Raw genomic sequence first — 72,089 nt, 5'->3', positions numbered from 1 at the left:
ATATTACGATAATAATTTCCTATAAACCAACTGCGAGATTTGGATAAATTCTCATTGCTCCATTTGGGATTTGACTGAGGGATTTGACTGAGCAAGACCTAAATTATAGAAGAGCCTACCACCACGTGTAGTTTGAGGTCTAGAAAAGACCATCAGATCTTCAGACAAATAAAGAGTGTCTGAAAATATCCACATCTGCATGTTATTAATGTCTGTGTACTGCTACAACAGAAATTGTTTGACTACTTTGAATTCTTCTTAGTTTTTTAATTGTTTTGGTAGTTCACGTTATATAGGATCATTGAAATAACATATTATTAGTTTCTCTTTCCACAATATGTCATGGAGTGTCCTCAGCTTACTCTAGTATGACAAAAATGTTTAATGTTTGTGAATAAATAATATTATATATGTGTGATTTTTTCCTACATTTTTCTTATTTAGAAATAAAATGTAGTCATAATAAGAATAGAATATTACAATTCTTCAACTAACATTACCTAAACAAAAGTTGGAGTTCTTTGAATACCTGATTTATATAGCCTAGCTTTGAGACATATGGTTTTCTGAGTTACAGATGTGCTAAGAAAAAATACAACCTTTGTATTTGACTTAAAACTAGAAATAGCAAGGAGATAAATTCTATCATTTTAGTATAGTCTGACACAATGGAAGTACTATTAACTGGTCTTATTAGTGAATTTCCTTGTTTCTCATTAGTACTCCATTCCTCTACTAATTTTTTCCATTCTGTTTATTGTTCAAGATCAAACAGAATTATCAAGATTTCAGACTTAAATGTTCTGATTTCGCATGTTCTTTCTATTCTACCATTGTAAAATTTTATTAAAGCAGCTTTTGAGTAAGTATTCAAACTCTGATTATTTCCCTCCTTTCTGCAGAAGTGATAGAAGGAAAAGATATTTAGGGAGACAGTCTGCCCTTGCTTTTCTTAGACAGGAAACGCACAGACAATGTCTATAATGGTCTTTTTTTCAGCTCTTTGTCAAGCACTAGAAAAATTGAAATGAGTTTTCTTTTTGAAACTGTTTCACATAGCAGATCATGTTCTAATAATCTCATACCTTTTAAATATGTCCCCACTTATAAGTTTTTCAATGTCTTATTCTTTGTGACTGGCTTCTGCAATAAAAGAGAGAACACCTTATTTAATTAAAATCAAAGTTTTATGATGGAATATTAAGTGAATTTTGGCTAAAGAAAAATAATTCTTAAAAAAATAATTAAAATTCTGTCTTGAAATGTTTGTCCCCTTTTTTGGAACAGAGCGTTTCAAATTTTCATCACTTTTTTTTGGTGTTATAAAGCCAAACAGTTTTAGTAAATTTTAGCTGCAAGGAAACTAAAGGCTTTTTGTTTTATTTTTATTCCCATAAACATAAATTTTAAAATTGTGCAATTTGTGCAATTGCATAATTGCAAACAAAATGTGCCCCTTCACAGCTTGTAACTTATTCACTAAATTCCAAACTGAAATCTTGCAGGGAAATAGTATAAATCACACTTCACAGTAGAGTAAAAGTTATGGATTCAGAACTGAGAGTAGCCAAATGTAGTTAAAAATAATCCTGAAAAGTTATTTACCTCTGGGGCTGTGCTTCTGGCTGTTCTGAGTTTACCAGCACATGTGCTGTTTCCTTTTATGGGCTTCAAAGACCTCCGCCTTTGAAGATGCAGAGGTTAGGCTGGGAAGTCATTCCACTTAAGGCTGTCTACCTCCACTATCCATGTACATGAAAGCTACTGGGAAAAATTTCAAACCCACTTCCATTTGGGCCTGCATAACTTTGCAACTAACTTTTAAAGCTAATACTGTAATTTTAAGGCTGAAAACTGCATATATAAAATTACATGTGTGACAACGAAGACCACATTCGGCAAATTTAGCAGATTTCAGCACAAAGTTCCACATGCTCAGGAACTAAAGCTTGACAAATTAGCTCCAGATATGGCCATATTAGTGGGAGCTGGAGACAGCCCTACAGGCCTGGCTTTTCTTTGACTTGAGAAATGCCCTTGAAAAGATTTAATTGAGCTAATGAAGGCATTATATAAACAGTTAAAAGCTGTTGTTTGAGGCTGGTAGAAACTCACGTATCAGCAGTTAGTAATTAAGAAGATCTTCTATCTGCTTTCAGAATAAATATCTTGTCCCAGTTGTGGCAGGCCTGCTGAATGCAGACTTTCTGGTCAGTAAATCTCCAGACATTATTTTGTGTACAAAAGCATCTGCAATGTGTTACCTCTGTAGCTTCCTCTCAAAGCCAGAAAAAGGCCAAAGTTTTCAATGAATAAGCTGATCAATACCCATAAAATCATTTACTCAGACCAATAATTAATAAAGAAAGTTTACACCAGCTGAAGGAGTCATCAGAGAGTAGGTGATATATGACTGACCCACCTGGTAAGATGAATAAACTTAGCAACAGCACTACTTTCCGTCTTAAGTGTAAAAAAAATTTTAAATTTCACATGTTGATTACTATTATGAGTCACACTGACTTAAATAAAATAAATACTAAGTTATTTCACCTAAATATGAAACCAGTGGCCAAAGGTGGGGGTTTGCATGTGTTTATTAGTAGAATTTGTTATGTGAATAGCTAATATTTATTACTAATAAATACACTAATTAAAGCCATACTAGTAATTTCCATTAGCCTACCCTCAAACTTCCACGGAGCTGTCCGTCTGGTTTTAATCAAAACCAAATGGTAATCCAAGTTCTCAGGCTGGAACAGCTAAGAGGAAGTCGTTCAGAGAAGGCAGAAGAAAGCAGAAAAGATAAACAGACGATATTCACTAAATTTGTACAGAGCAAAGGATGTAGATGCTGTGGGTTACTCCGAAGACATGATTCAGGCACCCTGTCAAACTGGAGCGAAGTAGTTACAAGTGTTTTATGTCAGCAAAATACTAATATGATCAAGATGGAGTCTGTCCTTTTGCTTTTGCAGAGCTGGATTTGTGTGACTCTGGAGGATTCTCAAAAGAGGTAAAGCAACATATTCTACTGCCTGCAATGTGACTGTGTTTAAACCGTAGCATTTGTTTTCTAAGATCCAGCTTATTCTCTTGAGTAGGAATGCAATTTTAGCATTTTTCTTTAAATGGAATCTGCCTAAATGTGGATATTTGTTCGACAGAACAGTCCTAGACCTTTTGTCACTGTGATGTGTTAAGTTTAGACCACGTTTCTCACTACCTGACGTCAAAGACCAGGTGTTTCAGAAATGTTCTCATGTTGTTCTGGATAACTGTTACCTTTGCATGAGCATTAAAGAATCATAAAATATTTTTTTAAAAGAAAAATCCAGGAGGGAGAGGTTTAAATACATTTTTACTTTATGTAGCTGTAGTACAGATTTTTTCTTTGGCAGAAATAGCCCAGCAGTGTATAAAGCTGACTGCCTTGAAACACTCGGTCTTGACATTTTCTTTTCCCTCCATTTCTGCACTCTCTCCCTGGCGCAGGCAGGCAGGCTCGCTGTCTCTCTCCCTCTCTCTCTCAAAGGCAGGAAATACTTTTCAGGCAATCTGGGCCTGGTTGTTGAGGCCCCCTTTCACAAAACATCAGTCTGAATTTAGTAGACAGAAGTCACTGGGAAAAGCTTGACAGGCTCGTGCTTAGCTAAGGCTCCCTCCAGCTGCAGAGGGTGTTTTTGTTAGAATCACACATTGAGCAAAACTGCTCAGAATAGAGCAATGATCTCAGTAGCGAAATCTGAACTTTTTTGCTAGCAGGAGCTAGCTGGGACTGGGCTCTTTTGTTTGTTTGTTTGCTTCTTCGTTTTGTTGTTTGGGCTTTTTTCTTCTTCTAATGGCCAAAGATTTTAGGGAGGTCATGTCTGAATTCCTGATTCTCTTCATCTAGGTAAGGCTGTCTTGGAATCTCTCTGTACTTTCAACTATCAAAAAATTTATTTAAAAAAAAAAGAAAAAGGAAAGGAAAAAAAAATAAAAGAAGGTAAGAAAAACCTCAGGAAAGAAACAAGCAGTATCCAGTACTGGAGTGTTCTGCATTCAGGATCTCAGCACTAGAAACAGAGGTAAAAAAATTTATAATCTTTAAAATTATACATTTATTTGTAAACTGTGGCAACTCTGTTTATCAAAATATGCTAGACCTATAAAAAAAGTTCTGTGCGTTTCTCTTTGTCTTTTAAAAATATGCTTGAAATGCTGAACTTTAATTGCATTCTTATATAAATAGAGCTGTATGGTATTGCTTGCATATTTTTTAATGTACATTAAACAGGAAAGTTAGGTGTGGGTGATTTGGGTTTTTTCACCTCATTTAACAACAGGGAGGGCATTTAGGGCTATGTTTTTTTTCTCTCTTCCCACCTTCCCTCCTCTCCACTCCAGCGGTAATGATGATGAGGAGTGTTTTAGGTAGATATATCAGTTATACCTCGCTGGGCTAGGTCTCTATCCTTTTCTCAGTCCTAGATGAAATTTGTAATAGAAGTGGCAATACAGTCTTAAAGGTGTATACTCTAAATCTGAAATTCCAAGGTTTATTTGTTGGCTTTAGCTAAATTAGGTTATTTTTAGTAATGCATTATTAGATACAGAGATTGCTGTGTGCTGTGCTAGCATTTAGAAGAGGTAAAGTAAGATTCAGTAAATGTCAGCTGACTGTATTTTTGGGAGGATGCATGGATTTACTCTTTTTTTTATGTTAATCTAGTAAACATGTAACTAATAAAAATAACAAGAATCTGCTGTTAAGGAGTTTAGGGAGAAAATCAGGATAGTATCTTTCACTGATATGTGAATGCATTTATATTTTATGTAAAGTTGTGATTTAATTATTAATTTGTTCTGGATATGAGAAGCATTTTTTAATGTAAATCTATATAGTATTCTTTGTCTTCCTGGAAGCTGCTGCTTATAAGTAATCTGAATTTTTTCTTTCTTTCTTTCTTTCTTTCTTTCTTTCTTTCTTTCTTTCTTTCTTTCTTTCTTTCTTTCTTTCTTTCTTTCTTTCTTTCTCTCTTTCTCTCTTTCTCTCTTTCTCTCTTTCTCTCTTTCTCTCTTTCTCTCTTTCTCTTTCATGCATCATTAAGACTCCATGTAATTATTGGCCAGATTGGTAACTAAAGAGAAGTCATCTGTTCGTGTATTTCAAGAATCTTTTAACTTTTCTTTTACTATTCTTCAAAATGATTGTTGTGAAAGGAAATGACTTTGTGGTGTGAAAGGACATGAAGGATATTCCAGAATGGGGTCAAATATCTCCTCTGCAATAGACTGAGAACTGTACATTTTACTGCCATTTGGAGGAAGAAAATTGTTCAGGGAGGTCAGAATTGGCTCTGAGTTGTGAAGGGAATGCATCTGAACTGGGCAAGGAGCAACCAATAGGCAGTAAATTGTTCCTGAGTATATTACAGGGTGAATTTTAATATCACAATCACATATTTGCTTATGGACCAGTCTTTTCCAGTGAGATGTTCTGGTTTGGGAGAGCTGTGATATGTAAGTGGTGGAACTGGGAGGCTGAGAGGAATTTGACTGAGTCTTTTGTCATCCTTGTGAAATTTCTGCTGGAACATGGATGTCTCAAAGGATTTGGCTTTAGTGGCTTTTACTGTGCTGTGTTCCCATGCTTGCTGCTGCAAGTATAAGTGCACGTATTTAGTATTAGTGAGTGCTCCAGTTAAACAGGAGAAAATTTTCCCTGTTAAGCAGCTATCTTCTGCAGCACCACTTCTGGGGTTTAAAGCACATAATGACCTCATCTGACCTCACTTGCAGATGAAAATACTTGACACCTGAGGCACTGGACTACAGGGTGGACAACAGAAGAGAATCCAGAGAGTATTCTCTCATTAAACTCTGAAGTTTCTTGTAGACCATAAGAAAATATAACACTGATAAATGCCTGCATTTTCAATTTAGAAGGTTTAAATGAAAGTCCTGGAGACAAATCACTATTCAACTTCTGGTTCTACTTAGTCTAATTTCTCTGTTATGCTTACCTAGTTTTGGATTTTAAAGATACGTTTGTTCAAGAAAAAGGATTCACAGAAAAGTTACAGTCTAAAAACCCTCTGAAAATTATTTTATAGATATATAACAATAATGAGCATGGAAAATGAGCATCTAGAGTTTTTTGACCTTGTGTCTTTCTTCAGAAACGTTCAAGTTCTTTATGTGAAACAAGAAAATAGCCCAAGCAGTTGGATCAAATGACTCCCTTGGAGGAAGTAATGAATTTATGTCGGCAGCCTTAAGAAAAATTAACACAAATGGTTACATCCATGTAATAGGAATTATTCAAATAGCTTTCCTTCACATAAATTTATGTGCCTGAAAACTAATTTTCTTTTTAAGTTGTACCTGTTGACCTTCATGTCAAATTTCATACTCAGAACACTGGGAAAAAAAGTTTGTATATTTAGGCCTATTTCACAAATACCTCTGTAACACAAAGCAATCCCTCCTAAAATAAAATTAAAAGTAAAGACAACAGCTTGGCTATGCAGTTTTTAAATAGGCAAGGCTTACAGTAATTCTTTTAAAGTGATGGGCTTAAAATCAATACAAAAATTGTTCCTTAGGTGATGGAGCAATCTAAGGATTCGTTTTTTGGCTTTTTCGTTAAGTCTCAAAAGTTACTTAATTTTATTTTTCTTGATTGTCAGAAGTATTAAGCCACATTTTATATAATAGTTTTCTGTTGTTCTTAACATGAATTTTGTTGCTGGAATGTATCTTTGTTATAAAGCTTCCTTGAGGACAGCAGTAGCAGAAGGAGGAAGAGAATTTACAAATGTTTTCCTCTTTTCTCAAAAAGAAGCTATATTTTAGAGTATTCTCCTTTTTTCTTTTATCCATCTGGTTCCATTTTCTATTATTTTTTTGTGTGGAGAAAAAAAATCACGTATGGGGGGGTTGCTGGTCTTCTGTTCTTTTTACAAAATTAAAAGCAAAAAGACAAAAAACAGGGTAACATAAGGGCCAGAGCAATTGAAATAGCATATCCAGAAGTGTCAGATCTTGATTTCCTTCCTATTTGGAGAGAGCCTCTGGAGGTCTCTGATCCAACATGTTATTCAAAGTGGGCTCAACCAGAGCCGGTTGCTCATGTCCTTGTCCACTGGGGCTTTAAATATGTCATCCAAAGATGATTACTGAATTCTTAGTAAGGACTTTAAGACTGGCTGGATACACATGTGCATTTTTAATATATATGTGTATGCATATGTATATATACATGTATATTATATACGCATAAATATACCTCAACCCAAAATTTTCTAGAATTTTTACCTGTAAATCCTATGTATGTCATATATGAACATTATTTCATTGTAATAACTACTGATATTGAACTTCAATATGTTTTATATTATATTTCAACATTGGTATTTGTTGATGCGTTCAGGTATTAGTTATTTAAAGCAGTCTGTTGGTAGATAATTGCAGATTCACTATTACCATAGTTGCTTGTTTGCCTTCAATGAGAAAAATCAATTATGTTGATATTAGTAATGCCCAGAGTTTTATCTCTGGTGTATTTTACATCAGTCATATCCCAAATACAAAGTTTGCTTAGGCTGTGTGTATCATTAAAACCAAGTTCACTCATACTGTGAACTCTTTACTTCTTCACATTCATCTAGGCTCTTCTTTTTCTTACAGTAATTTGTGATAATTCCTGATGGGTGTTCCATTTTACTCTGTGTCAAAATCTATTAGCTTTAGATGAAATGCCCTTGAACTTTAAGAAATTTTACAATCAATTTTCTTACCTCTGAATTTCTATTGGTTCTCCCACACTCTTGCTCCCTCTTTATCAGTTGTAGAGTTTCTGGATAGATAGGTCTTGTTGGTGAGAGTTTCACAAAAGGACTAAAACATTGCCAATAGTCTTTAATGCTAGAACAAATAAATGTTCCAAGTTGAACATCGTGGTACTTGTGGAAATTTCACCTTGTGATAAAAAATTTTGGGATAAGAAGGAGTCGGTGGTGAGTTTGAAATAAACATCATTAGACTAAGAAGTGAGGAAAATCTGGAGTAGAATGGAGGATCGTTGCAACATGTTGTTCTGCTAAAGGAGCTAAGAGAAGACAGAAGGGGCAAGAGGAACCAGTGACAAATATGCCAGGCCAAAGCAATTGGGTTTACATTATTAAAGCTGTTTCACTACACCTTATTAACAAGCTTTCATAACCTTAATATTGTATTACTAGCATCTTTGCTAAGATTATCACAAAATATGAACCTTTTTTCACCTGCTCATGAATTTTCTCGTAAATTACACAGACATGTAAAGGCAAGGAGAACTTACTTTGGATTTACTTTTTCAGTCTGGAGCACTTGACAATCCAATTCTTAGCAGTCCTGAGAGGGTCAACACACTAGAAGTTGTACTGTGTAATTCACTACACATTTTTTTGTCTGCAGCTAAATTGAGATATTCCTTTTTCATTTTGCTTGAATTGTTTATCTTCAGTTAATGTTGTTTTATCAGAGAAAGTTGATAGCTTTCAATAATGACTAAAATGAGAAGCTTTCTCTGAAAGGACAGTTTCTAAGAGTTGTATCCTTTACAGCAAAACCTGGACTTTGAAGATTCCATATACAGAAGCAATTTTACACTCCAGTACCACCAAATACTTATGTGCAGATGTCACTGACAGCTTCCAAACATTGAGTCACTGTCAGCTTAATTTGGTATACCATACTGGATATAAAGATTTTTAAAAAGCTTTTGCATGTTGTGAGAGAATTGGTAGCCAGTAAGGGAAATAGATCTGAATTAGTTTAAAAACCCAGGGAAAATCTCCATGTGAGCTCACAAGTCATCTGTTTTATTTTTCCTGTAGTTATGTACTCAGCAACAGCAATTTCCAGGGCTGAGCATGTCTTTCCAGGCAGTCTACAGATGCTGAGTAGAAGAATATCATAATAAAATCAGGACGCCAGCTGATGAGTTTGGAATTGAGGCACTCTGGAAAATACTGTGGAGAATGTCTATTGACTGTAGCAGACATATTCACATTATGCCTGTGAGGGTCAGAGAGAAAGGGGATAGAGGTGAGATACACATACTCTGTAAAAGTCCTTTGACAGACAGGTTTCCTGAATTCCAAAATAGGAATAATATAATGAGAAATAATCTATTTCAGGGTTAGGTTTGAATGCAGACTTTCTTACTCCCAGTTTCACCAACCTGGAAGATTAATTAAATTTTTACTTTCCCTTCCTTGGAGCAAGTGGATTTAATTGGGCCCTCCAGTGCATTTACAAAGCACTCAGTGTACGTTATATGTTATTTCTCTCTCTAGTTTCAAAGAAATAGTGGGACAGCTGCCATTTTGAATAATTTTTGCTTTTCACATCTTCAGCTACATTCCAGAAATACTTCCTCAGTACTTTTTCACAGGTGCAAAAAATGGGATTCTGCATGATTCTGCTAATGGCTCATTCCCACCAAAAAGCATGGTCACCTCAGTAGTCATTCTCTGTAGACTATCTGTGATAAAATATTTGTCTTTCTCAATGGGAAAAATAATTTTCAGCTCTTCATGTACAAAGTATAGGCAAAATAATGTCAAAAATATATTTTAGTCATGTCTACACCAGGAATGAAAACAGGCCCCCTACTATTCAGTAAGGAGGCTGGTTGCCAAAAGTCATTGTCCGTAGTGCCTCATGCTACAGAGGTTTCATAGCTCATGGCTATAATGAACACCAGCAACTTTTTTTTAAATAGAAATACCATATTAGAACTTCAAATCTGAAAGGCAACAACAACTAAAAGGAATACAATCTGGTTAATTTATATTGTTTTCAAAAAGACCTCCTGTAGCTAAAAGATTCTTTTTTCACTTGAGTGGACTAAAAGATGAACTTTTTTCTATTTGGGGGAAGGGGGGACATATCTGTGGAAACCCATTTCCTTAATTCAGGACCAAAAATAATAGTCACAGTTTTCTGGGTTGCCATGTCCCATGGGATGACCTTTTCTCATTTAATATCTTTTCAAGATGCTTCCAGTTCGACCAGGGAGTGAAAGGAGGTGTAAGAAATCTATAAATTATGTTATCTTTTCTATTTTCTGGGAATAGAGAGCCAAAATTATTTGGGGGGAGGATTGGCAGAGTGATGAATTTTCCACATAAACCTCCTATGGAAAAGGAAGACTTTAAATCTTTACACCTTAGATTACTTTTATTATGAACAAGAAATTTAAATTATGGAATCAGGACAGTATCTATAATAATCTTCACACTACTAAATTTTGAAGACCAGCAGACTCACAGATCCAAATCTAGGTGGGTCTAATTTTCTTCTTAAAAAGTCTATGCTAGAAACTATTTTTGGCTTAAAACCTTTTTACTTTTTTGTGGGCAGTTATAAATTTGATGGCTGTTTTCACTTTGGAATGATACTGTGGTAAAGGGGATGGATGTTCATAACTGCTAAAAAGACTTTAATGCTGATTATTACTAAACTGCCATTAACAAAATTACAGTAAAGTGGTACCATTGTGCTATAAGTACTTGAGAAAATAATATTTTTCTCTTGACTATTCAAAATAGGACAGAAACATAAAGTTGGATATTTTAAATGCTGCATTTAATTGGTTTGGATTTGATAATTAAATTGGGTGTAAACTATATAGATCTTTAGTAAGCCTGGATAACTGTGGATCATTTTGGATCCAGTCATTTCCCCTTTCTCATCCTTGAGGAAGAGCTTTGGCTAATCTGAGGCTCGGCACTGGAAATGAACCAAATACAAATACAACCAAGCTAAAACCCACTGTAATCACATGTTGGCTACAAGTAAAAGCTCTTCATTGCATGATGATGAGCACTGGTAATGCAGCTGCTTTTTGAGGAGGAGAAAATAAAAGAACTCCATGATGGTTCATGTTTTAAAGCCATACATTAAGGCATATTTACAAAGTTTGGGCTCGTATCTTAGGAGCCAATAATATTTTCACAAAACAAGCAAAACTTTTGAAGTGTCTGAATTAATAACTTGCCAACTTGACTTTACATTTTGTGGTGTCTAATGTATTGAGGTCTTATAACGCTGCTGGACAGAATCAGTTTTTGTAACATGTTAAATATCTTCCAAAGGAAGGATGTTTACAAACTGAAGTGTGTTAGACATTTCCAGTGACAGTAAACTGTAATAAGCATCTATGACATACATCAGAATCTGCGAAGAAGAAAAGAAAATAGTTTGCTAAAGGTATAATGAAATTGATACCTGAAGGAAAGAGGAAACCGTTATCAAGTCAGAAAAATTATTTCAGGTACATGGCTTGAATAATTTCTTGTGTTGTATTTCTCATATCAGAAATAACAAACAAAAAAGAAAATAACAAATGTTTTGCCGTATGATTTATATTTATTATATATTATAGCTTCTATTTACTTACATGGACAAGCAAAAAAAATATTCTTTGGTCTATTCAATATTTCTGCTTTTTATTTTTACTTTGCACTTCTGCAAATTCCTCCTGTATGAGGCACAATGAATAAATGTTCTTCTTCTTCATGATACTGCTGATTTTTATATGGCTCTAAATTCTCTCTTTCCCAGATAGGAAACACTCTTGTATTTCATGGCTCTTCAGACAGAAGCTACACCATTCTTTGAATAATTTCTGTTGTTTTGTGCTGTATGTGTTCCTACTCTGTTTCTGGTTTTGAGATGGAATTACCATCATTGCACACAGTTTTTAGTTCATAACAAGAATTTAGAAAATATTTTTTATTATGCCACTGTATGCTCAGCCTCTCCTTTTGCCTATTGTGCTAGGTATCTTTTTTTAACTGAGCTTGAAATTCAGTTGCAGATTAACAGCCATAGTGACGTAGTTTTGGGTTTGTTTTCTGGATTAGTAGATGATATAACAGACTTTTAACAGTCATTTATAATTAGAAGTATTTTTTAATCATTGGATGCCATTTTATTTAGTACAGAGAGCTTCATATGCAGTTAAACCTCCTAGTTCTCCATTTCAATTTGGTGAAATTAGCAAATTTTATCATTTTACTTCTTTTCTTGTTCTGAATAATATTAAAAAAACAGTTTTTAATACCTGCCTTCACAAAACTATTAAAAATCTCCCTCTTTATATCAAAATAAATAAATCAGTCACATATTCTCACTTCTGGTTTTATATTTAATTTCTCATTTTTGCTAATTTACATTTTCATTATTACTTAGATTTTTCAGCCAATTAACTGCATATGGAAATCAGATTTGCAAGTATGCAGTTCATATTGTGAACTACATTTTAAAAAGTCTTCTTTTTTTAATTTGATTTTAAACCAGCTTTTGTTTCATCCAGTCATTGCTCATAGCAACCCAAGGCTCAGTGTGCAGAGAGCTTCCCCCTTTCTGCCACGTTCTCACTCTGTGGAGACACCACTCATGAGGCCTGGTAGGGAGGTGGGGGTTTGAGGGCCAGAAATCCCTCTGCTTTGTCTTCCTTTTAATGATCAGAGAGAGGAAGATTGGAAAAAGTCTCTTATCCTAGAAACACTGTACTTCCTCTGTACCTCTGCTCCAGTCCCTGCTCAGCATCCCTTCTGGCTCTGCAGCTCTCTCTCGAATAGAGCTCATCTCTGACCCCAAAGGCATTTGCCATTAGCTTGGAAGAATGTCCCTTTTGCAGTTCCCCAGATTTTCCCTCTCTACATGTGAATCCCCTTTTGTTCCTTAGTGCAAAGAGGGTTGCTTGGACACCTTTCACAGTTACAAGTTATATTTCTTTTGAGTATTGTTATGCAGTTCTAATATTTGGTTCCCGATCACTTTATGTTCTTGGAATCTCTCCTAACAGATGCTTCAACAGGAGTTGGTTCCTCAAACTTCTCAAGGAGGTGTTAGCAGTCATCTATAGCTCATCTGTTTGCTCTATAGCTGGGCAGCAATTTTAAAATCCTGCATGGTAGGGTATGCTGGAAGGAATGTTTGTACGTTGGACTTGGTACTGTTTGTCTCTACTTCTGTCCACTGATTCGTTGCTAGAAACCAACAGTAGGATCTCATCAAAGAAAAGGACAAGTATCCTGTGAAAGGACAATATTAGGATGCGTTTGTGTTTATCTGTACAAAAATCAGCAACACCTATATTTAATAATCTGTGTTCACATTTATACACATGCCAACCTGACCATTAAAAGTTATAGGAAACATTTAAATTGTTTTATTATTTCATTCTGAAGGCATACTTGGCTTATGAGTACTACGCTAATTCTGATTTTTGTAAATATTTTTAAATAATTATAAGTTCAAACTGGCTTTAGCATTTGATTTTAGGTATTGAAGAAATCAGAAAAAATTGCATCTGGTATTGACTAGATTTATACCCCACAAAAAACCAATCCTTATATTTCTAGTCTGACATCAGGGCTTAGCATGGTCTAAAACCCTGCACTGCAAATGTTGCTTATATAGAAACTTCAGGACAAGGTAAGCCTCCATTTCAGTGAAATCCAAAAGGTGGTCTATGTCCAGAAAATAAGAAAATTAAGGATTTCATTTTAAAAGCAGGAGATCTTTTAAAATAAATAGCTGAGTGAAGACCTAGGGGCTTATGCTTTATCTCAAATTATTTGTAAACAACATTCTGTGTCAGAGATTGGTATGGAGTTACTGAAAGAGCTGTATGCAAGCCAGACCAGGAGATGTGAGATGAGTTTATAGGAAACAGACCCTGTTCACTTAGACTTCCTTAAACAAAGTTTGCTGACTGGGTCACAGACCAATGAAGATAAAATAATGATAACAAATAAATATTTCTGCTTGATCTCCTTTGCTCACATACTCCTGCTATGTAAAAAATGTAATGAAACAGTCTTTCATCTTTGTTTATATTCATAAGCTAATGCTTTGCCTTTTTTTTTTTTTTAATTTTTTTAAGAAAAGATTTGCATCCTGTGTAAAACATTAGCAAAAATTAACTTCCACTGGCATGATGGTAGGGCTGTACTGCCTGGGCTGCCCTCTCAGAAACTTTCCTGCCACAGACTTTGTGAGCTGTCCTGTGTTCTCTGCAACTTCCTTCCTTCCAAAGCTTTTCTATTTATGGCAAGGTGGCAGTCGAATTTGGTGCAATGAATTATCAGAATGGAGGAATTGGTGGAGGCACAGAGGTGTCACACCTGGGTCAGTGGCAGTGCTTGCTTTGGCCATACAGAGATGCCACCAAGTGTCCTGCACAGCAGTGTCTCACTTAGGTGTGCTTTTGCCATAGTCCTCTGCTCCTGATGGCTTGGGGTTCACTGCCTGGGCTGGAGTGGGGGCTGCTATTGCTGCACGGCCCCGTGTTTCTCTCCTATCTCTTTCTTCCATTCTGGGAAAAACATGGATCCCCCACCATGTCCTGGAAGTCTGAGGGGCAAGATGTAGGACCAGAGAGCCCTGGCTGTGTGCTCCTGCCCTTGCATTCTTCTGACTGAGATGTTTATGTGTCCTGTCCTAATGCCCAGAAGAGAAGCTGCTCTGACAAATCTGCACAGCCACAGCTCCTGATGCTCAAGGGTCCTCTCTTCCCTTTCCATTCTCCCCCTAGCTCCAAAACTCAGTTCTTCCTGATGCAGCTTTCACAGGTGTCAGTCCTACTACTGGGTTTGTGTAAGGATAGTTCTTGTAAAGTGTCATTTTTACTTGAGGAGGGAAGCAAGAGAAGGTAAAACATATATTGAAAAATGTGTAGCATAGCCAAATCTGAATGGAATTTCATGAGAAAAAAGAAATTCTCTGTCTGTATTTTGAACTCCTGCTGCAAGCAGTTTAATATGAGTTTTTCTGAAAAAAAATTACAGGAATCCTAGTTGAAGGAAAATGTTAGACAGGCTAATTATAAGAGAGCCTAGGAATTCATCATCATTTTCTGCTTTATCATTTGTAAAGTCACTCAGTTCTGTGAGACTAGACACAAAGTTTCCAAAAATAAACTAACCTAAAATTTTGCCCTACTTTTCATTAGTATTATATTTTACAGTGAGATAGGCAGTAAATTATCAGAAAATCCGTCTAAATTAACATCTAGTTTTGTAAACAATGTGAAGCATCATAGAGGGTTCTTGAATGGGCTTCTGCTGCAGTATGATGACCCACTGCTCAGTTTCACTTTCTATAGGTAGACAATTACCTTCATTGGGTCAACATTGCCAAAATTCCCTAATTCAAACCCAGGATCAATATTTCCCAGAAGTTTTATCCTTTGTACTTTTGTTTCAAATTTTTGTTCTTCACAAAGTTCATAGTACTGAGCAATACCAAACAGCGCTGTTGAAAAGTAAAGCAAAATATATGTCTGAATTATAGCAACAGCTGAGTGGAGTATCATATTGATAGATGTTTTGATCAGAAGAAAAGATGCTTTCACTCTGCAAAACATTTCAACAGACTGATAATGGTTCATCTGACAGTCTTAAAATTCTGCAGAAATCAGATGTACATGTTTCTATTTGCTGCATGGCAGGAATAGAAAGTGAGAAAGGGGGATACTTCTTCCCTAGGGCAAAAGTACAAATGGACTTGAAGGGGCATTTCTCAGACAGAAAAAGATGCTGCCTGTCAATAAAAAAAAAAAAAAAATAAAGAGTAGCAATAGCAGAAAAGCAGTGATCAAGGCAGGAACCCTTCCTTCTGCAAAGTGCACTTGGTTCTCTGGCAGAGAATCTCTTCCAGAGGTCTGGAGGAGTGAACCCTCCAAGGCACAGCTTATGTGCTTACATGTGAGTGAAAGGAAACAAGTTGTCCTGAACAAATAGGAAGAAAAGAAAGAAATTTTCTTGTCAGCCCTTAAGTGTCAAGCAACTAGAGCAGGAAAATTATTTCTAAACTGAATTGTTTAACATGGTCTTTGAGGAGTGGAGAGGGAGCAGAAGAAAAGTAAGCTGTCACCAAGCTCTGAGCTCCTTCATGCACCATGGGAATGAGGGGATTTCAGGAACTGCTGGTGAAGCTGCCTGGAGAGGTGACATATGTACTGTAGATTTTCATATTAAGTGCTAACACACATTCATTTATTAGAGAACAATAAAAGTACCCATGTAGTATATTTATTCATCTTGAATTTCTAGCAAAGTATTTTATATTTCTGTTTAATAATTTTTATGCAGTCTATGAGGCAGTCAAAACTAGTGATAATGCAAGTAAAACAGAAAGGTTCTTAAATTAAAATTTGGTTCTTATCCCCCATGAAATATAACTCACCACATCCAAAAAATGAAAAAAACAGTAACAGATCAGTTCTCCCCTTCTGTAAGTCCATGTAGCAGCAGCAAGATTAACACATTCCCATTAACTCACTGACAGCCTGCCTTCTGTGCATTAAACAGGTCGGTGGATGCATGTATGTCTTTAGGAAGGTGCATTTTTTAGCTTTGTACACTTAACTTCTACTATCTTTCTCTATTGTTGTCAGAAATATCTCTATATGGCTGTAGCAACCATGTTTAATTTTCTCTAAAGTAGATGAAGATAGTGTTCTAGAAGGGAAAGAAAGGGAATCTGCAAATGAGTTGCACCTAGATGCAACTCCAAAATATTGCTCATGGAGGACAGTAGAAATTATTGAACCCTTTCTAGTAAACATGCCTCTTTTCAAAGATCAAAACAAAACACTGTAGTGGCTATAAAATTATTTTAATTGAAGAGCTTTAGTGTCCATCAGGAAAAGGTGCAGCAGAAGTTTAAAGTATTTTCACTCTTTATTTTTGACTCTGGTAATTTTGGACCACGCGCGCTTAGAAATTAAGATTAAATCAGAATAAGAATGTGCCATAATTTATACAATAATCTGACTTTAGATTTCAATATTTAGGGTTCATCTCATATTTGATCAGGAAAGAAGAGAGAATTATAAAATTGCATTAACTTTTTACTACTAAAATTTGTCTCTGAAAGCAGATAATTTTTTTGGCCTGGCCCTGTGTGTTATTTTCCATTTTGCACAGCCTCCCACACACTAATGACTTGTGCATGGAATTTCATATACACTATGAATATATGCTCTTTTTAAGCAGAGTCTCCACAGAGGTGGAAAATGTGAATGTGAAATGAAGCTTGCCATTCCTAAAAGAAGGTTAAAGATCTAGGACTGTGTACAAGCCTATCCTGAAAGTCAGTTCGTCAAGGCATAATTTATGGAGGTTCAGTTGCCCAGGCATAATTTTGCATTTCTTTCAAGATAAATACTTCTATACTTTCAGGCATGTGATTTGTCAAGGCAGCTTTGTGGCCTGGTGGGCAATCAGAATTTGCCTTAGTGGACTGAAATGACCCAGAACAAACTCACTACTTAATCTTCTTTATTGCTGAAATCAATAACCAGATCCATGCTAAGTGCTGACAGTTCTTGTGTAGGGAGTGAAAAGTAGAAGTGTCTGCTCCTTGAACTTCTAACATTTTATGAGCCAGAAGTTTTGTTTTCTTCTTTGACAATGAACTTGTTAATTGTACTTTATAATTCATGAATTAATATGAGATATTTTCTTTTTGCTAACATACACACACAATGACACAAGATTAATGTATTATCTCAAATGCCATCACACAGAATGCCTAATGCAGCAATCAGTGAAAATTCCCCACATAGAAACCCAAGCAGGGACAGGGGCCTCTGGCAGAGCCAGGCAGTCCAGGTGAGCAGCAAAGCTACAGCCAACCACAGTGGCTCAAAGTCTTCCCTTCTGGAGAGCCCTGCTCCAAATAACAGTTTTCTCCATGCCTTACACTGGAAGATCATGAATATATTCAGCAAGGGGGGTGTGTGGCAGGGTTCAGGTTATATAATGCATGTGAATGAGGAAATACACCAAAAACTTAAAGTGGTTTTCCAAATGTTGTATTTTACAGAGTAGGACTACATGACCTTTAAAGGCCCCTTCAAACCCAAGCTTATCTATGATTCTATGATTTTTTCTTTTTATTACTACACAACAATTGAGATTTACTCTGCAGTTTCATGTAACACTTGTAATTACAACTTGGCCTGCAGAGAATGAATAATACCAATAAAAATAAGAGCCACTGAATGGGCCAAAGAGACTCAGAAGATAAGTAGTTTATACATTTGGTAAATTTGGAAAAACCCTCAATTGTTCTCTACCTCTTTGGTAAACAGCCAGAATTCTGCACTCCACAGGTATCTGTGGATGAGGGAGAAATACAGTTACAAAGCAACTATGAGTTATAATGTCATATATACCCATTGAAATTATTATCTTATGAGAGACACAGATAAGAGGAACTTGTTGCAAAATTTTGGCTCTGGAGCTACTTGCTTGTCCATGTGCCTGTTTATAGCATTTTTGTTTACTAGATATTGGAAAGTAATCAGAAAAAAACGTTGTCCTGAATTATGAGTGCCATCAAGTTTTGTATGAAAAGTATTAAAACTTTAAACAAAACAGTCTTTTAAATTCCTGTCCTTCTGGTCCCACAGTCTTATCTTGTTTTACACTTTTGTTTAAACTGTTCCTTCCCTTTCTTTCTTTTTTTTTTTTTTTTAATTTGGAGTTGATTCAATAACACAGTCTTTTTTTATTTCTTGCAGATGTTAAAATGATGAAACCTTCTGTCCCTGAGGAGCAGTGCACAGCAGCCATGACATCTCCTCTGGTCCTCTGTGGAAGGTACATTGCAGTCTGCTGCTGAACTGTTATGACATGTCTCTAGCAATCAGAAAGAAAAGCTGGGAAGAGCATGTGACCCAGTGGATGGGCTTGGCTTTGGAGCCTGTGGAGTATAATACAGCATGTCGTCACGGACTTGTAGCTGATAACTTGCAGACAAGTATGGAAAAAGATGAGGTTTTGAGCATGGACCGGAAAGAAAAATGTGCTTCATTTCCAGAGTGCTGCTATAGCGGAGAGGTGACTGGCTTCCCTGAAAAGCAGCTGGGAAATGTGTCAAAGGAGGTGGATGAAAATGATAACCACGAGAACGAGGAACATTTTCTGGAGGCGAGCACAGAAACTCTAGTCCATGTGTCTGATGACAATGATGACAATTCTGCACTCAGCCTGGATAGTGTTAATTACCACATCACTGCTGTAGGAAGTGAACCCAAAGATGAAGGGCACAGCTTAAATGGAGCAGGCTCCTTAACACAGATGGTACCAATAACAGAGGGTAACAAGGCAGCTGAATCATCTGGAATCAGTGGAGATATAACTGAGGAACCTGGCTGTGACACAGTTCCTAAAGAGGAGAGGAAAGAAGAAGATGTTTGTGGCAGTATTGGCCAAAGCCTGGAGCTTTGTAATTATGAAGCCTTAAATGAAGTAGTAGATGTAGAGAAGGAAAATTGTATCAATTCTCCAAATGTGAAAGAAGTTATTATGTCTGGGAAGCAGCTGCTTCATACTGCTGTAATTGCACAACAGCGCCGGAAATCTGATGCTTTCAAAGACGGGCTTGGAAAGTCTGAGTGCAATGTGGTAGAGAGTGGGGTTTCTTCTGAATCACACACCAGCAGTGATGGACAGCTCTGCTCAGCAGTGCAGCCCGGCAACGGCCTTATGCAATCTCCTCCTTGCTCTTGCATCCCGGCAGTGGAAAATGGTCTGGATAAAAGTGGTTTCACAGAACCTCAAGTGGCCCCTGAAAACAAATGCCTTTCAAATGTCAGTTCAGCAGAAGACATTCCGTGTTTACATGTAAGGGATCATTTGGCCACACACGAATATTCAGACAATCAAGTGAAACTGCGCAAAAGAAAGGTAGGGTGCTTCTAGACCGCAGAGTGCTTCTCAAATATTTTCCCCCAGGTTCTGATGATGGTGGTACTGTGCCTAATTAACTGGAGAGAAAAAGTGATTCATTAATTTATCGGGTTCAAACAGTTTCAGGACAAATATGTCTATACAAGACCTAAATTTTAGGAGCTTTTTTTAAGGTCTGAAAATGGCTGCACTATGAATTTGGATGGTACCTTATATTCACTTTATATATATAATTTTATATATTTAATATATGCTGCTCAAGGATAAATATGCCTTCTTTTTTTTTATTTTCTGCTTCTATCATTATTTGATTCATCTTAGAAAAACTTATTGTGTCCAGGGGTTTAGAAGCCTTATTGAAAAAGACAGTACAAGGGAAAAGTGCAAGATTTTAGAAGAGAAAAAAAGGAGTGGAAATATTTTGCAGTAGTTCTTTGGTCTTTAGCTCAGCCCCACGAGCATATGTTCTTGCAAAAACAAGTACTGCTGACTCTGAAAGAATATTTTGTAATTTTAAAGCAACCAGAGGGTTTCACTGTCTTCACCGAGTAAGGAAGGGTATCATTACAAAATTTTAATGGAGAGATTCCTTGGCAATAAAACTCCCATTGGCTTCAATGGAAGGAGATGTGCTGATTGTAGCACTATGGAATTTATCTTAAAGTCTGGCTTTCCCAGTTATGCTGCTTATTCTAGCTAATAACCAATTTGTAATTGTTTACTTCTCTCTGCCTTTTTTTATTTGACATCATCCAGCTTCTTTTGTCTGGTTTTTTGGGGTTTTTTTTACATCTGGTTTCTTTTAATTGTGTGGGTTTCATCTGTCAGCTGCAGTGCCTCAGTAGCTGTTTCACTGAAGCACATATTCACAGATCTGAAGTACTCTGTGCCCACACAGCATCCTGAGCTGCTTCCTTGTCTAGATCCTTCCTTGTTGCTTCCTTGTCTAGATCCTTTGGTAGCAGTAACATTAGGTTAACATGGTGAGAAGATGTAAGCAAGTTTTGCCAAAGGTTTCAGAAGCCCTCCAAGCCAGTCTTCTTTTGGTAGTTTATGCAATCACAGTTAATGCAGTAGCTGTTCAAATATCTCACAGTAAGATAATATCTCAGAGTTACAAACAAGAAACAAAAATATGACTACCAGTACCAGAAATACTCATGAAAATGGTTCAAGTTTAAAAAAATGAAAATTAACTAAATTGACATTGTAGTTGAGAACTAACTGACTATTATAATTTTTCAGCTGCTTTACTTTGGCATCAAATTTTCTTTTTAAGTATAGCTGTTGATATTCATGTGTACATTTCATATCTTTAAGATGAAACATGCTATAATTTTTAATAGCTCTGATTTGATGCTAATTTCCATGTATCCCCTTGGATCTTGTTTTGAGGTCACAAACTCATCTTTTAAATGTACACTAGTGAGAATAATATAAAAGAATGTATGTATGATTTGGGTTTGTGCCATTAAATATTTTAAAGGACAAATTGTAAATGTTCCACAGAGACAATAGTGAGAAAAACTAAGGAAAGAGATAAGCATAAAAAGAAGCAAAACAAAGAGTTTCTTCAAAGAAGTTTGAGCTGCAACAACTGCAAAATTGTGTGTAATGTAAAAGGGGATGGAGTCTGTAAATCTCAAGGAGTTCTCATTCTATTTTGGTTAAAAAAATCTTTGCCAACTACTGTAACATGAATGGCAAAAGGGAAAATATATGATCTGCTATTGTTTGTGGTATTATTTATCTCTAAGTTCACAGGACACTTCTACAAGCAACATTCCTTCATAAGGGATTTTCTCACTTATATCTAACCATGCACTATTTTACAAAAGCCTGTCTGTGTTGGTAATGGTGTGCAACGAAAAATGTGCCTATGTTTACAAACTTCCCCTGAAAGCCACTTTTGTAATTTTAAGAAAACATTAGAAAAACTGCAGACTTGAAACTGAATCCATCCATAAAAGCCAAGTATTTGCTTTGCAGTGACAGGAAGACTTAAGGGATTGGGAATGGTATATAAAACCTTTTCTCTCAAGGTCAGCAGTTCAAGCAGTGCAGTTAAGGTCTAAAACACACCACTGTCTGATTAATGCTCAGTGTCAATTATAGTTGCACACAATCATGTGCCCATGAAGGTCAGAATATGGGAAAAGGCACATGGAAATGAATTGCTAAAGGTATTTGGGCACCCAAATCTTCAATGTAGCACCTTGGGTGATCATAGAAAAGTGCTGATCTTCAGGCATCTTCATGACAGTTAAAACTTAGGACCTTTGAGTAGACTCCTGCTCTTGCTGGTACTAAATTCTTTTTCAAATCTGTTCCTCGTTAACATATTTTAAACTGTTTTTAATTGTGGCAATAGAGCATGACCTTCCCTCTTATCTTTTGATCAGCTGTCTTCAAACCAGAGCTGAGGTGAGAGACAGTGTGGAGCTGATATGCTTGCTCTGCAGACAGATACAGGTCCAAGGGCTTAAGGGCTTAAAGTACAGCATCTTTGACCAGCACTAACTCCATGGCAGTAAATTGCTTTAGTCATGATGGATGTACTGACACTGAAGATGCTTTTTGCAAACACGTCCAGCTGTTGCAGCATTCTTTGCTCCCTCAAGTCAACAGGGTTCAAATGTTCAAAGCGCAGCACCCTCTTTGCCTTCGCTTTCTCAGAAAGACTTCCTAAGGCTCGGAAATAGGAAGGACCTGAATTTAATTGTGAGAAGTTAATGATATTAGGTCTAATTGAAAGAAACAAAATAATCAAGCTTTCCTGCTGTTTCTGGTTTGATAATCAATTCAGTTCATCCACAATATGAAATTTATCGTTACTAATGGTTCCAAGTAGCAGAAACATAAACGGATTAACTGTATGTGGATAAACCAGCTAGACACTCCTGTATGCTTTCCTGGGTTAAATAAATTTAGATTTTAAAACAGTTACTTTAAAGAATTGTACATCAAATAATATTTGGAACTAAAGAGCAAACTGTAGTGCTTGGGGTATCAAAACAGCTCACACGCATTTTCATATGTAAAAAGCAACAGAGCTTTTAGCAAACAGTTTTATACAAAACTAGAAGAGCACTGACTATTAAGAGAATACCCACAAAAGGAGACTATTTAAATATTATACACTGATTTGTAAATGTAAGAAAATGGCCATTATCTCATACAGAATCTGTCAAATTTTTTGCAAGTGCTCCATTTTATGTTTTCTCCAAGCTGCTCATCTCATCAAGCTTAGGCAAAGACAGGAAAATTCCTGCTGGGACATATTGAGAAGGTTCACAAATGCAGCAGACCTCTAAAAAATTAATTTCAGCTCTTTTTCAACACAAAAAAGAACTACTTCATTCAGCATCAGTATAAAAAGGTGTGTTGAGGCATGTAGTTTCCCAGTAAGTTCTCCCCACTCACTTCCCAAGCACAATTACAGCTGTGCTGTTGCAGCCAGTGATAATCAGCAATTTTGTAAATGCAATTTTTAAAATAAGGCTCAGACAGCTCTTTTAAATGATGGACAAGTAAAAGAGTAGAAAATCAATATCGTAAAGTCTGGCTCTAAATAGTTTGAATAAAAATCCATGAAGTTTCAAAAAATGTTAACAAACTCCACTTATGAAACAAGTCTTGGCTTGTTCTGTATATTTCATTGTTCTTCCACAATCCCCTCCTCTAAAATTTTATTTCTGAAGATCATTCAACATACATAGGAAGAAAACAGCTACAGAAACAACTGTGACTGTTCATTTCTCTCCTGTAGGACAATGTAGTTCCTCACAGCGATCTGCTTAGAAGCTTTCCAGTTTCAAGTAGATAACGTAATCTCAAAGTCATTCTTGCAAGGCCAGAGAATAGAAGAGTCAGGGCTATTCCTAATGCTCATTATAATTGCTGCTACTTTAATCCAGTTTTCTAGATCAAATACTGTGTGATTTGCAAGGGATGCTTAAGGACACAACCAATGTCAGCATAACGATGGCTGCCAGTGTCAATAGGAGGAAAATTAATTAAAGAGTAGGATTAACAGGGGACTGGCAGAAATGTCAGAAGAGACCTGGGTAGAAGGTTACCTGGAATGATGCATGTCTTTGGAACAGTGCCTTTTACCCACAGGAAAGCTGTGAGTTTTTAAAACATGGTTTTACATTTCCTGTTCTGTTGCAATAAATTTTATTTCTTTATTTCAACAATTATACTAATGTGAGAAAGCAAAAAATTACTTACTTGAATTCAGATTTTTCGATCCATATTTGTCTCTTGATTATTAAGCAAGTCCATGAGATGTGAAGGCTGACTCTTCCATTACAATCAGAATTACATTTTGTTTCACAATGCTAAGACTGTGATTTTGGAAGTTAGGCTCTCCCAGGAGCTTCTATTTGTATCATCATAAACTCAATTCACAGGAAACTTAGGGAGCTTTGCTCGCTGGCTCATACTAAGGTACATGAGAGAGGCAGTAGGAAAGCTTCACAAAAAAACCTGTTTTACTGAAATTGTTTCTTTGCAACTCTTTCTGTGCCATCTATTCTCCTTGCATGATCCTTTTTATCTGAGCACTTAAAAGTAATATGATCTTCTTGTGAGCAGTAATATCAAACATTGTAGGTATTTTTCTTATTTTATTGCTGTTTGTATGCCAGAGTTTCCAGCCCAATCACCAGTATGTCTCTCCAAAGTCCTAATCTCCCTTTACCTCAATTCTGACTTTTTTGAATGGTGATAATTTAATCATTCGAGTTTTGCATATTTTTTTTAGTTTTAAAGATTCTTACACTCGTTTTTTTATTTCTGTTTTATAGAAGGTGGTTTCATAGGGACCCAGCCTGTACTATTGCTACATAAGCAGTAGGATGTAGGCTTGTTAGGGCTGTACAGCAACAATAACTCAGATCAACATAGAAAAAAAAAGCATAGAAGATAAAAGCAAGAAAAAAAACCCAATTGAAATGTGCAGAAAATATTAATTAAAAATGGAAATATGCATTTTGTTGTATTCTGATTTTGCAACTGGGAATTAAATTTACCTATTTCTGAGATGCAGTCTGCAAACGTGCGTCAGTCAGAGTAAGATGACAGTTTTAAAAGTTGGTGGTTTTCAGAGTCAATTATCTTTAATTATTCCTTTGCAAAATATGATAAACAGATGCAGTCACTTCTCACAGTTTGTTTTCCCATTGAGTATTTTTAAAGATAGTCATCTTGCAAATATTCTAGTGGAGGAATCCAACAACCAGGGAAGAAAACTATCCTCTAAAATCGTAATGATCATTAGAAATTCTGAAAGTGTGGACAGTCATGAATGTTATCTGGATGGTTGTCAGAAGACCAAGGTTTCTGCGCTTCATTATGGTCATGGAAGAACAACTCCCAGCTGCTTAGATCTAGACACTGAAAAAGAATTAATGGATGTCAGTGGAACTAATGTGTTCTTAGAGCGGGCTTAAGCACCTTGCTGACCTTGGGTGTCATAATACTTTGTAACTTTAGAGACAACAGAAGCTAGTTACTATAGAGGTAATATAATAGTAAAATTCCCTTCAAATCATATGGTTCTCCAACTATATTTCCTGTACAATTCAGACCTGCACTTATGCCAGAGTAGCTTCATTTTCATATACAGAGATAGATAATATAATCTTGGCATCGAGGACATTATTTTTCTTAGTTTTGTAAAGGACAATGGCAAGTACAAATATTGGAAATGTAATTATCTCTATTAAAAGATGTTCTTTCAAACGCCAGAAATCTATTTTATCAGGTGCAGAATTTGGACTTTTTTTTTTTTTCCATTTCTTCATCTCCTAAAATTTTCAAACTTTATATAGGTTCTTTTAAAGATTCTCAAACTTTCTCAGGGTTTTAGAGAAGAGCATGGATCTGTTTATCCAAATTCATGATGTGAATGTGAGCACCATTCAAAAATTGGTGAGAGTTCTTAAGCCACAACAGTTTTTTGAAAGGTTAACTCCTACCCACAGCTCAGAGCTGCAGTCTGTAGTATTAGTACAGTGGGCAATTATTACTGAAATCCACAGTTGCTTCACCACAAGGAATTTGCTGCATTTGCACATTGCTATTAAACGGTCATGGTTTTGAAGGCATTGGGAAGAATCTGGCAAGAGATGCAAGTGAAGCAAAACAAATAGTAGGATTTCTTTAAAAAAAAAAAAGGAAACCTTCTTGGCTGTCATGAATATTTGTTTCTCTTTTCTGCAGTGAAAATTTGCTTTCTAAATTTACCATTCAATAATGAAAATGTGGTTCAAAAATTTAAATGGACTGAGACAGTTGGATTTACATTTTTTTAAATTATATGTATTTTCTATGGTAATTAGTAGAAAGTGGTCATAAAGCACTCCTATTATTGTGGTAACATGACCAAGAATTTTCTCTATTACTTTCACAAAAGTATGTATCATAAATATTATCTCCATCTGGGAAGCTAAAGAATGCTTTCCAACAGACTTCCTTTATGTTTGGACTGAAGTAAGATGTATTTCAAACAATGTGAAAAGTATTTAAAACAAGTTCAGAACAGGATGGGATGATTGCCAGGCCAATACAGTATAACCTTTATGCAAATTTTACTTTGGCACATTTTTGTGACAGTGTTCAGCAATAAATTTTCAAGGCAATGTTGTCTAGACTGCAAACCAAGAGACTGTTGCACATCAAATTATGCTTGGAGCTGAGCTACCTAAAATGGTAATGAAAGTATTTGTATTTATAAGCAGTTTGTAGTCACACACTACTGCTTCACCAAAATCATCTCCATGCTTCTAGGGACCAGTCTAGAGAGCTTTAGTTTCATGCAGTGTGTACTCAGAGATTTCTAGTTTTGGCAAGTTCTGCAGTACTGACTGGAAGAAAACTTCTAAAACATTTTTTGTTTTGTTTTTTAAATGAATCTTTAAAAATTCCTTACTGGCCAATTATTTACTGTCTGCACTCTACAAATAGCCAGTGGTAGGTCATGTTAAATGGGCCAATGACCACTTACTAAAATGACACCAGATTTTTAATTAACATCAAAATTTTGAGAGAAGTGAATGAATAGCAAATAAAATCTTTGATAAATGGGAAGTGGAGTTAAGACAGACAAAACATCCTGGATTACATGGCATCACTGTCCACAACACACTTTTTTCATGGTTAAATAAAAAAACTTTTAGGAAAGGAATTTGCTTCCTAGAGCTGTTTGTCTCACACTTTCACAAGCATAATGCTCACTTTGAATTAACCTTCAAGTGAAAACAGAGATCTGAGGTGCACTGAAATACAGCTTCCATCCAAAAACAGTACTTAACAGCAGTAATCAGAAAAGACAGTACTAGAGCACTGGTGCCTATATTAAAGAGCCTTTGATGCCACAGCAGTGGCAGAACAGCTTTTTTAAGCACAACTGTTTACTACGGATGTGACCTGTGCTAACAGTAAAAGGTTTTTTGTGTTGCTGGAGACAGAAGACAGAGAAGAACAGCCTACCCTGGCCAGCTCTGGGAGCTGAGGCTCTACAGCAATGTAGTCTTTGCCACTGCTATCAAAGAGGTACTTGACCATGGAAATTTGGTCGTGGGTTAGTCCACAGGCATCCAACCAATTCCTATGCCACAGTTAAAAGTGAACAAAGAGAACCTCTCTTGTGAGCTGAACTTCAGCAAGGTGGAAGCCATCTGCAAAACTTATCTTGGGATTTTTTTCTTGGTATTTTATTTAGGTTGGGGTTTTTTGTTGCTTTGGTTTGTTTGTTTGGGGTTTTTTAGAGCTTGTTGGTGTTTTGGTTTTTTTTGCTTCCATTAACCATTATGGTTAATGGTACCCATGACTGAAACACCTAAAATGTGTTGCTCATGCTTATTTCCTTTTATTCCTCTCCCTCAAAGGTGGCATAAGAGGTTTGTAAAGGCAAGGAGGCTTATGCCACAGAAAATATGCACAGTGTATTGAATATGGCTTTACAAAATGAAACAATACTGCTTCTGCTGCCAAAAGCTGTTCCAAGCTCCAGTGGATATGGCCAAAAATGGTTATGAATTCAAATTTAGAGGGATATTCTTCCTCCTTTGAAAAAAATCTAGGCAGCAATACATGTGTGAGCATCTGTGTGTGCTGAGGTAAATATATGGCAAATGTATATCAGATCCTCGCTGCTTTTCATAACAGTCACACTGATGTGTGACTTTTACAGCAGTGGACACAAGAACTTGGTTTATGCACATGATGCTAATGAGAAATTGGCTCACTGTAACATGAGGATGTCCTTCACTACTCCAGCAATAACTGCCACATCTGAAGTTTCACACTGTCTTTGCACTCTCACCTTAGGTAAGGCTTAGAAGAGCAAACACAATATGTATTTATGTTAAACAGAAGTCTATTTATCCTTTTCTGTATGTGGCCTCCTCCTCCTTATTTTTTTCACACAACACATCAAATTAAACAAATGCTTCTATTTGAATATCCTGCATATTTTAATGTTGTATTATCTCATCTACCCAACAGAAAAGGTCTTTAAGGAGCTGATTATATTCTTGCACTATGTGTTTTAATCTCTTGGATATTATCCTCAAGCTTCCTAAAGAAAAGATGGTTTGCATGCACTACTAATCATTGATATGTGATTCATGGCTGTTTGATATGAAGGCATGAAAAAATTCAACAGTGCTAGAGCTCATGGCTTGTGTTGCATGTAATTTTAACTTCAAAATATTTTAAAAGCTGACACATTTATTACACTGAAAATGAAAAAGCACAGCCAGAAGCCAAACTTTGGTAATCTAAATCAAACTAGTTTCCTACACCCAGATTCCCCGAAAAACACTTTTCTTCTGATACATGCCAAATTTTACTTATCTCACACAGATTTACTAGTGATTCTATGTGCATGTTACACCTCAATACATCTACTGAATTTGTTCCAGCATCTTTACAAATGCTCTACCTCTTGGTAGATGATGACAAGATGATCAAGTGGTAAATGAATACTATACTGTTTTGCCTTTTTATAGGAAGCAAAATTGCCAGAGAATAAATAAGAGAAGAGAGAGTCTCTCCAGACCTGTCTCTTTCCACTGTCTTAGAGGTGGGATAAGACTCAAAAATAAAGATGTGAAAAACAATTGATTTTCTATGTAAAGTGAGAATTCAGCTCTTAATTACACAAAGCCTTCTCAGCTTATGAAAATAACTCCCAGTGGACTACTCTGTTCCCAGGTCTTTTTCAATATTACTAGTATCAAAGATAATTTGGGAAGAAGTTCTTCTATACTAATACCTTCTATATTAATACCTTGTAGTACCTTGATTAATATTCTTGTGCATAAATCTTCTTCAGGACCCATAATTTATCACATTTCGCAAACATTTTACTAAGCTTTTAGAAATGTCATGTTTTAATTTTTTCTGCGGCTTCTTTTGCAAGATATGTTTTAAATCGATGGATTGTGCTTTTGCAGACTGAAGCCCAGGAACAGTTATGGCAATGGGGAAACCAGCTTAATCAGATTCAGAAGAAATACATATATTCCTGGGAATAGTAACAGTAGCCTTAGATTAGAATGCCCATAATTTTTTTCCTCTAGTTCATCCATACTCTCTGTCAGACACAAAAAAAAATTCTTTTTCATCCAGAATCTTCTAATCAGGGTCTTAAGAGCATTGATTCTTCCCTCTGCTCTTGCCTTTTCACAAATGCTTTGTTGTTTGGGGTTTTTTCCCTACTTTACGTACAAACCTCAGTGAAATATTGAGAATTTTAGCCATTTCGAGCTTACGTGCATATAAGGGAAAGATTACTTGATGACATGAAAATAATGTGTATTTTTTTCCTTGCAAGTGTCATCGTTTCACAGGGCTTGATTTCAGGGGAGCAGCCAAGCAGAGCTCTGTAGTCACATGCAGAGATTAGGAAGGGAATATGAAGCTGTTGGCAAAATGGGTGAGTGACTTCCAGGACTCTGCTCCACTTTGGTGTGAGGGAGAGTGATCCCAAACACTCTCAAATGTTAGTTCTGCAGTAGTAATAGTGGTTCCTAGACCTCTTGTCCAGCATTCATTCAGTTGCCTAAAATGTATACTCAGTCCTAAATATTAGATGTTTTTTCACAGCTTCTTTAGTGGGTGGAGTCTGCAGTGACTTTGTCCCTGTTTCTGCTCTCTCTCAGTCCTTTCCATTACGCCCAGTTCATGGAGGACAAACTCTCCTGTGTCAACAGCATTGCCTCATGAAGCACAATAATGACAGCTTAAATGTCAGCCCTGTTAGTCACCGAGGATTGTCTTAGGGTTTAGATGGAAATTTCTTACTTTTCAGCCACTCTGTTCAGAGGGAATGTTTACCAGCAGCAACATATAATTGTGGAGCTTTGATCTTTGCTTTGAAATGTCTTTTTGAGTGTAAAGAAAATTCATCTATGCTGAGAACAACATTAGAAGCTATTTCTGGACTTAGACCAGGATTCTGAAGGTGAAAGGACATTTCTCCAGCTCTCTCAACAAGTCCTTGGGAAAGTTAAAAATAAGTCTTGCTGAAAAAAAAATTGGCACTTGTTATTTGAGAAAATTTCTTTATTCCAGGAACTGCCTCATGTAGCAGAAATTTATTTACCATCTGTGTAGACTTGAAAAATTTTCCATCTACCAGATACACAACTGAAATAGCAACAGATTTTCCGTCCCAATGGTTTCCACCAGCCTCCGTTTTAAGGGAGTGTTGTAAAAACTTATGAAATTTTTGTGCTCTCGGAAGAGGGGTAGCTCTAGCTCACTTAATAGACCATCTGTGAGACTCTGAGCTCTGAGTGTGACCTCTAATAATGTCACCTCACTGTTGCTAAAGCATGTCACTTGGGGGACACGTCCTCATAGACCTAATAACTGAAAATTTATTAGTTTTTTAAATTATAGTTCCATTATTAAATAATATTACAGTACTGACTTTAAAAAAAATAGTCACTTGAGAAATTTATTTACTTTGAGTACAGATGTACTTCCTTAATTTCACAGCTCTGCAACTGCAGAGGGAGAAAAAAAAGTTAGAAAATAATAAAAGTTGCCACCACCAAAAATATCCCCACTGATCCTTGAAGTAATTCTAGTCCTTTAAAATATGAAGCAAGCTGTCTGTAAATCTGAATATCACTTCTGAGTATTCATATGAATACACCAGCTGGGAACCAATGCAAACACTGGAGACAGAAAAAGAGAAAAGAGTTCAGGAACAGATGTCAGAGTACACAAGCTTAACTTCTCTTTGTTGCTTCTGCATTGATTTCTTTCTTTCATGTGTTTGGTGGATACATTTTGCTTTTGTTTTTAATGCACATCAAGAATCCTCAAGAACTATGGGAGCTGATTCTTAGTTGATGCTTAGATGGATTTTTTTTCCCATCTACTAAAATAATATTTGTGTGATTAGAAACCTTGGTGTTCAAGGCAATTGTCGAAAGTTTCCTCTCAATTCAGAGGCCTGATTTGCTGAAAAAATAAAAATCCCTATCTACCATTTTTATTATAATTGAGGGGCTTTTCTGCCTTATCTATTTTTACCTTTTTTACCTGCCACTCTGTTGAGAGTGTTTGACTAAAGTTGCTTAATCCTAAATAGGCCTATCAAAGATGCTTTTGCTTTCATCATTCTGAGTCTCTGAACTGGCAAAATTTTACAATATAGAGCGGGGGTTTTTTTTCACTAGGATTCTTACCAAATCCTTTAATCTGTTAATTCAAATCTGTATCTTAAATTTATTTTGTCTAATTCAATCTTTTTTGGATATCTGTATAACTTTTCTATTTGACTGCATGTGATAAGGGAAGACACTGTTGTTTCATCAAAATTGTGTAATTGTGAAAATGAACGGGTCTAAGTTTTTAGCCGTTCTATATTCTTTCCTGCTGCTGCTAAACTTCCTTCCCAAAAAGAGGGAATTACTACTTGTATTATCAGCATTCAACTGAAAATTATTCAACAACCTGAACTTTAAGATGTGAGTTGCAGTTCTCAGGGTTTTAGTTAGGTTTGTGCTGGTGGGTTAAGGTACATATGCACTGTCATGTTTTAGTTTGGGCCAGGAGCATTCTTTTGCAGGGACTTTGCTGAGTGACATGATATAAATCATGAGAGATGAATGTTATCAGATGGTGACATTAAGTGCACGCTCTCTGATTTGATAGCTGCAGGGCAGATTTTATAGTTCTAATGCACTGACTCACAAAGGAAAAATGTATTTTGGAATTATCAATCGTCATTGAAAATTTTTCAGATATTAGGGAAAAAAAATGTACACTGGAGTACAGCAGATTCATATCTGCAGAGTGCAAGTATGAACTATGAGACACAGTCATAGGATTTTTCATTCCTATCACTTACAATGTGAAAATGTCTCTCTCCTCCACACCAAACAAGCTGGTTGCAAGATACATAATTGTTATGACTTTAAGAACAATGACTACAAAAAAAATCTTCTGAAAACAGATTTCTAAAATAGATCAGTACATCACAGTTTCCTTTTAGGTGAATTTGATAACTATTCCTTGCTAGAAGAATATAGATTTCTATCTACAGAATAGAGATTTAGCCCCCAAACAAACTAATCAGTCTCTTGAGATTTTTATATGTTTTGTTTTATTTGTCTGAAATATATCAGATGCAATGTAACTTTGTCCTGTACTTGTGCTTTCTAGTTCTCTCACTAATTCCCAGTAGTCTTGTGGTAATGTGTTCATTCTGTTGGCCAGCTGTTCAGCTCTCCATGAATGCATCCTCCTGATGTGCATTTCCCATCATTTTACAAGTCAATGTCCTTTTCCACTTCAGTATAAAACTTTTTTGAAAGCAAAACTGTCTACCATTGGGAATGTAGACAGGGAATCTAATGTAAACATAAACTCGTGAGGAGTGAAGAAATATGTATTACACAGTATAAGCACTAAAGCGCTTTTAATATGTGTTTGAAATAGAAGTAGCGAGAAGACTGGGTTTTTTTACTAGGGTTTGTGTTGTTTGGGTTTTGTTGGGGTTTTTTTAGGTGGGGGTTTTTGTTTGTGGTTTTGGTGGGGTTTTTTTTGTCTCTTACAAAATTACCTTTATTTTGCTCTTACTGCCTGTAGTAGAAAGGAACTCTGGTTCCTTTCTCTAGGCCCTTGGTAGTAGGACCCAACAGTAATGCAAATAACCCCACCCCCATTGCCATTGATATTAACTTTAGTCTTTGGTAAGGACAGAGTTGTGAGCATCAAAGGTAAAGTTTGTCTGTACAGGGGGAATAGAAAGTGTACAAGACTAAAACAGAATGAAGGGATTTCTTCCTTCTTGGAATGTGGTCTTCACCAAAAATGGCTTGTGGGATTATTAAAGACCAAGTTTTAAGACAGCTGAAAATAGGGATGATGTTCTCCCTGGTACTGTCGCTAATTCTTCAAGACAAAAGAGAAATTTAGCAGCTAGAAATTGCTGTACTTTCTGGTCATCCCAAGGCAGTTGGGGGCGGGTTGTGTGGAGCTGTGCAAATCAAATATGCCAAGGAAATATTTGTGCAACAATGTATTTTTTGAATCTGTATTTATTTGCTGTGGGGAGGCCTAACATTTCATTCATTGGTAAACAGCTCTTGGACTCAATTTGAAATTTAATTCTATACAGACAGGGAAAAAACTGTTGTGTGTAGGACTCTGTAATAGTATAGTGTAGTTTTGAGAGGGTATTTTGAATTTGGGCCATTTGTCTAATTTTAATTGCTCCTTCTTATTTAACATCAGCTGAGATTTACACCCAGACCACATTGGCAGCAGGCAGAGAAAGTGTGGAGTGTGACTTAACTCAGTAATGCATGAGGAGGCTCTGTGTCAAGAGGAATCTATGGCATCTACTTGATAACATTGTTGTTCATTCTCTGCTTGAGTAATTCCCATTACTCCATGACAAAAAGCAAGATTTGTCTTTCCTACCATGACCAAAGCATAATACTTGGCCTTTCTCTGAGGGTCCCCATGTTGTATGCACACGTATTATGTGGCAGTGGTTTTTTGATCATTTTTGGCAGTATGTGCAACAGTTGTTCTGTGATTTTATCGCTTCACATGTTCTGTAGGGAACGAGGATAAGTAGTCATTTGTTCTATTTTTTTCTGTTCTATATAAATGATATCCATCTGTGTATTGTTTGTGTTTTAAAAGGCAGCAAATAATCTTTTTAGAAGCTTTTTGTTAAAAACAGAGTAGAATAAATTTCACATAATCTCCGGTAAACATCCTGAATTGTTTTGATTTGTTGCTTAGGGAATATAGGGAAATTTAGCAGTCTGGGAGAAGAGTTCCTGATAACAATATGAGTACAAGTATGAATAAATAGAACAAGAGGAATTATGTATTCTCAGTCAAAGGCAGAGCTGGTGTTCCTCGAATTCGAGTATTCAATAGGCTTTAAGAACATAGCATTCACACAAAACAATTATTTTATTATTATGCATATTTAAGTCGTCAGTAGAATAATATTAAATATGTAACATAAAAGGAATATCTCAGTTGAAATAATATAATGTACACAAACTATCACAAAGACAGTAGAAAGAGAGTTTGGATGTGTTCTGGAGATTTTTTTTTCCCAAGTTTCAGCCTATTGACTGGCCTTTTGTAGCCAGAAACTTAGGTTCTGAACCTGGGTCAGGGTAATTGCAAGCACAAATTTAGAGGATGGATTGAGACCAGCCCTGAGGAGAAGGACTCAGGAACACTGGTGGGTAAGAAGCTCAACATGAGCCAGCAATGAGCTCTTGCAGGCTAGAAACCCAACTGTGTCCTGGGCTGCATCAAGAGAAGTGTGACCAGCAGGTCAAGGGAGGAGATTGTCCCCCTCCCATGAGATATCCACCTGGACTACTGCATCAAGTTCTGGATGCAACAAAAGTACTCCCCAACATGAGAAGGACATGGACCCACTGGAGCATGTCCAGAGGAAACCAAGAGAATTCTCAGAGGTCTGAAACACCTGCTGTGAAGGCAGGCTGAGAGGGCTGGGACTGTTCAGCCGTCAGGAGAAGAGAAGGCACCATGGAGACCCTGTAGCATCCTTCCAGTACTTGAAGGGGATGTGCAGGGAAGATGGAGGGAGATATTTTACAAGAACATGTAGTGATAGTACAAGGGGAGTGGATTTAAATTGAAAGAGTGTAGGTTTAGATTGGACATTAGAAAGAAATTCTTTAATTCTTGATAAGGTATGGGCAGAGGTTGCCTGGAGAGGCTGTGGACTCTCCTTCCCTGGAGGTGTTGGAGGTCACGTTGGATGTGGCTTTGAGCAGCCTGTCCTAGTGGAAGATGTTCCTGCCCATGGCAAGGGAGTTGGAATTAGATGATCCTCAAGGTCCCTTCCAACCCAAACCATTCAATGATTCTATGATATGATCTTTTAGGAGTGTTTTGATTACTTCTACTTTTGCCAGATATTTAAAGAGAGGTGTCTTGGCAATTGCTGGAGCCTTCCACATTTTCTTTAAGAGAGAGTCAGAAAATATATCTTCTAGGCAGTGATGAAGCTATTTCAGATTGGTTATATATCTAATGTCAAATGAACCACCTCACCCAGGACAGAGCATGGCTACTAGCCACAGCAGCACAAAAACTGTGTATTGGGGAGGAGGATATGGACAAAAAATTACAAACCTGAAATGGTGTCCATTTATTGTCTGCTATGGTACCTTGACCATTCACATCCACATAAGTCATACAGAAGAATCCCATTCTTTGTCACTTGCTGGATTCATTGGGTATGACAATTGCTCTACAATCTGTTTTTAAACAGTGAGACGGTTTTGTGGCTGTGACAACATATCCTGGTAGAAGGACAGCGAAAAATTTATTGAGAAGGAACAGATCTCCAGTTTCAACAAGTAAAAATTTCTTGGTTATAACAATATATATTGATAAAAGGACATAGAAAAATTTATTAAGACTGATCTTAGCATTTTATTTAAATGAACTTCCTCATGTAAGCTAGAGTTCCTACAATTAGGCAGTCTTTGCTAAAGTACACTGCAATGGAATGTACTAACCAGAAAGATAACGCTGGTTCCTTAAAAGAAAAGCTCAAAAGATTTGATAATTAGCTCTCAGAGGACTCCACTGGTTATTTTACAGCTGTGGAAAAAACAGTAGAGACCTATTTATTGACATAGCTATCTGATAAATCAGAAAGAGATCAGTGTCATGGAATCTTTTTGAACAGACCACCTCCTGACACTGGGAAAGATGCAGATGAGGTCAAAACCCTCAGCTTCCTGTCTCAGAGAGGAAAAGGAGAAAAAAAAATCTGATAAACATAGAGCTAAACAGAGTTTCTTTGGAAATCTCTAGAGATAAAGGGAGCAGGGGAAAACATGAAAAAAACCAAACTCCTCTTGTTAAATGTAGCAAGACAATACATGTATTCAATAAATACCAAAAAAACCCTTCTGATTTATATTTCTTTTCGATTTGATTACACTGTCAGAACTGAGCCTGAAACATAAAAAGCAGTAATGAAACACCCCTAGCAGTCAAAATCATAGCAAACACAGTCATTACCCCACTGACCAGAGCATTAAATACACTTTCTCTGATGCATGAGTGGATCAGAGAAATAGGGTTCAAAACAGAGGCATACTCAGCACGGTTACTTAGGTCAAGTTCTTCTTTAGCCTTGGGAAAATACTGATCTTGCCTGTCATTTTCACATCTTTAAAACAAAGTTAATACTTTCCCTTGACATGTGTAATGTGAGTTTAGCTGCATTAAGGTTGAAAAGAAATGTTGTAATAAGAACTTTGCAATTACCTGGGATACATACCTGAAAGTTCCCCAGGAGCCTTAACATCTTTTAGAGATGCAATATAACTCCTGCTTGTTGCACTTCCTTCTATTCTGTATTAAACCTCATGGTTTGTTCCCAGTGAGGACACGTCTCCTGTTTTTACAGTGCCTGTGTTTTAAAATCAGAATAAATTTAGCAGATCCATGTAAAATATCTTACAGGTGTGCCCTTACTTATTTGCATGTGTTTTCTGTCTCTCTGAGGTCTTCATAGAGTAACTTGAGGACACTACATTTTCTAATGCCATTTTCTGTCATTCTCTGCTTGAGCAGCTCCTTTCAGCTCTCTATATGTCTTTCTTCTTTTCAGGAATAATATAAATACTCAGCCTCTTTTGAGGTTGTATCAATATAACAATTCACCTTAATTGCACATTTAGAGATATTTTCTTAAGCATAAACATCTGCAGAGCAACTGTGCCCTGGACATGAGAAAAATAGTCATAGAATGAAAAGGCTTCTACTGCTTGCCCTGGGTGACAAACATAGCAGAAGGATGCAAATCAGATTGGTGAAATCTTGATTTTGTTACTAGCAAAAAGTGGGTTATTTCATAGGGTTATTTCACAATCTATTTCTAAAGATTTTTTTCAACAGTCATCAAGTACCCTAAGTCTGATAATAAAATCTATTATCTAATAGTTTAAACAAAGAAGAGCCAAATGGTATATTGCTCCTGCTAATAAACTCACTGACTTAGTGAAACAGCCATATTGTCATTTATGTCACATATTGTCATGAGTCAGAGGAAGCAGGATTTAACTAAAATGGTGATGGAACTGCAGTTCCAATTTTACTGGAAATTCTGTAACAATTATGCTTTTTTTCTTTCTTCCCTATGCAGAAGGATATGTTTAATAGTAATGACATTCATCTGAACATTAACTTTCTGTACAGGAAGAAATACTTTTAGATTACAGATGTCCTACTCTTCAAATTGAGCAATCACTAGTCCAGCACCACTCACCATCAGATGCTTTGAATGCGCTTGAAGTCCAGAGTGTTCTCAGTGCAGCTCTTCCTTGGGGAGGCCAGCTGGTGGTGGCCTAGAAATTCACTACAGCTGGTGTCACAGCTGGCTGTGGCCTGAGTCAGGTCCTTTCTCCAGACATCTATTTCTGCTATGTGTTCTGAGACTGTGGTTTCACTCTTCTGGCCTCACTAGTGAATCAGTAGCCAGAATTTTCATGGGTTTCCTTCTTGCTGATTTTGTCATGGTGTGTTAAGTCAGTAAAAGTTGGCTTATACCAAGATAAATATCAAGCCAAATAACCTGATATTAAATATATATATATATATATATAAAACAGTGTAGGGCTGGTAATTCTTTAATTCCTCTGGGATAATGCAGTCATACCTCATGAGATAATGCTTGATTAAATTCAGAGAAAAAAAATACAGGAGAATACTTAAACACTCTCAAGTTGGTTATCTCAAGTTCTCTAATAGAAACATTTTGATTGTATGAGGACATATGCTAATCTGTGCCAGCTGTTCTGTAGTTAACTATTCTGAAAGTCTCATTCTCCCTTCTCAACCATTTTTTTTTCCTCTGCAGACATATTTCATGCAAAAGCTATGCTGACCTTTAAAGATGTTTTATGTTTTTGTCACAAAATATGGTGACAGTACTTATTTCTTTTAATATTAAGAAACCTCATATCTAAAATGGTTCTTTAAAAGCGTAGCAAATGTTTAGTTATTCCTAGCTTTGTGAAGGGTAAATGACCATAACAGCTCTGTGGTTATTTTATATAGAGGAATATAAGGGAAGTATTAAGATAGTAATGTCAATGTTTCATCAAATTGAAAAGAAGCATTATTTTTAAAGTCAGTAAAGCTTCAGTCAAGAATGCATCCATTTCTTTAATTCCTCACCACATTTACTGGAGATGATGGCTATTGTTTATCTTATGGACATATGGAGAAATAATAGGTATAGAAAAAGTATTGCTGTATTGACTTAAGCATTTCTCAAAGATCTGACCAGTAGATATTCTTTTCACAGAAATGTACAGTGTTACTTTTGCCCTTTTAAGTACAGAGTATGTGATATATGTACATATGTGTTTGAAAAAGAATTCTGTTCAAGAAATATCTTATTATTAAGCGTCACTATGTTGCACTGGGAGTCTTCTAATATTCATTTCTCTGAGGTGTAAATCCTAGTAAGATCAGCCAGTTTTTAACCCCAAAAAGTAAGGGATTGATTCTAAAATTAAGAGGGGCATTTCAGCTTATTATCAACAAAACATTATTTTATGATAAAGGAAAATAAAGCTAAAAAAATATAACTGCTTCCATTTAGGGCATATTTTTAAACAAATGGGTATACTCCATTCTATGGTGGCTTTATAACTTTTGGTGACACATCCTATTGTTACTGCATCCTGTCTTCTTTTCTGCACATGGAAGCAGACTTATATACCCTAGGCTGTCTATTAGATAGCTTCAAAAGGCTATGAGTCACCTAGAAAAATCCAGCTGAAATAAAAGTGTGTAAACTTCATTTTTGTTTTACTTTAAAAAAAAGCTAAATAATTAAAATGGCATGTGCTTGTGCATGTTAAGGTGCTGAAAAACAGAATTATCCGACATTTCCATGCAAATATCATTATAAATGCAAAATATTATCCAGAATTTGACATTTAAGAATATACGAACATAAAATTTTGCTTAAAATCTTAAATATTTTAAGTGTACTTTGATTTACTGCAATCTACCTAAGCTGGATATGCACATGGGAAACTCTAATGCATACAGGCTGCTTCCTACTCCATGGTAATTATCTGTTATTCTTTGGTAATTCAGTTTACCAACACTCACTGAATCAGTTCTACAAATAGCAGTTGTGTGTCTGATCATGATAATATCTCCATTGCCAGTACCTAGATTCCACCAACTTGAATTTAATTCACCAGATCATATTCAGAGACTAGTCACACTAATTTCAGTAGCACTAATGGGGAGGAAATGGCAAGCAAATTATTCTTCTCTTAACTTGAGGGGTTGAACTACTGAAAATGCAATTCAAACAAAAGCTGAGGATTTGTGAAAATCAGACCGGGTTAACTGCTGGACCCTTAAATCTCACTTCATAGTTACAGCAAAAAAAAAAAAAAATCCTTCTTATCTTCTGCAGTTTCTTACACTTTAATATTATAAGAAAATTAGGGTATCATACTCTTGACTTAAATAGTTGAGGGCCAGGAGACATAGTTCTTAATATTACTGCTAAACCCAGAATTAATAGTGTCACCTCTTTTACTTAGCACCAGTCTCTAAATGCATTAAATTTCTATAGTGCCATAATTTTTATTTAATGGTAACACCATATAAACCCACTAAATATACAAAACTATAACATTATGAATCCTTGGAAGATATATATTTGGATTTCAAAGAGCTAGTAAGGGCCTTCCCATGATGCTCATAAACAGAGAAAATATTTTTACTTTTATCCTTTACTTCTATCAATTCTAACATCTACAATAATCTGTCCCATCCTTTTGTAGTTACAGGAACTTTTTTGCAGTTTTTGAAATATAAGTAATACTGCAGAAGACTAAATTTCTCATTACATACCCTGGTCACAGAGCCAACTGATCATATGCCTTTCTACTGCTTTACTCACAGATTTTCCACTCAGTTTTTAATCATCTGAGGTTTCAGTCAGACACTAACTTCAGAACACATCTTGCATATTGGACCTGGGAAGAGTTTTCCTCCTGTGCCCACAGTGCCCATGTTTATACCCAGTCCAGCTGACTCATCTGTGGGCAATGCTGACCAGTCTGTCCTTCTCAGTCTCCACATTTCCCTGAGTCTTGTAGTTGCCTTTGAAAACTGGCAGCTCTTCTCAGAACAACCCAATTTTTCTGCTTAAATCTTTCTGCAATTAAATAATGAAATTATTAACAAACCACAAATGACAATAATACTCTCAATGACATAATACAGACTTTTCCTAGTGAATGTAACTCAAAGAGTCAAGGAAGCAAAGTCAAAATAGACTTAGAAAAAAGTCAGCACTCTTGAAAACCATGTTCTCGAAATTTTGAGATTTTGATAGCAATCTGCTTCATGAGAAGCATTTATTTTGCAGAAACTCCTTTGTATTTCAAACTGAGGAACTGAAAGGGAAGTTCATTGTGCAATTATCCTTATGTTTGGGATCTCTCCCTTCAAAAGGAGAACGTTGATGTGGAATTCACTTGAGGGTAGGAAGGTTGAATTAGCCACAATTTTTGATCACTGCCTATTAGTCTTAGAACTTTTGCAATCAATGTTACTCCTAGCCCAACTGGCCTTTCAGTCAGAGCATGTTAATCATTAAGGATTTGTTTAGTCAGGTGGGCTCATTTCATTAGGAGATGTTAAAGATTTTTTTTCTACTGGCCTGAAGCATGGATGAATTAAACTATGGGCCAGCTAGAATTTCTGAAAATGCTTGAAAAAGTATGTATTTTTATTTATTTACTTCTCTTGAATTGAACTGTTGATATGGCTTTCAACCCATTAAAACATGGCAATCACATAATGCTGAGTTTTCCAAACAGATACAACTAAATCCAGAAGAATAAACTTCTCCTGCAATATATTCAGGCTAACAGTCTTATTGGATACCTACTCAAAACAGTAATGTTCACTATTTTTAAAATATCCCTCGCTCATTGATGTTCATATCTGAACATTTTAACACTTCATTGATCACAGGAAATGTTAGGCAACTTGTGAAGAATAACAGAAAACCCTAAACTATGTCTATTATATTCTTTTTTATCTTCCTGTCTTGAATGTTGCTTTCTATTTGGCCTCATAAAATTGTGCTTATCCCAATAACTGTTTTGGAGAAGAGTTTGGAATTTAATCCAAGTTTGTTGAACATTAGTTAAAATATGTGATTTAATCCTGGCCCAGATACGTTTGTCTTTTTTATTCTATCACCTCTTTGTCAAACCTCCTATTTGACTTGGTAAAGTCACACTTGGAAATAACATTGACTGCTGAATCTATTTTCCCATCTTTTATATGCCACTATAAGAAGTGTTTTTGTTTGTGTGTGTGTTTATCTCCTGCAGCTCTGTGGGCATATTTACAATATGAATATGTTAGGTGTTAGTCAAAACTACAACTTGTAACCAGCCTCACGTCCCATTCAAATTGCCCAGCTCCTGATCACAGTCTGCTGCTTCCTTTGTGGACAGACACACTGACACTGCTGAACCCAGCTGAGCAGCACGTCCTTCCTGAGCCGCAGGCACTTCTGCTGCTCCATTCCTGGGAGACAGCAGCTGGGAAAGGAAGCTGTCAGTCATCAGCTCACCAAAACAACAGAGATGTGCAGGCATGTAGAGGTGCTGTAGGCTGAGCTGGGAGGCAAGAACTCACCTCCCAGCTGGGTCCAGAGCTGGGCACAATGCTTTTCCTTCCTCCAGGCTGTCAGAGCTGAGCACTAATGCCATTACCTGTTGCAGCCTGGATAAAAATGTCAGAGACAAGAAGAAAAGGAAAAGCTGTGGCCACGACCAAGTCTCAGCTGGAGAGTCCAGGTAGGGCATCTTTAGTTAACTTCTCCCTGTGGTAGGGGCTCAGGTTTCAGCTCAGGCTGTCATTTACTGCAGTTACTCCTCATTACTCCCTTGACTGACAGTGTTAACACAGCCTATGTTTTTCAGATAAAGGTTCAGAGCTTAGGTATGATACACAATAATGTGTCACATCACATTGCGTACATGTTTTTTTTTCCTTTAATATCTTTTCCTCAACTCAGTACATCCATGAGAGATATTTTTAGATTTTATAGTAACATAATCTGAGTTTTCTCTCTAATACTGATGCATACAATTTGGAGTCATATGTTTTGGTTACTGCTGATAGAGAAAGTGAAAATCCTCAAACAGTCCTTGTATATGTTACATAGTACTGATCATGTCTGACCTATGCTGGGAAATAATATAACACAGTGATAACCCCATGGAATTCTCTTGGTGCTGAATTTTCACTTTAGTTGCAATAAATTATGGGTGCTTTAAAAAAGACTATACTGTTCTTTTGGGTTTTGAAGGTATTTTTCTTATCTTCCAAATAAGATTATTTGTCATATAATGTCGTATAATTCATTTGCTGGAAGGTAAGAATCCAGAGTATGACTGGCAAATATACCCTGTGTGTGAAGGCCATAAGCAAAAGCAGCAATACCTCTCCAACAGCAGTACAAGCACTAAGTGGAATACAGTAAAGAGTAAAAATGACTGAGCAAAATGCTTAGCTACCTTCAGTTCTACCCAACCTGATTTCACCAGTAATTTCTGTACATAATAATTAATTTCCATCCAGCAATGGAAAAATTCAAGACAACCCTATGATCTGGTTGGAAGGGTCCTCAGGAGGAGTCTACTGAAGCAGGAATAGATTTGAGATCAGACCAGGTTTCTCAGAACTTTATCTGGCTGGATCTTGAAAGCCCCCAAGGTTGCAGCCTGTAGAACTTCTCTCAAAGAAAGTTTGGCTATACCAGAGTCATTCCTGGCAATCAACCATTCATCTCACCTGCTTGTTGCTACCTGCATGTCTCAGTCAGCTGCCAGCAGTTTTGACCTCACAAATGCTGCGAGGTGAAATGGCTTCAACTGACATTTATTTGCTGTCACAACAGAAAAATGCCCTGAGAATAGTGTACTTTTCCCTTCCTAGAGATGTGCTTTTACATTAGTTTCATCTGCAGTGAAGGCAGGGGGTTTTGCAAGTTGCTCTTCAGGAGGAGAGTCCAAGAGGGACTAAGCAATTGATGTGAGAATGACCAGAGATGGAAGAATGTCCCTGCACTTGCTTTGTGGAGGGAAAGGAATACACCTGAATATGGGGATGGAGGGAACACAATATCATTTCCAAGGAGAATAAATTTTTGTTCTGCATTTCCATGCAGAACAAAAATTGGTAAAAATAAGAATTAATAATTTCAAGCTAGGGAAAGATTGTGATTCCATGTTAGAATTAAGTTTTTAGTACTAAGGAAAGTAACACTGGACTAAGACCTTTTTTGCCTGAGGTAGTTTTGGTGGTTTCTAAGTAGAGCTGGAGAACTATATATACATCAAGTTTGATAGCCTTTTCATTGAGAGACAGATGACATGACATTTCAAGATCACTTCCAGTTATATATTTCATGATTCTATGACTTGTTGTTAAGTGAATGTTAAAAATTATCATAGAAAATGTATTCATTGAAACATATATGGAAAAATTGCTGAAGTAGCAATTATGTGGTGCAACTTTGGGCCTCCTAAGGATTTAGGATAGAAATGAAATAGTAAAATAAGTATTTGAAGTGAATGACAGAAACATAGAAGCTGCACACTTTTAGGGGAGAATGAATTCAAGGATTCAAAAAGGTAGTGGCAGAAGATGAGGCTTTCAGACTAGCTTTGTCTTTTGGTTCTGTGTTACACGGGTTCTCTCCTTTGATGTGAATGGAGAGTGAACCCTAAAGGCTCCTAAAGGCTGTAGTCTACAGGCCAGTGTGTGTGTCTGAGCAAGCCCTCGTGCTGGGCACTGCACACAGATCAGTCCCCTTAAGTAGCATTTAATAGCTAGAATAATTCCAGTGTGCATAAACATATTTCAAAGGCATACATGAAATAGCTGAATATATTATAAAGAAAAGCCGAATTCCTTGTCTGAACCACAGACTTCTCAAAATTCCAGTCAACTACTTACCACATGGTTAGACACTTAGCTTTGATGAATTTCAGACAACAATATACAGAAGACAGATGCTATTAAGGGGTCTCTGAGGTAAACAAGGGAGTTTTGGTTTTTTTTTTGCTAAATTTGGGCCATTATCAGCTCCTCAGAATCATCTCTGCAGAGATGTTGCAGTAATTGTTGCAGAATTTTAGAAAAGCTTGTGCCACTGCAGCATCTTGGTTATTTATTTCAGGAAACATCTTAATTGTAAAATATGGTGTGTGACAAACAAAGGGTGATTCAGCTTCCTTTGATTCTGTATTTTTCTCAAAACCTCTAATTAACATTCATTACTATTTGCTAAGAATTCAAAGTGAGAGCAAATGTGCTTTTCAATGATTTTTTTTTTTTTTTAGCTATCTAGATTCTTTCTAAATGTGGCTGAAAAGGAATAACAATTTCCTTGATCAACAGTTCCACTCCCAACGTGTTTGATCCCAATCCCAATTTTGGGGGGGCTTTTTTTGCTTGTGACTAACCTCCCATGTAGTTAAACTAAGAAGTCTGATATGAACTTCTAATTTTGTAATCCTTTTGTTGAAACCCTTTTATTGAGGCAAGTTCTGAACATTCAAGTTTATTGGGCATTAACCCAAATCTGAACGTCTTATTCACAAACAAAAATGTTATCCCCATTCAAGATCAAGAGTTTTGCTACCACTTCCTCAGTAGCCAATTACAGCTCTCATAAATATCAGTGTGCAGCGAATTGTGATACAAAAGTAACCTTAGTTTAAATCTCACTGTGCAGAAGTAATTTATTAAGTAGGTAATTGTCACTGGGACAATCCAATTTTCACATGGGAAAACCCGAGCTCTTTCCCAAGAAAACAAAGCCCTGAAACTTCTTCCTCTGAATATAAAAGATTAGCAAGGGTTTTTCTCATGCTATCATGTTCTCTTGCAAACTTCTGACATAAAAAAATATTTCTGGAATTTCTTCAGCTTCATAGGCTGGCAAAGCTAAAGAATAAATGGGTGAATTAAGAGACAGAGAACAGCAGTTTGCTGCTGCTTTTTGACAATACACGTCTCTTTCAGACCCTCAGCAAGTTACTAATGCACACACTCTCTAAGTTCTTTTTTTTGGTACACTGAAGAAAAACATTTGAGAAGATGTCAAGACCCTGTATGATATCTGTAAAATATCTGTAAAATCAGCTTAACTGCACCAGCAAAAAACAAGGTTACAGTTAAGTGATCACTCTGCACTTCACAATTTAATTACAAGCTTTTTGCAAGAAAAAATAAAATTCAGTACAGCTTTTTGTCCTGCCTTTTTCAGTCTTCCTTGGCCAACACTGACATTTTGGAGTTGCACAGAAGACCCTGATAGGCACTACACTTTTCCCAGGGACTGTGTTCAGCTGGACCCCCCCAATGGCTTTCTGGAACTTTCTGGAAACCAGTACTGGTACAAGGAAAGCTGTGATAGGCTGGGCAAATAGATGAGAGAACCGGAGTTTATTAGAACCAGGAATTTGGGAAAAATTAAAGTAACCATGGAACCATGACTTGTATCAGAAAATGATTTAGATATCTATTTTTTAAAACTGAATTTGGAGTACAGCTATAAACAGAACAAAGTACAAAGTTGCTAAGCAATTGTTTTCTGATCATCTCTGATTTTTGAAATGCTAAACTGTTATTAATATCATAATATCATACAAGGTGAAAGTATATTTTTAGTCATTGTCTACTGTAAGATTTTATAGAGGATTTACTATACAGTGGCAAACATCCACTAGAGTTTGTCTGGCAATAAAAGAGAGTGGATTGACTTTCAGTGCCTTCCTAGCAATAATTTACAGCTCTGTAATCTCATACACCCAGGGTGCTTATAACCTACGACTACGAAACTCTGAGCATTCTGATAAGAATGCAGAATAATATCTTGCTTACCGGAATGTTGCCTTTGCCTAATATTTGCCTAATATCTCAGAGAATCAGCTGAATATCCTGAAGTAGCTTATGGGAATCAAGAGACCTCACTCACTCCTCTATGTTTGGGGTTTATTTTCCCTGTTGTTTTCTCATCCATCTTAGTTCTAGTGACACATTTACTTTATGGATAAAGAATGTCTTTTTCTCAGATTCGTGTCGTTCCCTTCAATATCCTGTGTGCATACTCAGGTTTGTGTCACCATCCCTGGAGATATTTAAAGGATGAGTTGATGTGGCAATTGGGGACATGGTTTAGTGGTGGACTTGAAGGGGTTTGGTTTATACTTGAACTAAATAATCTTAATAATCTTTTCCAACCAGAATGATTCTCTGATTCTAACTAAACCAATTGTGTCATTCAAGTCATATGCAAGGGTAAGTAGCAATTCTGAGAATCTGTTACAGTGGTTTGCAGAAAACATTCTGCCTCTGGAAGAAACAGTGCTATTTTGAAGTTCCCCTTTTCTAAACAAATTCAGTTATTAGAGAAAAGTTTAAATTCTCAGCTACTCTCTTTGTTATGAAATGTCTGCACAAGAAAAACACAACTGTGCTATAATTTTTGCAAGTTTGCAACAACCTTTATCATAAATTGCTACATTTGCCACAATAAGAAATTCTTTAAACAATTCTCCCAGGTCTCTTGCATGAATTTACGAAAATCTTCAGTTAGTGCATTGTTTTTTTATGAAATTAACCAGATGTAGCACCAAAATATTTAAATATATTTCCAAGCACCTCTGCATGGAAACTACTGTCTGTCTATGCAGGAATGTAGGAAAGTTTTGCAGAACAAGAAAGAACTGAACAAAACAACCATCCCAAATTACATTTTACATTTTTACATTTACATTTTTACCTTGACAATGGGATCATAATCTCATCTTGCCATATGTCAAACACCCCCCATTTCATTAAATAGACTCACCTCTTTTAGCCTCCATTCTTAATTTAACTCTTAATTTAATATATTTAGGCATTTTAACCATCTAAGACAGTAACTTCTGCTTCTCACCTGGAGGAAGGGAGAGAGTGTTGAGTGCTGAGTGTTATGGGTTTTGATTTTTATGTGGTGCTCTGGTACTTTTCCCACTGAGCAAAGTGGGTCCCTTCTGCAGTAGAGCAGATTGACTGATGGCACGTTTAAAGTAAGTTTTATGCACCTGGTTTGGTCCTTTTTCTTCCTTGATCCTGTGAGTCTTTTCAGACATGAGATTGCTTCAGCTCCATGAGATTCAATATGGCTGGTATTTACCTGTCTGTATCCTCTAGATTTCCATACAAGAACTTATCCCCTCCTTATTCTTTTTCCCACCAACTCTGAAGTTCTATTTTGTATTTCTTGTTTCTTTACAGAGATGTTCATAATCTAGTCATGCTTCAGGGTACAGGGAGGAAAAGATTCCTTGTTGAATGCACCATATCTCAGCTTTCCTTGAGTCCTTTGTTCTTCTCTTGGCCTCCTCCAGATATGAGATGTATTGGAAAATGTGATGTCTGGCACAGAAACCTAGTGAATGTCTCATGAAAAATGCCAAACTGAGCAAGATTACTAAAAACAAAAGGATAAATGCAGGCTTTTCTGCTTCTACTTAGATAGCTAACTAACTTATATAAGCACTGGCCTGATTTCAATATGTCGCAGGCTATGACAAAATATTCCTACATTTTGTCATTCAAGGTATAAAAATTCTCAGTCAGCTCCTGATAACGAGCCAACCAATCTCTGGTTAAGTGACCAGCTAAAACCATTCCTCTTGTATGAAGATTTTAAAAATTATTTTTATGGGACAAAGAAAAGTGAACAAAAGGAAATTTTCTGTAATGTGTTAACTGGAGTTGAAACACTCAGTGGTGACTCTTCACCATCACCTCACCCCCACACATGAATAATATTAGACCCTATTGTTAAGGTATGATTATTGTTAATAATAAATTGTTAAGGTGTGATTAGCAGGGGCATTGTGTTATATATTTTAATAGGCTGTTTTTTCATTTTTTGATGTCACAATCATATGAATCAAAAGATATCTTATCTAAAAAGACCGAGTTGATGGTGCAACCTGTATTCTCAAAACTCTTCATTTACTAGGGTAGCATGAAAATCATTTAGGACAAGAACTCCTATCTCTCACTTATTAAGAATGTGCAGAGATTTTTTTTGATTCTTGTGTCTGTATTAGGCCTGATTCAAAGTCCATTGCAATTGTGGAAAGATTTGCAATCATTTTAAGAGGGTGCTCAGTACTAGTCTTGCTCTGTCTTCAGGTATTGCAGGGTAGAACATCAGTAACAGAGTTTACATAGATACCAAGCATTTCCTAGATTCTGTGTTTTCACTGGTAAACTGGAGGACAAGTCAGGCTTTGTATTTGTTCTTCCTCCACTCCCTTTGCACTGTGTTCAGTGCAGTGCAAAACAGAAACTATTTGGTTTGCTTTCCATTTGTAAACAATTCCTACTTCCATGTTTGAAATGCACTAAATTATAAAGACACATAAAGTGTAAGTACATAAAGCCATTCACTTATTGATGTATGTGTAACACATGCCAACAAACTTGTATCAAAGCTAAGTTTCATGTCACTGATCCTGATTTAATTGCTTATTAATAGAATAGTCTCTATTTTTCCTCGTTTCAGCCTTTGATTTATAGTATAATAGAAAAGAAATAAGATCACTGAAGTATTTTCGTGCTGATTTTTGCACAAAATTTCTAGATCTGAGGTATTTTTTCAATAGTAAAAAAGTTTAACATTAGTTATCTCTCACATTCACATCACATTTCTATTTAATTACAGTATTTCTCCAGTCTAATAATTAGTGTTCAGATTACTGTGAAAATATTCTCCTCAAAGGAGAAGTATTTCCACTCACAGCAAACAGAAATAGAGTCCAATAAAAGTAAAGATATGATTTTTGCTTACTTTGTAAGTCATAATCATTAAATTATAGTCATAAAAGGTGATTTTAGAATAATTACAGTGCTAATTTTAAAAATATCAAGAAGAAAAAAGCTCAAAAGTAACTGAATTTGTTTATGCTGGAAAGAGCATGATTAATTACATTATGTTTACTGATACTTTTTTCCACCCAGTGAACAGAAATTACATTCATATTGTGCTCTGTGTCTCTATGGAATTTGATTTTGGCAAATTTGTGTGGTCATAATCCTGGTATGATCCTAAGTCAGGGATGCCTGCTGGGAGCTGGATGTCATCAGACTGGCTACTGTAATCAAGTGTAACTCCAAAGACAGCAGGATTTCATACATCAGATTTACTTTATGAAGTTATAGTGAAAGCATAAGATAGTATCTTCTACAGAAAGTATCTTCTACATTGGACAAGATCTACCACTTTGAGTTGGTTAATTTTGCATTTGTTTTTGCTTCTCTCAGTTACTGGAACTAGTGCCACCACTTATTTACATTAATATTATGGGAAAATTGGTATAATTCTAGTGTAGTAATGGCAGTGTGATCAGTCTATGTTTTCCATTAATAGCTACCTGTGGTAATAGAGCATTAGCTAGAAAGTGATCCTGATTGACTTAGTTTAATACTGAGCTGTTCTGTTTCAAGAACAGCCACTTGAGGAGTGACTGCTGCGCCATCCCTGCTGAGTTAACACAGCTGTGCAACAATGATTCCTCAGATTGTTTTGCACCAAGGTTTTTGAGTGATTTTCCATTTCATCAATAGCGAACTGCTAAATTTCATTATTAAAACAACATCTCTGCTAGACAGTTTACTCAGCTGACATGAAACATGGAAAACTAGAATGCTAAAAAAAACCCTAAAATTAGTAAATAGTCTATGGGTTGAGTATGTGTTTAGGCAAAAAAAAAAAAACAGCTGTAGAAAGGAAATTACTACAAAGGAAAGCTTTTGTTTGGATTAAATTGGCTTTGAATGTGAAAGATGTCAAGTTTTTGCAATGGAAATCGGGTTAAGTTCAGGAGACAGCACCTGTGAAGAAAAAGCACATGAATTTGAAGGACCTTAGGAAAAGTTAGACAAATTGAGATGCTGCACCTCACTTCTAGTGCTGCACCTCACTTCTAGTGCTGAAATCTCCGTGTTCCTATAACTTACCAGTTTGGTATATTTGCACTATTTGTTCTCTGTCATTTCACATTTTATTCTTTTTCCAAGAGTGCAACACTATCTCTGCAAGCACTCTACTCTACAGAAGGAGACATATTTTTTGCCTAGAAGTAGAAAAGGCATTGGTTTTGTTGAGACGACATATTATTCCGAGATTTGTTTTCTAATATGGTTGTGGTTTTTACTTTTTTCTGAGGATACAGTAGTGAAAATCAAAATTAGGATCTTACATAGAAATCAAGGTCCTCTGAAGACTTCACTTTTACAAACATCACTTATTTGTGTGTTTAACAGAAGAGAAAAAGCACATGTATACTAGTGCTGTTGAACACTTTATATTTGGAAAAACTGATCAGTGATCTAAAGTTCTTGTAAGGAAAATAAGAGAAGCTTTTTGAGAAGAAAAGCTATTCTCTCAACAGCAAGTGTAAATGTGTTGATGAAGATCTGCAGGAATATATGATCATGACTCCTCACCTGTGGTGTGTACACAGGTGTAGGCCTGCATTATTGGCTCCATTCTCAGTCTGTTCTATCTATTAGTTGAAATATTATTTATAATAGTAATCTTACTGTGATTTTTCTGGTGTCTAGGGTTTTATCTCATGCCAAAAGGGAACAGAATTTCTTACCTTGGGTTTTAATGTTCTCTGCCTGCAATCCCTCCATAATGAATAGGACTCTAATCATAGAATCGTAGAGTGGTTTGTGTTGGAAGGGATCTTTAAGATCCTCTAGTTCCAAATCCCCTGTCATGGGCTGATATATGGTACAGTATAGCATAAAATTTAGAGAAAGATAAAATTCTTAGGTATTTTTCAAAGTTTGTGAACTCTACAGTTCACAATGTAGAAGGATGAAAATTACAACTTATTTACATATCTGCTAGTAAGAAATCATCAGACTAATTTCAAAACTGCATATTTTGCATTCCTCGTTTGTTTCTTCCCCGTAGTATTAAATCAGTGATATATAATAATATTCTCTTTTTTCAAAAAGGATTTTTTTAGCAAGGAAAGACAAGAATGAGTAATTTATTGCCATCTGAAATATATAGCAGTAATATAAGATTTTAACTCAGTCCAGCTGGCTTCAGATCAAGAATACCAGGCAAAACTCAGCCAGCCCTTTCCATAAATGATCTCTTTCTTTTGTGGGTACTCCAGCTCGCCTTGTCAATTGTGGAAAAATCTTTCCTCTAAAATCCAAGCTTTCCTTTTCAAAGCAATTATGAATCTTGACACAAGAGTGTCAGGAAGGAGGTGGTGCCCTGGTGGCCCTAGCAGGGGGATGTTTAGAGTGGGATATTCTCTCCCCTCCTCAACCACTCCGCTGGCACTGGGAGGGTCTGGATATCAGCAGATGCTTTCAAAGGGAGAACCTCCAGAGAAGGGGGAGTGACTCAGTCCCCCTGAGGGTAATAAGAGAGAGCACAAACTCAGTTTCTGAGTATCAGTTTTTTCTGTACAAAATTTTTGCTACGAAAATTAAAGAAAGGTTTCACACTTAACAGTCTACAGCCTTTTCAAAAGGTGTCCTTTGCTTCAGCTCTACTCAGCCAAAAGAGGTTTGTGGGAAAAAGCAGAAGGAAGGGACTGTGTGTGTGGTGTAAAACAGTGGCTCAAGGAAAAAGGCAAAAACACACTTGGAGAAATACAGGGCTTAATACAGCAAGGAAGCGAAATACATCCAGTTCCATTTTTCCATGCCTGGATAAAGCAGAATGGATATATTAAATCCAAATTTAGGGTCATACCCTTTAATTGGTTTCTTCTGTTTGAGTTGGTTCAAGTAATTGTAATGTATTGCTAGTACGGGTATGAAATTCTTGAAACCATAAATAAAAAGGAGGGGGTAAGTTCTTTCTAGAGATACTCTGATTAATGCTGCCTTCATACAGGGGTTTTTATTCATCAAGTGTTCAAAACAAAAATTATAACGTGTAGAGAATATTATATTCAGAAACTGCCAGGTCTTCTCACACGTTGCAACTTGGTAGTAAAAAGACACACAAGGACTTGAAGAAATGGGAGTAGATAGTGGGAAAATGTAGTGTTACTCTTGTCAATAACGATATGAGCTCCAAATTCACAAAAGCTAAAAAATCTGGCTAAACCTCATTTGCAGGCATGTTCTCAAAAATATTTTCATTCTATTAACGTTGTTTGCTGATGATAGCAACAGGACTTGTAGACTGTTTTCCTCCTTGTAAAAACATTTGGGGTTTTATAATTTAGGCAATAATTCAAATAATTCAAGCATCCTTCATTCTAGGAAGAGTTACAATGTTTTCTGTTCTAAACATATGGATATATTCAAATTTAATTAGCTTCTTTATCACACCAGTGAGGATACAGATTAAACGAAATATTGTTTTTTCCAGTTCATGACCTAAACTATTTCCTTCTTGTGTGGAGACATGTTAAAAATAAAATCTCCAGACAAATAACATATCGAGTTTGACCTACTGTTTATATTTGTTCTGCATGCCTGAATTGCCCTATGCAAATGCCTTAAGGCAGAAATTAAGGTTGTAAGGGCATTATTTGACCAGACATCTTCTAATGGCCAAGTTTTGATTTCATAATGGTAAAGGTAGGATTTCTGTATAATTCTATAAATGTAATTTATATTTTTGCATTCTAATTTGGAAGGTACACAGCTACCAGTGGAAAATAATGTGAAAAAACTAGAAGCAAAGGATATACTGTGTTTTCAAAATAAAACAAATTAATTACTAATACCTTGCTGGCTATAGATCATATCACACATCAGTAATAAAATCTCAGAATATGCACAAAATGGAGATACAAAAAAGACAGGAAGGTTATAAAGCTCTTGGAAATTCATTGGAAAATATCAAGGCTAAAATTGTCTAAACATAAATTAATCTTCAAATAATGTTTGTTCTGCGTGTTGTGATGAATTTCCAACACAGGATTAGCTTTTTTTTATTTTATGTGTTAATTTTTTTTGTGTAATGCTTAGACTTGCATATATACAAATTGATAGTGCCCCAGCAAAGCAGGTGTTTAGTAAGTTGTAAAAGCAGAAACTATAGTAAAAACGTTAAATTTCTTATGTTGATGTGGACATCAGCCAGAACCACGAAATTAGGACTTCTAAACAGAATAGCTAAATTCCATAATGATAATATTATTGTTCTCTGAAAGCAATGTTTCCCTGCAAAGCCAGCACATTATGTCAAGCCTGAGTATCACTTTGAGCAATATTTTGCCACCTCTTCATTTCAGCAGATTCTTCTCCAGCATTCTCAATCTGCTGCACACAAAGAAAGTTTATACTATTTTGGCAGAATTAATCAAACAATTTGCTAGGGAAAAAAATCCAGATTTTTTTTTTTTTTTTTGTCTTTGAGTGAAATACCTCATATCTCTCTAGCCTGAGAAAAAAACAAAACCAAAACCAACCACAAAACCAGCAAACTTAACCTCCCCCCCACCAGGTACCACTTCTTTTGTTGTGTCATGGCAATGAATTTCTGTTTTTTAAGTCCAGTGTCAATATTAGGTTGATTAGCCTTTACAGTGGTGTACTTCCAAGCAAAACCAATAGAAATAACAACACAGTGAGGGGACTGTGTAGGAAGCTAGTTTAGTAACAGCACTGGCATCCTCTGGATGTGTAAACTGGCGCCAATCTTGCTCACCATGGAGAGCATGGCCCCTGTCACAAAGGAGATCATGTCTACTCTGTTAGCAGACACTCAGCTGCTCCACTGGGCTTTCTGTAGGCATGCAGATTAGATGAAATAACTCTTCTGACATTTGTAAATCAGGTATCAATTTAACGTCAGTTAAAATGAAGATCCGTGCAGTGGAAATGAATCATTTGGGACATTGTGTTTTCAATTTGGAAGAAAGTGAAACTTAACCCATTTTAGTGATTTCTGAGGTATTTTGAGGTGATATTCTCTCACCATCACTCTAAGCTCGGTTCAAAGTAATTAGAGGATCCTGAAAATTCAGCAGCTTTTTTAGACACCCTTTGCATTGTAGACTGTTTATAGCTATGCTATGGAGTGACAGATTTATATTTCTGCTTTTCTAAGATGTGGTTATGTAACCATCACATCTGTCTTCATCTAAAGATCATGTTGACTGTGGTTTATATGACTATTTTATCTATACATATCTTTTAATTCTAGCAGGAGTCATCTAATTCATGTTTTGCAATGCCTTTGAAGCAGGCTACGAAAATCCTGCTAATGGACTCCTACCAAGTGAAGTCTCTGTATAGCCTGAAAAACAGTTTAGTGACTATAAATAAAAGGCTAATTTGGACACTTATATTGCCTACTTCTTGGGCACAATGATGAAATTGTAATATCTTTGCATCCATTTCTTGAGAAGGATTTTAAAAATATTATTTCAAGTTAATGGAACTTTGTATTTTCTAAATTCAAATTATGAAAATCCATACAGGAATTAGTAGGGGTTTTCACAGTCCTGAATTTTGAGGCAGGCTAGTTATCTAACTTTTGTGTTAAGTCTCTATATAAAAGGGAAAGGGAGAAACTCCTTGAGAGCAAGATTTAGTCCATCTAGTTGAAGATCTTGCTTTGAGTTGCACTTTTGAGGATCTGCTCTGCCTCCTTTTTCTACAGAGTAAAGGGAAATTAGCTACACAAACTAGGTGTTTGGGGCTGTGATGTGAATACCCCCTCATCCAGCTCTTTTTCCAGTCAGAGGATGTCTGATGCTGTGGTCACTATTACCCTGATGTACCTCGTGTGCATCAAGAATTTCCAACCAAGACAGAAATCTCTGCTGCAAATTGACAGAACATGGTTACACCAGTGAGTTCCACACAGAAAAGAAGTTGGGGTTATCCTCAGCTGGAAAATGGCCTCTTCAAACTTGTCTCCTGTTTCCATCGCAGATTAATCTTCATAGTTTGTATTTGTGCAATCAAGTTAATTAATCTGGGGTGAATATTTTGAGGAGTGTTTAGAATCCATAGCTGTTTTGAAAGTATGTGTATCCAGGTAATGATGCATGTATTACAAACAATTGTGCTGTTAAAAATTTTAATTGCTGTAATGAATGTATATTAAATATTAATATAAAATATTTTTTCAGCAGTACATTCCATCAATACTCAGTAAGATGGCTACAAAAAGCATTATTTAAAAAAAAAAAACTATTTCTGCTTATTATTTAGTGTGCTATCCTGGTAAATAAAGAAACAGAGCTTTCATAATTTAAGGTTATTCTTTCCAACTAGTACCATTACAGATTTAACAGTTGTATTTTCTGTTGCATAGGAAATAACAGAAGATCGGGATCGGGATCGTTCACGACTGGATTCAATGGTGCTGTTAATTATGAAACTGGACCAGCTTGACCAGGATATTGAAAATGCTCTCAGTGCAGGCTCCTCCCCATCCAGCACCCCAACGTACAAACGGAGGCATTTACCTGTAAGCAATTGTTATTATTGTTATTATTCTAAATAGAATCTTTTTTTTGTTTCACCTCTTTCTTTCAGTCCTCACATTTTTCAGCTCCTTAGTTTAGAACTAAAGCTCTTTTTGTAAAGAATTTTACTTGTATTTGTTTTGTGTATGTACATGTTTTGAAGACACTAATACTGCTGTCCGTTATTTCCTTTTGGCATCCTCTCATAAATGAGAGCTTCAGAACTCCCAGATAAAACAAAGAGAAATCAACAAGATTCAGAAACTGTCTGGCTCTAATTATCACCTACTGTAGATGGAGAGTCAGCACAGGCTCAGGGTCGCACCAGTCTCAGAACACGAATCTGTGTCATTTGACTGTACATAGAACTGAAAGTAAGTCTGAGCTACAGGTCTTGTTTTTCTGCTAGGGGGAGGCAAAAAATCCTTAGTCATTCAAAGATTCTGGGCAGAACTTGATTTATTTAATGTAGGGGGTTTTTTTATTCACTAAAAAGGATCATTCTTGCTGAGAATAATTCAAAAGGGGATGGGACAGCTCACAAACATGACTGATGAATTCTCTTTTTTTCTGTAAAATGTTTATACATGTAACTCTGAAGAACATGAAATGGCTGATCCAGGGTATTCTTGTGTAGACTTCTTGTTAATTTCACCCACATGTGCTGCAGCTGTTTTTCAGTTCAAGAAACCTGAGAAACACTGCCCCAAGATCTCTAGACTAGCATTTGTATAATTTTTTTTTTTGGTTAGTGATATTTTCTTTTAAATAACAAGGAGTTTTTCCTTTGAAAGCCAGGTTTCATGATTGCTAAGTGAGTGGTCTGTAGGTAAGAAAAGCTGTATTTCACTGGGTTTGATCAGCTGAAAATTGTATAATATGTCATTTTTAGAGGAAATCACATCACTTTCCATCATTAAACATTTTCCTACTGAAGATCAATGCTCTCACAGTATCTCCCTAAACACACTGATGACACAGGAAACCTGAAGGACAGTGTTGACATCTGTTCTCTGTAGCTCACCAATCCATGCCAGCACTTCAGCTAATTTCTTACAGCAATAAAGGGAGCAGAGGCAATGTGTATAAGTAACCCTGCCTGATAATCAGAGGTGGTACCTGTTCCCGTGCTGCAAAGCAGCTCTGCAGAAAGACAGCTTGCATCAAACATGGAATATATGCTATCTATGACAGTGATTTCCTAGGAATTTTTGAACCTTTGATTGTTGTGGACCAGAAGATCAAAAGATCTGGTTTTCAAGATATATAGGTATTGAGTTCAGACTCATATTTATTTTATAGTAAGAAATAATTTGAATATGGTGTAAAAACCTGGGTAATGCAGCAGAGATCATGGTTCTGCACCATGGCAGCATAGCTCTGCTAACTAGAAATATTTGAGAGCAGCTGTAACTAAACTGACTGCTACAGAGGCTGCTCCATGGCTCTGCTGCATTTCCCAGGGCTTCACTTTGCAGATGACTCATTGGCAGGAAATATCTGACTCAAATACATGGTCCTACCAAGAGTCCAGCTTTGTCCCTAGCTTCTAATGCTTTTCAGAACACCACACTCTCATGTACATGGCATATGGCGCCTGTCTAAATGGCAGCTTTGGCTTGGCAGACCAGAGACTTAACTGGAACTAACGAATCAAAGGGTGCTGTATCTTTTCAGATGAGGAGCTGTATCTTTTCAGATGAGGAGCTGTATCTTTTCAGATGACTCTGCCCCATATTTCACCTATTCTAGGAACCTGGCATAAGGAAACTGAGGCTTTCTCTGCAAGGAGTTTTCCGGGATTAAGAGTTCAGGAGATTTTTTTGCATCCTGTGTAGCTGTATTCGTGCAGGCTGCACCTCATCTAATAATCCTGACAGTGTATGGCTGGTTCTACACATAGCCAGTGTCACAATTTATCTGCAAGCACTATAATCCCTCACCCCCTCCCTATGCAGTAAATCAAGCATGTGCTAAATTTTTACTTCCTCAACAATAAAATATACTGTATATCTTCTTTTTATTCTCAGAAAGAGGAATGTAATCAGTGTCATTAAAAGTAAGGGCATTTTAACCAGAAATGGTATTAGGCTGATAAGTGTCTGGTGATTCAAAAAAACTGAGGAGCTGTACCTCTGAATTGTATAAACTGCTGGAGGGTGAAGTCATTTCATCCGCGTAATGGCTTACAGATGTTCACTAGCTTGCAGTGCTGCAGAGACAGAAGGTGGGAGCACACAGGAAATACTGAATATCAGAGAAAAATGTCAAACTTCCGCATCCCTTAACTGATTTTTCTTACCTTGCATTCTACCATTTAGCTTTGAAGTTAGTAGTGATTTATAATTTCAGAACAGCAGCTAATGCAAGTCACCACATTGAAAAGGACAGTAAGCATGTGTATTTAAGTGAGTTTGCCTAAATATTTCCATTATTTAGCAGAAATAAGATTTAATTTCACATTCACATTTACTAAAGAGACTTGCATAATTTTTCTACAGGATGTTGAATCTGGTTCTGAAAGTGGAGTGGATGTTGCTTCAGTAAATCACTCGCAGACCAACTTGTCTTCTAATACCCATGCTCCTGACCTAGCATCTCCGTCTTCAGTAGCCAGCTCTGGAGCTAAACCAAAGGCTGGGGTGAGTACAAAGGTTATATTTTTTTTAAACTTCTCTCATGATTCCAGATTGGAAGTGAAAAAAATATTATACTATTCATTACATGGATTATACAACAGAATGTGTGTGACACCGAGGAAAAAAATGGAAGTGGTCTCAAAGGGCCATTTTAGTGGCAAACTATACTAGATGTTTCACATTTAAAAACACATTATTAACAGCTGATGATTACAATAAGCTGTGTTTTTATATAAGAAAATAATTTAAGGGAGCTATGCTATTTAGGAAGGTAAGTTTTTCTGAAGTGGTATCACTCAGAACATTTCCTAAATCTCATGAAGGATGCTGCCAGAGAAAAATTGTGGCTGATTTATGATGTCCAAACCCCGTCATCCTGGTCCTCTTGAAGGTATCTACTACCCTACTGATCATCATAGCATCATTCTAAGGCAAAATTTGGGGAGTGTTTTCAGATGCTTCCCTAGGACAAAGGGGAACCTCTGTGCCAGCAGACACTTTTCTGCTGGTCACAGTGCATTCTAGGTGGTGAGGAAAGGCTGGCCTGAGAGCACAGACAGGGCAAGGAACTTCCTTCTATATTCATTCATAGATACACAGGACTATGTGAAGCATGGTTCTTTCTTTTGCTGTTTTCTATCTTTTGAAGAATTCTTCTTCATAATGTTCCAGCCATCAACATGTGCAGAAATGTCCTAGAAACTCCTGGTACACTATCTGTTCCCTCTTGAAGTTGCTGTTTCCACTGCCTCAAGAAGCACAGAAATCTAGACTTCTAAGCTTTGCCTACGCTGAAATGTCTTAGCATAACTCCTACTCCATTTGTTCACTTATTGAAATGTTTCTGGTTACCAGACCAGCAGAAAATCTAAGATAAAATATTAAAATAAAAAGTGTGTTAGCATAAATATATGTTTAGAACAAGTCTATAAAAAGTAAAATAGAAGCCACCTGCCACTTGCACTACAATAATAGCAAGTTAACTAATGCCTTTGATTGTGGCTAACAGAAGTTCTAATAAACATTTACATTTGGGATTGTTCACTTGTACAAAAATAAATTCACTTGTAATTTATCATCAGTGCATAACTATAGCAAATAGAGAGCTCTGCACTCTGTCACTGCATACATAGCAGCACAAATTCTCAAATAAGTACATATGTTATTCTGGAAGGTGATATCCCATTTTACCAGACCCTGAGAAGCACAAAGAAACTTTTTCACTTTTTAAGGTATTAAACATCCCTTTTGAATTTTAGTTTCTCTGCTAGTATTTGGGGAACTCTTGACACCTGGCTTTGCAGAAGTGTGAGTCACTTAATGGGAGATATTATGTGTTAATTCAGCTTCAGCAAGTATATTTCTGACTTTTGCTGTGATTAATACATCATGCTGAACATATATGCAAATGTTATTTTATTATACAATTTTATAAGTTTTTATAAGTGAAATTAAATTTTCTCCAAACACAATGCTCTTCTAAAGTTTTGCAGTCACAACTCGTCCTACCCTGTAGCAATCCATGTAGTGATCTCCTCTGAAAATCCACAATGTGGTGTGCTGTCTATAAAGGAAATTGTAGGTTTTGGGGTTTGGGGAATTTTTTTGGTTTTGTTTTTGTTTTTCAGGTTTTGATTTGGGTTTTGTTTGGGGATTGTTTTGTCAGACTAGCTATAGGAATAAAATTATTCTGCACTTGAAACTCAGTGAGTTACTTTTCAACAGTAATGGACTGTTTCAAAGATTTTGCTCCCTTTTTGGAGTTTGTTACTGCTGATCTCCAAGGATTCCAGATGCTTAGTCTCCAAGGACAACTTCTTTTGTTGTGTTTATTAATAGTATGTAAACAGGAGTGCAAGGGTGATTAGTTATATTATGGAATGATTTGTGGTATTTTTAAACAAACTATAGCAAACAGTTGACTGCATCAAAGTCAGACTGTAAAGTTAAACACCACATCATATGCAGACCTGGGTAGTGGGAATACCAAGGCAGGGCAGGGAGACATGAATTTGGGTCTAGTTCCTGGTAAAGAACTTGTAAAAGACATTAACTACGCAGGATATAGCTCATTGTTAGAAAATTTGTGTACTGAAAATTTGTGCACAGACAAACCATGCCCATTCATGTTCATTCAGTTTTATATGGATTTAAACCAAAAGAATGACATTTAAAATACAGTGTCAATTAGAATATTCTATGCAAATTAATAATAACTATTATTTTAAATAAAATTGAGGTTATGTGTATATATTTTCACGCACAAGTTGTTTAACATTTTGTGAAGGTTCACTTCTGGATGGTCAAACCCATTCTTGTCAGTGTGAATGCCTGTGTACAGTATGTATCTATATGTGCAAGCACACACCTGCATGCTCACACACACAGAAAGCTCCTTACTGAGTACAGGCATGACAAGGAAAAGCAGGATTCTCCACAGAGCATTGTGGAAAGGCTTCTCTATGATTCTGCAGGGTGCAGCATGAAGGCCTTTGATATGCAGATGTACTTGGTATTTTGGGCTTACGAGAAGCATACAGCTCAATAACCTCCATGCTAAATTTAGGATGCCACTGTTGTATCTCATGGTCAGGGTGAAATAGCATCCTGTGACCGACAGGGTGTTTGAGCCACAAATTGTACATGTTTGGAAAGGTGCTTATGTGGACAATCCTTGCAAAAATAAGGGTTTGTGTGACTGAATAAATACATTTCCTACATAATTTAGGATGGGAAAGTAAGAAATGGTTTTGGCATCCTTATGTTACTTATGTTTACAAAGTAAAAAAAAATTCATGCTGCTATAATTAGCACATCTTTACGTTCTGGGGGCTTATTAATCAGTCTCCAAAACAAAAAAAATATTTTTGTACATTAATATTGAGGATATACACTTGGCTAGCACTAATCACATAAGAGTTGAAATCAGGCTAAAAAAATAAGAAATCAACAGTCTTTTGCCCCAGTGGCCATGAGAAACACTGGAAAAAGAGAGTGTCTTGTCTGAATTGGGAGAGAAAGGAATGTAAATATTCTACATGCCATTGCCTTCTACAAACCAATGTTATACATTAGGACAATTAAAATATTCTTAACAATAAAGAACAGAAATTATTTATTTTTAAATATGGTTTTATTATAATAGAAACAATATGGGACTACAGTACTTAGAATGTGCTTTAATGACTAAAAGCAAGTTACCATATCCTTCTCCAATGCCCAGTTAAAAGCTAATCAGTTAAGGAAAACTTTAATCAATTATCATTCTCCTTTTTTTTTTTTACATCCTCTGTACAAAAAATTGGCTAAAGGACAACAGCAACTAAGGCCTAAAAGTTGTGGCCAAAATCTTGTCCTTGAACATCTGCTCTGCAAAGCCTGTTTATTTTCTGTTCACGTGAAAAAACCCAGCCATGATTACTTTCTACTCCTTGTCTTGGCAGTCTTACCCCTCCTGCTTCAACAGTGTCCAAGTTACCCTTGATCACACTGAACAAAGGTAATCAGGCATCTATTATCACCAGAATTGCTGGTACCTAGGAACAGATTGTTTTTTAGATTAGCCATAATGACTCATTTAAGATGCATTCAATTCTCAAAGTGATTTAAGAGATCAGTTATGTCTGCAAGTATAAAATTACCTAGTCTGGCTGAGCACTGGAATGGGCTTCAGGCAGAGCTGCTGGTATCCCTGAAGCCTTGGATGAGCCCAGGAGTCCACTTGCACAAATCTTGTTACTGGACTGGGACAAAAACTTGTATTATCTAGATGACAGATTTGCAAACTTTTAATTTATATACACTAAAATGATTTAACCAAATGTGCTTTTAATTCATAATCATGTTTTTTAAAAATTTGAGCCTTTTAAAGAAAGCCAAATCATTTTGTGAAAAATAATTTTGAGATTTGTAAATTAAGAAACAGTTCGAGTTTCTTGCTGCTTAACTACACTTATTTTTAATTATGAAAGAAGATAAAATTTATTGTAAGTACAAGGAAACCTTGATTAAAATTAAATATTAATGACAGAGAATTATCAAATTATTCCAAGAGTTCAAAATGTTTACATTTCCTACTGCATTAGGCTATATATTAAATTCACCAAACTATGAGGTATGCAAACATACAGAATATGTCAGTGCATTTCTGCTGACAGATCTTTAGCAGTGGGTCAGGCAATTTGAAAAGTGGTAGATTTTGGTCTTTGAATGACACTTTTATGTTATATTTTCTTATTTATCAAAGTCCTCATGTAATTTTCTAAATTTTGCTGCCATTATAGCATTGCTTGAATTCTTATTTTACTCATTCAGGCAAACTGAATTAACTGAAAGTTGATCTGGTAAGCATCAGGGAGAAAGATCTTTACTGTGCAAAATTAATTCAAATACTCTTTCTTTAAAACTTGATTATTTTTATGAATACAAGATGAGAAAACTCTTCTCAGTGTCTGACCAAGTTGATTAATTTAGTATTGTCTTTCATATCTATGTTTAAAATAAAGTGTTTTAGACAACCAAGGTAAGGGAATTACAAAATTAACTTTTCACACAATCACAATTTCATTTGAATTCTAACAACTTGTCATTTTAGCATACAAAAGGTAAAATAACCATGAAGTTACATTTGCCAATCATGTATAAGAAAACAGCAGGATTGTACTGTATTTGTTATATGAACTTCTCAAAAATTTTCTTTAAAAATTTCCATTGTTCCCTCAAGGAATCTGCATTCAGTTTTAAGTATCTCTTCCTATGATAATCCTATTTGTACTTATTTTATCTCAAATGAAATGGCAGAGCTTTCTGTTCTGTGGAGTTTTTTAAGGACTGTAAATATTAAATGTGAGCCTTTTTTTTTTGGGGGGGGGGGGGGGGGGCTGTTGGGTTTTTTGGCTGTTGAATCCTGAGCGACCAGTGTAAATTCACAATGCAATGAAAGGTTTGCAATTTTATATAGGTACAGCATGACCCAGGAAATACATGTATTATGCTATCTGCTCTCAGTGCCAAGTTCAATCCCAACAAAATATTGGTAATCTAAATAAATACCCAGCTTCTGAAGTGCTAAGCATGAAGACTTCTGAGGCTTGCCAAGATGTCAAGTTGTACATTTACATTTCTGTCTTTTCTAGTAACTTGTTTATAGCAGCTATGCTTATATACTGGGGGTTTTTCTCATGTTTTCTGCCTTTTGTAGGGTTGCTGACACTGTCTTCAACACTGTCTCCATCTGGTTGTTTTTGATAATCGTTTTCTGTAAACCAAAGAAAAAGTTTATGACTTCTTCAGCTGTAACATCACTAATTGTGCTGTTAGAAATGTAAAGTACATTTTTTCACTGTTTGCTGCCACCTGGTGTTTTGCTCTTTTAGATGAGGGGCGCTGCACCCGGGACATCAAGCACTTGGACATATGCAGATATGTTTTTGCAGAATTAGTGCATTATGCCACAGTTAAAAGTTTTAATGATCAAAATTAATTACCATCGTCTATTTTTAGTTTATATTTAGAAATTCCATATTTCAACTTTGATAACAAAATGCTTTGACTGAATAAAAAAACTGTAACTGAAAATTTCTAAGTCACTTATTGACTTAGAAGTTGTTCCCAAAGCAATGTTTATATTGGAAAAGTAAAGAAATATGCAAACAACCTCCAAGTGGTGGAAAAGGGTTTTTTAATCTACTGTGCATAGATAAAATAACCTGTTTAGTTATTTGCACCTCTTTCCAGCAAATAGATGCTTCTCATGATGACACCCAGATAAGTCTGCTGGCAGCCTTGTCTCCTTCCTCCATGTTTGTGGATATGCCTAAACTGTCTCATTTAAAGGAATCTTCCAGGTGAAAATTATGAGCAAATCACTTCTTCTAAAAGCTATTTCAAGCCATTAGGTTAAAGGGTTAACTTAAATATTAGGGTGATGTTAACAGTGGGTGGACAACGATATTCCCTTGGTTTAAGACGAAGAGCCTAAAGAACTTTCAAAGCACAGTGAATAGCAAGTTTTAGATGGGCCTGCACCAGCACTATGTTGAATACTCTGTTTTATCACAAACAGTCTGATTTTGCAGACTAGCATTGTTGAGGGCAGGGATTCAGCCTCCTACTTTAGATATACACCTGAGAAGGAAGAAAGCAAAACTATGCTGTGTATAAACTTAGGTGTATTTGCACTTGAAAATAAATTTAAAGATTATTTTTCATCAGTAAACCTTTTCCTCTTGTGAAATCAATAGTAGAAAGCTCCATTTCTCTAGATAAGCTAGGTTTGATAGAATGTCAGGATATCAGCTTTTTTTTTTTTTTGTTAAACAACTCTCATATGAAGCTGGTCAAGCCTAAATTTTTGAGTTTGCTGGGCTTTGCTTTCCATGACAATACCTTCTGAATGCCAGACACTACATGAAATGTTCTCATTTGTTGTCCAATTTTAATGCCTGATAAGTTTAGTTCAAGTCTGTCTTCTGTGCTCTTCCATATGGATTGAGTTGAACCCCTACCAAGTTTCCCTTTTTACCCTGAAGTTGCTTAAATGTGTTTAACTGTATGTCAGTATGAAATTTTAACTCTTTTTCAGCACCTGCCAAGAAAAGCATACATGACATTTATATCACTGGGGTTTTTTGTAAAAATACTTTGTAAATTTTCCCTGTCAGTATGTAATCTATATAGTGCATTTTTGCATTGAAGAATTTCAATTCTGAGATGGAGTATGGCATTCTTGTTGCATGCATGTGGAAAGATGGGCAAAATTCTTAAATTATTTTCAATTAGAAGGCTGTGAGTGCAAAATTGCTGCAACTTATGTAAATTGCTTCTTAATGTCAGTGGCATTAAGAATTTATTTCTCCGAAGAAAAACAAAATACACTAAGCTGAAAAGTTTTATTAATAATTTGTTGTTGTTGTTTAAATTGCGACAATGCAGAGGTGCATACATCTGTATGGAATTTCATTATTTTTAGTATCAGCCAACTCTTGTAAAAATGATCACTGCAGGAGATGGTGATTGGAAAGGTGAGGTAGACAGCAAGCAATCACTACTTCTTAAAATTAAATCTGTGAACATTACTGATATTTTGGAATTTAAAAGTAAATTGATCTCAAAACTTGCTTAGGCATTTTTCTGGGAAAAAGTTTATAACCCATCAAAACAACAGATGGTGCACATTATCACCACAGGCTTACTGTCAGTCCTGAAATGAAGTCCTAACGCAGGATTTGTGTTTTACTCAAGAATCACAGTTTGTCATTGGGATTTCCATGTTTTTTGTACACATCCTCTAGTCTACTGCAGGTCTGGGGAGTGGGACTACATGGATTCAACACAGCCACAGACATGCTCTGAACCACTGACAGCTCTGCATGGAAGCCCTTACTGGGCTATTTCTCTTACATGGAAGCTGTGTCTCTTGCACTGAGTTTTAGCTCAACATAAGTTCTCCTAGTGACACATGCCTTCTCTCTTTCATGCCTGATAGAGCCTTTCACAGCAAGTAATAAATGCCAAACATTTCTGAGAAGCTGTTGAAAAGAAGGAATCTGAAATTTCCTGCTAAAATTGTACTGAGATATATTGCATCAGTTATTACATCTGTACATCTGGCTTTTTTAGAATTCTACCTCTTTGAAAGGAAACAATTGGAGGATATGATGGGGGATTAATTAAACCACATGCAGACTAGCATAAGGATTTTAATGATGTAATTCCTTAAATCAGCATTGAAGATCTGTGCCAAAGTGAGAAAAAAATGTTCTGTGTGAAAGCCTTTCATAAACACCATAGAAAAAGAAGTAGGCATACATTTGTGACTGTTTCTATCCTGTTCAGTGATAACTCAAGATACCTTCAAAATCACCTGGAGCAGGCTTTCAGAAAGGGTCAGTAAATCCCCTTGCTGGACAGTGTGAAGGGATGGAAAGCAACAGAACTTGGAGACTTGTTGCAGAAGCTAGGTTACAAATTTAGTGAGAACTGGGGATAAAGGGCTTTAAAGCTAAGAAAAAACATGAACTTTTTGCCAACAGACCAGTAGGTGACCAAAGGCTCCAACTTATATAGCCCAACAGTGTTGCACAGGGCTTTCAGCTGGGACAAACTGTTGTTAGAAGCTGAATTGTTCGTTACCTCGTCATTTGCCAAGGACGCCTTTAGTTTTAATTTTGGGTTGCTCTATGAAGAAATCCATTGTATCTCTATCAGACTCTGTGAGTACTTATTACATCTCCAAGGACATAGATCCCTGGGAGAGAAGTAGTCAAACTAAACAGCATGGATTTATGACCATCTTGTGACTGAGAGCCTTTAGCTTGTCCCTCAGCAATTCAGGAGAACAGAAAGATCAGATTGTTTTGAAAAAGGAAAAAATAGTGTCATTTCAGGAGTTCATTTGTATGATAATGCTTAAGTTCAGGGGTGCAATTGCTTTCTGTCTCCTCCTTTGTGTGATTTGAAGAGGGGGTTCAAACCACCCAGCTGTCCCATGCAGTACTGCCATGTAAAGCAGGTGAGATACACAACGACAGCAGGCAATCATATCTGAGCTGCCAAAAAATTACTGAGAAACCTACTGCTTTGAGCATCTGCTGTGCTAATCTCTGAAGTGATAACTATTAGTGATTATTTAAACTAATATTTAAAAAATTATCTTGACAAGATAGGAAATTTTCTATTTATTATAAGTTAATGTTACTGTAAAACTGTTTTTAAGTAATACTCTAGTATTAATATCCAAAAGTTTGGTGCTTGATGGGATTTTGGCCTATGTTGAGATGTTATGAAATTTAAATCTCTTTTGCATAGTTGTATATATAAAAACAGGAAGGATCAGAATTATTTTAAAATTTTTATTTACTTTAACTTAACTATGCTCCTGAATCATTAAAGTGTCTTTTTTCCTGTTTCTTCTTTTTGGTTTTTTTTTTTTCCTTTCTTTCTTTTTTGGTTTCTTCTTTCTTCTTCTTTCTTTTTTCTTCCTTCTTCCTTTATTCCATTTTTTTTTCATTTTCTCTTGTATTCCTTTTATTTCCTTTGCATTTTCCACCTTTCTGACTTTTTCTCTGGCTCAGCCTCTTGCCTAAAGTCACTATAGCTACTTACACCAAATTGTACCCACCCTGCTCCAAAGTACGGTTTGCCCCCTGCATATTCCATGGCTGTCTTTCACCAAATCACCCCCAATAAGATCACTGGAATGGCTGTGGAATGAGCAGCCACAGTCTTGCTCATTTCTGTAAGCATCTGAATTTCTTCTCCTCTAATTTACAGCTGGACAACAAGTCCACCTGTGAATTGAACCAGGTAGAATATTGGCACTTGGTGCAAAGATGGGTATTTGATGTTTTCCCAGCCATGGACTGAAGACCAGTGCCCCTGGGGGACAAGTACATCACTAATAATTGTTTACACTGTCAGTCTTGCTAGTATAGAATTCAGACTCCATAAATTCACGTTTCTGCTTGGAGTTGTGGTTATTTTAAGTGTGATTTGGGGGGAGAAGAGGGGGAGGGGAATAATGTGTATTTAGCTGAAGAGAGAATATGCAAAACCTCAAGAAAGGAAAGCTGCATTAAAGGGGAAAGAAACAATGTAATATGTAAATATGTCTTTTGTGAGAATTTCCTGTGTTTTATCTAAGAAAGAATTTCAGGCTTGAGTCCAAGACAAATAAAGGAGCACAGAACGAGGGAATGAAGACAGAATTTGTGTAAGAAAAACAGTGACAACAGTTTAATCTTTCTGCCAGTAGATGGAGAGCACAGGAAAGTAGAAGCACTCACATAAAGCAAAAAGGAAAAAACCTTGCATCAGCTTCTTTAAGGGAGTGACAGATGAAAGAAGAAAAAAGCAAGAAGCAGGGTGGGGGGAGGGAACAGATTGTAAACCAGGAGGAAACTGGGAAAAAAAAAATGGATTCTGAAAAGTAAAGAGGAAATGACAATTCCTAAAGTGTCAGTTCAGCTTGATCAAATCAGTTTGTTGGCACTGAATAAATAATTATCTTCTTTTATGCCTTGTACACAGTATTCTTTACTTCTGGAACATGGTTTGAAGACGTGGCATGAATAGTTTGCATTACTGAAATTGAATAAATCCACGTCTGCCTTTTCAAGTACTTTTCCAGACATGCTGTGAATGACATCATGGAAAACCTTTTCTTTTTGTCCTTTACATATACCTCTCTTATAAGGAATTTTCTTCCTCCTGAGCTCTCCTTCTTACAGTCTCTCTCTCACTCTCTTCCATGTCTCACTTCTTCCTTGCTTGCTTTCCCTCTTTTCTTGTCTTTCCTTTTTCTTTTTTCTTTTTCTTTTTTTTCTTTTTTCTTTTTTTTTTTTTTTTTTTTGACTTCAAAGCCAGGGTGGAAGCAAGGAATTTGGTTAGCTCTCTGTTTAATAGTTGAAAGAGCGTGGTTTGGGGTTTTTTAATGCACAAAATTCCTCTCAGTGAGACATGCCACACATTCTGATCTCTCCCCTTCAGGCAGTTACACACTATTAAATATGGGGTTGGAAATGACACGCGTCTGGAAATACAGAAATGAAACAACCTTCCACTTTCTGCACTGCACTGTACAATGAAGGTGTTGTAGATTGTTAATTGAATGGCATGGGCTTCTAGTTAGTGGGGCTTTCTATAAATAGAAACTGTACATTCCAGTGTGTTGCCACTTTTTTATTTTCTTCAGACTAACTGAAGAACCTTTCTATGTTACACAGAGATTAGCAAAGTTTTATTTTGTAAAATACATAGTTTGTGCTCTGAAAGTTTGTTCTATTTACCTTCTCTTACCAAACTGTCTTTATGACATTTTTGTAAGTAAAATCCAGATAACGTGTACTTGATACTCCCTGTATCCTACCACCCAATAAATGGTGAAACATGATTACTGTATTTTAAATAATACTCCACATATTACATAGAAAATAATAGTAAAGTATTGCCATGAAGAATACAGAAAGGTAAGCAGGGTACTGCTTGAGATGGAAAGCTGGGAGATCCTTTGACCTCCCAAAGTTATTCTGCAGTTTTGGATTCCCACTCTGAGAAGACAATATTGTCTGTATGTGAATGGCACTGGACTGGGAAGCTTATTCTCACACAGTAGTTTGATAGGTGACAAAAAACTGCACATGGGAGACATCTAGTGAGGAATTATGTGCCACTGAGTCTGAGGACTGCAATGTGAAACTGAAGTAAGGGTTTAATGTCATAGAAGGGAGTGGAGTAGGTGATGGAATTAATCTCTCAGCAGTGTGTGATCCTGCAGAATGTGCTTTCTTTACAAAGCCATCACTCTTAGTCCAGCATATTTTAACTGCAGTGCTATAGCCCTAAAACCACAGTTTACTAGTATCAATGAGAATATGCAAGATTATGTGGGATTAAATATACAGTTCCTTTGAAATGTGCTGAGTTTCAAAACACCTCAAAAGATTGACTGAGATAGGCATCCTTGGAAAACTAATTGAACTGTCATATAGCAAAATTTTAAATTTAAAATAATTAATATTTAAAATTCCTAATTTTCTGCTATTAAATTCAACAATTCAGTATCTGATTGGAGAATCCACGAGGTGAGAGTTTTAAGGCAGATAGAAAAAAACATGACAGAAAGTGATAGAGCCAATTCCATATCCAGCTTTCAAACCAATAAAACAGAACTGTGTTGGCTCATTGTAGAGGTTTGTTGCACAGTCACATGCAATTTGTCTAATTCTACTTTTGCTGCTTTGCCAATACAAAAGCAATTCAAGAAAGATCTAGTTTTGCTGTTGCCAGCACTGAGTGATGTTTCAACATGCTTTGGGATTTCAGGGTTTTTTAAAACCTCTCTTCTTAGGAAAGCAAAAAAATCCTTAACAGGTTTCTCACGTAGTTTAGCACATCCTGTGGATAATTTCTTGGAAATACAGAAATTACAGGGAAAAAAATCAGAACACATGGATTCTATATAAGGAAAATATATACCTTTTTTTTCCCCTAATTCAAAGAACCTATCTACCTAGAAGTCATCCTGCGCTTCAGGAAGACACGTGATTGTCAAATATTGTGAAAATATTGCCAAGAAATAAAGGAATTTGGGGATTTATATGTTCTCTTCCTTGAACTTTTAATAAGGAAGAATTTATAATTTCTTCCAAGAGCCTAAGGTCTGCCTTGAAAACTTAACAAAATTTTCAGAAGTCTAGTTAACTTTATGCTAAAAATTTCTCTTCTGTAAGCAACATAAATGTTTGGGAGTCAAACTTCCAAAAATTATGTTGCTCTTTTGCTCTTTTTCTTTTCATGTCCTAAAGGTATTTGCACTTTTCTGAAGTATTTGTTCCCTTCATCCATCTGAACATGACACACAGTACTGAATTCAAAACATAGTTTTTTAGTCATGGACTGGATTTTGTGCATATAGAGAATGCAGGTAATTTTTCCAAAGTGCTACCACAGAGAATCTCTGATAATTTTTCCCAGTCCCACATGATATTTATACCTCTTTTTGATATATTTATGCAGAATTTTCTTTCCTTTTTTTGTCCTTTTTTTTTTTTTCTGACAGGTCCTTTGACACACCTATTGGAAAATGTTTAGCTGATAGATGAGATTATTTACCAAAGGAATTTTGAAGACCCAGAACTTTTGAAGAGCAGGACCTTGAGTCACTGAGACAGAACCGATATGTCTTGTAACCTTATTCCGAATTTCACAATCCTTGCTAAACTGCAAGATAAGGGCCAAAGGCAACAAACCAGCAGGAGCCAACTCAGAATGTGCCAAAGTTCATAGAACAGTTGCTTCAGGCTAAAGTTTGTTGACCCTTAATCACTGGGGGTCATCAGTGGTTGTGCTGCAGGGCCCTGCAGAACGTGAGCCCGCTCAGATCTCCTGCCCAGGCTGCCGCTGGGGCGGATGGAAGCTGGGATGGGATACACGAACTCCAGGGCAGTGCTTCAGCCCTGCCTGCCTGCAAACATGCTTTTTTGTGTTACCATCCTTCTGTAACAGGTGGGGTTAATCACAACACAGGCAAAAGATTCCTTCCAGTTAGCATACCTTCTGTGCTTTAGGTACTGCGTTTTGTCTTTGATTGATATTAATGTAAGCACATACGTCGACAGTTTAAGTTTTAAATCATTTTTTGTTAAGTCACAGTGATAACATTGTTGAAAAAAGCCCTTTTCCTGTTAAGTCTCCTTTGACTATTAGTATTGCCTTCAATAACTGCGCTACAATGAGTTTGTTTCATTGCTGCATAATCCTGTGAAGGACTGTAGAGAAACAACTGGCATTTCACACTCTAATCTGGCAACAAATTCAGCATGCAAGCACACACTGAAAAAACACATGATTTGGTCTTGTGGTCTGTAACAAGATACCCAGCAGTAGCTACTAATGAGTAAATGTAGCAATAATGCCATTCATGATATAGTTAAATCTTTTATGCATATTTTTATGAGCTGTACTATATATTTGGACAGTTCACAATTTTTTTACAAATGTAATCTTTATGACAGTGATAGAACATTAGAAAATATCTCATTCCTGCAAGATAAAGGCATTTCAGTATAGTCCATGAGGAACATAAATTGCATTAAAAAGTTATTTGA

At 36.3% G+C, this 72,089-nt stretch overlaps 1 protein-coding gene across 1 annotated transcript; it reads left to right on the top strand.

The window, feature by feature from the left end:
* Window positions 1–18,487: 18,487 nt before the first annotated feature.
* Window positions 18,488–64,332, top strand: LOC311152700 (rho GTPase-activating protein 7-like; the record flags this gene model as incomplete). Its single annotated transcript, XM_084204004.1, has 4 exons — window positions 18,488–19,745; window positions 55,690–55,845; window positions 58,345–58,485; window positions 64,219–64,332. Exons 1-4 carry the CDS (start codon window positions 18,690–18,692, stop codon window positions 64,330–64,332), a joined length of 1,467 nt encoding a protein of 488 aa, XP_084060130.1. The 5' UTR covers window positions 18,488–18,689.
* Between the last annotated feature and the right edge of the window lie 7,757 nt (window positions 64,333–72,089).

The sequence above is a fragment of the Fringilla coelebs genome (assembly GCF_963513975.1).
Source record: "Fringilla coelebs genome assembly, chromosome: 4".
Lineage (NCBI taxonomy): Eukaryota > Metazoa > Chordata > Aves > Passeriformes > Fringillidae > Fringilla > Fringilla coelebs.
Note: the sequence above shows the minus strand (reverse complement) of the source record. Positions and strands in the feature narration are given on the sequence as shown.